Source organism: Nomascus leucogenys, chromosome 16, assembly GCF_006542625.1.
Source record: "Nomascus leucogenys isolate Asia chromosome 16, Asia_NLE_v1, whole genome shotgun sequence".
NCBI lineage: Eukaryota > Metazoa > Chordata > Mammalia > Primates > Hylobatidae > Nomascus > Nomascus leucogenys.
Window position 1 is genome coordinate 62,569,484 of NC_044396.1, and position 72,089 is coordinate 62,641,572.

The following is a 72,089-nucleotide window of genomic DNA, read 5'->3' on the forward strand; positions in this document are numbered from 1 at the left end:
TTATTACCTTGATTATGGTGATAGTATCACAATAGTAAGAATATATACAAACTCATCAAATTTCATATATTAAACATGTAAAATTCATTGTATATCAATTATACCTCAGTACAGCTGCTAAAAAAATTGGAATCATTTCACAAAGATGCTATTCTTTTGAATCAAGGTGAATTCTGATATTCTAAAAATGAAGAAGGATGCCATATTTTGCTATACAATAAAGTGGATTCCTTCCAATAAGGAATTGTGTTACATGTTTCTGATGTTTTATTGCTTCTTCCAAAACGTAGGGAGGCTGCTCAATGTAGATTTTGCAAAATTAATTTAAAAGTATTGTGAATTTCACAAACATGTATCCAAAATATGATAGATTTGACAAGGTTAATTCAACACTATTGTGAATTTCACAAACTTGTAGCCAAAATATGATAAAGAGCATGCTCCCTGGCCCTATTCATCTTACTCATTGATTTTACCCAATTCTGTTGGTTTAAACAGGAAAAGAAAAGAATACATCTTCAATTTGAATCTTGGTAGGAAACCAAAAGCAGGTCCAGATCAATTCTGTATTCTTAAATTTGAAATACCTAAGTTTGGCATACTAATGAAAAACCAGAAATGATTCAATACCTATTTAATACACATCATCTTCTTTCTGGACATGCATGATTCACCAGCACACAATAATGGGCTCCACGCCAGAACAGAGAGTATTTCATAACACTTAGCGTGTAGGTTGTAAATGTCTTGGGAATGCCTTGCTTATCTTGTGAACAGATTTTTTAAAGGATAAAGAGAAAAGCTCACTACAGTGAGATGAACTTGAATGGAATTAGAACAGGAAACATATGACAAAAATGCAAAGGTAATGCTGAAAATTAGGAGAAGAAAAAGCAGCATGAAGGCACAAATGAAAACTCTTAATAGTCTGGGATCCTGCATAGCAGAGTCTCAACTACCTTCATAACTGACATTAGATTTGTGCTTCCTTTTGGCTCTATCTTTTGTATATCAGTGAAAGATCTCTTCCCCTTCTTCTCCAAAAGAAATTTTACTTACAGAATGTGAGTCTATTCTCTCTTGCCGTTTCTAGCATTTCGTTATGCTTAAGCCATTTTTCTATATTCCAAACTTATTTCCCTCAGCATGGTCACCTTTTCCGGTTTAATTATTTTTTAACATCAGGCAAGAAAATTAGCCTTTTTCTAATTAGTATTGTGTATTGTGTTTGTCTCCTTTACAGCCAAAAGTCTTCATTTATTGTCTCCAAAGTTTCCCTAATTCTGGACTGCAAACATTTAAAATTTAGCTTCTTTTGTTACCAGTTACCAAAAGTGCTGTAGCTAGCAAAAGGTATTTCATATTTTGTTACACAATGAATCATTGTTAATCCTTTTTCATTTGACCTCTTCACAGGGTTTAGCAGGTGATAATTCTCTCTGAACAGCTTTTTTCTGTGGTTCTCATGACACAATAATTGTCAGATTATACCTTGTTTTTTTTTTGTTTGTTTGTTTGTTTTGTTTTTCCCTTTGTCTCTGCCATGGTCTTCTCTTTCTTTGAAAATTGTTTTCAGGTCGATGTTCCTGGAATAAAATTCTTGAACATCACCTCAATTTCCACTTTCTCCTTTGGAATTTTCATTCATGTACATGACTCACAGTAAATGCTAATGGCATCCACTTTCACATTTTATCTGTTTTGTGAACTTCAAACCCACTCATCTGACTTGGTCTAGCACAGTTAAGATAGAAAATGGATAAATTAGTTAATAAAGCTGTTTTCATGCTCAACCTGTTAATTTTTTACATACTCTTGGGGTCGCCTTAGTAAAATTATGAGAACTTCTCTTATTATTAATAGTAATCAATTAAAATATGGAATCTATGTGTAATTTGAACAAATTTCTTGTTATTGATTCTCTTCTTTGATATACAGAGAGTCACATCCCTAAAATGATCAGTCTTTGCTCAGTTCTATAAAGAGAAGCAGCATTGTATCCAAGTATCAACCTAAATGATATTGTCTATGGACAACTCATTTGAAATACTATTTTATCTTGTTATTCTAAATACGAAATCCCAGCAGTGAAATCTAGGAGTTTCAACACTGAGGTCAACTGACTCCCTTATTTTTCTACAAACTATAATTGTGTTTGGGGATTGGGAAAAAATACGTTTTTGTTTTCAAATGAGAGGTAACATAGAATAAGTAGAGGCACTGATATAATGCTTGAAGCCACAGGAAATTGAACCTTATAAACCTCTAAAGGTACACCCTGTAGCAGATTAGTTTTTTATCTTCAATATTGAATTAGGGTATAATTTCGAATATTGCTTTTGGTTTTCCGCCCTCTCCTTTTAAAAAAAAGTTAAACCTTTATCTTGCTCTAGTTTGTTCTTTTCTACTGGCTTTGTTGAAAGACACCAAACTAAAAAAAAACCACCATCAAAAATGGCATGGGAACTGAGCTGTTCCTATAAGAGAGATTATTTCCTGTTATAATTATTATGCAGAGAAAAGGCTAAATTTTGGAATGTAAATTCAGTTTATCTTTTCGTAGCAATAGAAATGAAGTGTTTTTTTCTTCTAATTCGTTTGACATCATAAAATAAATTGTTTTTTCCAAAGAGGATCTGAAGTATTTAGTGAACTTTGACCACGAGGTTCAAAACCAAGTAGTGTGAGAAATTCTGATTTGTCTGTTGTGATTTATTAAAGAGCTGTGACCTGTGATAAGAGAGGCTTGAATTTTTAAACTATTTTAAAATTATTCAGGTCCCAGAAATCATGAGAATTGCCTTTTAATCATTTCATCTAGAGATTCCATTGACATGACTGGATATTACATCTCATTCCCTACAGGGAAAAATCAGAATTAATTTAGTTTCACTAATTCTTGCCTTCAATAACAAGATCTCATAAGTTATTTGAAAGAATGAAATATAAATGTTAAATTGCAAAATTCAATGGCTTTGGAATGAGTTTTCAGAAAAATAAACACTGAAAAATCTTGCAACTCTGTTTTGTCAGCCTGGTGTGCAAAATAAATAGTAAAGCACCGAGTTACAGTATTTCTGCTTATATACATGTTGACAGATTGTGCTTACCAAAGTCTAGAAGTTCAAGAAAACTGTCACAGCAATCATCACAGACAGCCCTGGCTGGCTGTCTTCAACTCTACAGCGGTTTTACAAAAATGCAAATTGACCTCAAGCTGCCCTTGAAAATTGTGGGGTGAGGTATGGCCAGCATATACTACTAGACCTTAAACCTGAATCTGTCAAACTGTTGGGAATTGGCTGCCCAGTAAAACTGTTAAAAATGTATCTTTTTGCAAGTTAAATAGGTGGTCTGAGTTCATGTACTGAACTCATTTACCATTTAAAATTCTCTACCTGGAAAGTGATTTCAAATACTAAGCAAGGATATAAAAAACAAATTATTCTTTTTAGTGTGTGAGGCTAAGATGATGTGATTTCTTAGAATAGAACTCTTAACTTGAAAATCAGTATTAGTACAAAGCTATTTATTTAAGGTAGATGAAAGAATGAAAGAGACTACTCATTTTAAATACTTGCTTCAGCAGACTGTATTTTCAGTTTATCTGAGATAAGTGAACATTTTGCTGAGCTAACATATAACAACAAAAGAAAGCCCTCAATACACAAATATATTGTCAGTGTTTCCATGGAGACTAAAGAAACCATAAACCTTAAGTTCAATCAGTTTGCAAAAGGCTAAATACTGCACCACATGTAAGGTGAGATGGGAGTGGTATAAAATTGAGTAAGTTATGTAAATGCAGCTTTACATATGCCATGCTTAATATGCATAAGCTGAATTCTTTATTCTCCTTAAATCCCCCCAAATAACCGCAGGTAAATTATGGGCTGTAGTGAAGCCTGAGCACCCTGACCTTGAAATCCAACACTTGGGTTTTAAGACTGACTCTTACTTAACAACTGCTTGATGTGGAGCAAGTAGTGTGATTCATTTATTAATTCTGTTCAAGAAGCTTATATGTAGGATAATCAATGAGAATTGAGGCAAGCAGCTTAAGGGTCACAGATCTAAATTCTGTAGATATTTTAAGTTGCCTTGTCTATACTTTTTTTCTTTTTGCCCTCAGATGGTAATTTTTCAACTTGATAATATTATTCATTTATTTAGTGTCAGTCATTGACAATCTGCATCTTTCTGTCTCACACTTGAGTTTTACCTTTTTTAGGGTAGAATTTAGTAGTATGATGAGATTTTCCACTTTTCCTCTTGCTTGGTTGGTAAGATTTATATATACAGGAATCTCAAAAGAACATTAACAGCTGATACCAGAATTCTCTGTTGAGGGAACTATGTTTGTTTGGAAAAATTATATCTTAAGTTCCTTGAGTAGTAAGTCAGGGTCAAGAAGGGACAGAGAGAGAGAGAGAGAGAGAAAGAGAGGGAGGTATGATATAAAGAAAGGAATTTGCTTTTCTATTTGAAATGGGGAAAGTGCTTATAGTAAGGGGGAAAGAACAAAAGATGAAGAGAGAAGAGAGTAGAGGGTGAAAGGAAGTTCCTTAGAGATTGAGAAGCTATGATAGCTATAACATACGTAAAAATAATAATGTTGCTTGTTCAATTTGAAGTTACATTTCTGTAACAAAACTGACTTCAGTTTTCAATAAAATCTGTTATATACTACAATGTATACTCAAATGCTCTGTGTCTGTGGGTATGTATGTGTGTGGGGGGTTGTCTTATTACTGGTAAAGAATACACTCATTAGCAAATATTTATTGAAAGTCTGCTATTTGCCAGGCATTTTACTGGCTGCTGGAGACACAGGGTCATTTTAGGAAGAGGTGCATAGGAGCTCACAAGTCAATTGAGCAAGCATTTAATGTGCCCATAGTAAGTGCTATCATTGAGGTATGCATGAGTGTCATGGAAACATGGAGGAGGACCATCTATATCACATATTTGAGTAAAGAAAGATATCTTAGAAGAGATTATGTTAGAACCTGACTTTTAAAAGACAGGTTTCTATCTCTTTACCTATAAAATAGGACATGTGGTAACTGCCTTAATTGCTTTACCCAAATGTTCTGTGGATCAGATGTGACAGTGAAAACACCATATACATAGTAAAACACTATACAGATATATAGCATGATAAAGGCAAAGATATTAAGTAGACCTAAAGGAGTAGGGCTGAAGTCAGGAAAAATCAGATAAGTATGAATTTATCAGATAATATAATTGAAATATTATTAAACACTTAGTCTATATCAAATGAAAAAAACAATTTCTTTTTTTTAATTGCACATTTTAATGTGTTAATATAAGGACTATAATCCTAGGTTAAACCACATGAATTAGCTAATTTACTACATTAAAAACAATATCAGCAATTTTTAATGCTTCAACTTAGTATGTGCATTGCACATGGTTGACTTTTCTGAAATTAACTATTATGTTACATTTAATCTATATTTAAAACTATGTGACACTGTTTATACTAATTATAGAGAAAAGTAGCTAAAATGAGTATTCTTACAAAGTATATTTTATGATTTTTCTTAAGTTGGCAAATCTTTTGCACTTCTTTCTTAATTTTTTATTTTATTTTTCAACCCTATGAACCAATTTTTTAGAGTATACTAAAGGATTTTAAATATTTACACTAAGACTAATCACTTGTTCCCTGTTGATATAAAATAATTCACTTTTGGAATTTTTGCTGATTACTAGAGATGATTTCAGGTACTTGCCTGCTGGTTGGTCTTTGTATTTGGAAATAGGCCTAGTAATCGCACAGGGTAACTTGTACTCAGTTTTTGTAAAATCATTCAACAGAGAATAACTGTGAGAGAGGACAGTTTGTACCTTAAACTTGAAGTTGTTCTCTCCTAAAAGAGTGAGGCTAACTTCTCATTCTCAGTCTATACAGAGTTAATTGTGGAGCCTTGTGGTAACTGTCATCTTGCTTTACAGTTGGGAAGGTATTCCAATTCTTCACACATGGATGAACAGCTAGCTATGTGACAGATCATAGTGGGTACTGCTACATGTCCACCAAAATACATTATTCCTTGCTCCGTTGTAATATAATTATACCCATGAAAATGGCTGGACTATATTTGCTAAACTCTCTTGCAGCTAAGTATGGAGTATTTCCAAGCTTTCTTCAATGAATTAAGAGCTGAGCTGATGTGTGCCAGATCTCTTATCTGAGTGTTATTTGTGATCACTTTATTCTCCTTCTCTCAAATATGATCACAGAAAAATTCTTGACTTGGTTTTAAGGTGCACATGAGGACAATCCCCTACCAGATGGCAGAAAAATACAATGGAAAGCACTATGACAATAAACGCAATTACTTTCGCACTATCTTAATATTTTAATTTACTTTCCATGGCAAAGAACAAGCCATGTTTAATAGGCCCGGCCTATTTTTTATGTTAAAAGGGCTACTCATCCATACTGACTTAAGCCAGCATTCCTCAAATGTCGTTCTTAAACATTGTTAAATTTTCTAATAACTTGTAATTTGAAAATTTGGTAAACTTACAGATATTTAAAGATAACAGTCAGAATACATCGTGGATGTTGTTCAGGTGATAATTTCTCTCCATTTTTCAGAGAGTTTTTAGAATGTAAGATATATAGTAAAAAATTACTAGATTAAAAATCAGAGTGTTATACAAATATAACTTAAAAACTAATTGCTTATATTTTCCATGTTCTCTTCCTGACTTTGTTCACATTTATATACAACTATTATATAACATTTTATCTTAACAGCTTTGTCTTTTGTTCCCACCTATATTTTTATTAAATAATGGTGTAATAATATACCACTGAGAAGGTGTGTCATAGTTAGCTGTTCATATTTTCTAAGTTATTTTCTAAATCTATAAAAAGTGATGTTTTTCTTTTAATTAGTTACATTGTTTGTTTTGCATATCTGAATATGTGATGCTTTCAGTTCTCCAAGTTTAGAATGAAAAGAATCAAGGTCAGCAATAGAAACAGTATATCACAGAAAATAAATTATTATTTCATTGAATATAAGAGGAATTAAGTGCATGTTGGATAAAATGGAGTTTCATTTTACTATAGAACATATTTTATGATGGGCAAAATGGGTAGTGATGCATCATTAAACTTATTTTGTTTGTGTATACTAAAAAATAAACAGCTGTCACTAGAGACCTTATAGGTACATACCAGTAAGTTGACTCTCTCAAATATTTTTTAAATAGACTCAGATTTGATCTGTGGTCTACATTTTAATTTTCATTGCAATATTATAAATTAATGGTAGGGCCTCTTCCCTTAAATTGTAAAGAAGAATCTTATCTTAGTCCCCATATTCACTAGTGATTACAACCATAAAACTTGCCAAAAATTTCCTTATACAGACTCTTGAGATTTAAGTTGTGACAGTCTGATTCCCTGGCAATGTTTAAGACTACAGTCAAGATTCTCATAAATGTTAAAATCATGGTTGCAAACTTGACCCTATCCAATTACTTTCCTGCATTGGAAGTGATTGCAATTCTGGGTCATGTCTAGGCTGTTCAGTATAGGTAAGATTTAAAAGCCATTTTCTGTATATTAAAAAACAAAAGCTTCCTTGCCAAGATAGTGTGTATGATCATTTCTTTCTAATTTGTTTGCTGACACATTTTGAGTAGAATTGAAATAGAAGTTATGGCATATTCTATGTTTTCTCCTACTTTTTCAAAGACAAGAAATGATTGTGGATCTCATTATAGTTGGAAGAGAAACAATTTTAGAATGAACCTTTGATATTTATGGGGAGACATTTGTTATGTCAGAAGCAATCTCAGGTGTGGATGTTTTCCAGATTATTAAGGTTGTAATGTAAGCAATAAGTTTAAAATATCTGAATTATTACTTTAATTCTTACCTAAGGAAAAAAATGTCCACATGGACACCCAGGCAAAATAAGAACATTAGATGATAGATAATACCCATTAGACAGAAAACACCAAGATACTGTACTAAGAATGTCTAGGTGTATCTTTAAATTGTGTTAGACCATCACTTTTCATGACTGTCATGACAGTATTTGCTAAGAGATTCTGAGAATTTCTTCTGAAACTAGTATTTGCTAAATATCATACTATAATTATGATTAGAAAACAGTATTGTGGTTTCCATATCATTAATCTTTGATAATTGTCACACTAAATTTGCAGTTTTTAAAAAGCAAAATAAGATTAATTGTTGCCACTGTAAGCTTTACTCACAAGCCAAAATCAAAGTTTCTTTTTTTTGTTGTGTAGATTAAGATTGCATGATTATTGGAGGATGGCAATTAGGGCAAACCTTATGATTTATAGCTCTAAGAAATACAAGATTTCTGCTCAAGAGACCCAGGTTCATAATTCTCTCAATACTAAAACATAGGAAGAAACACAAAATCTATACGTATATTATTATAGACTTGGCAAGATTTCATTAAGAATAGCCTGGCTATGAAAAGTACATTTGAAATTGTGAAAACACGGTGACGAATGAGTCACTTTCCCTTTATATTGAAAATAATAATTATTGAAGCCCAATGTTTTCTCACAAATGGCAAGGCTAGGATATAAGGAGATTTGTGGCAAAATGAAACTAGCCGTAATCATCCTTCACAATTAATGTGCCAATTTCATTCCTGTAGAATGGATTCTCAAATTTCCATTAGAAGGCTACTTCATTTATTTATTCTGGAGCTGTGAGTCAGAAATGCCGATTCTTGGTATCTACATCAGAAAAAAAAGAGACAAAAACAAAAAAACTTTCCTAAGGGAGATACAAGGTTCTGGATTTTAAACAATTCATGTACACTAAGTTCGAAATCAAATATATGCTTATAAATCTTCTCCTTGGCTTAAAGAGAAAATGATTAGGTGAGTGGCTCTACGGAAAACCCCATAACCCCTTCAAAACTTGGAAAGTGTGTGGTTTGGTCATAAGAATGAAAACTCATCAAACGTGCAGCATAAACAAGATTATACAGGTGGACCTTCAATAAGTATTCCTCGCCCCTGTGAGTCTCTCAGGACGTCCTTCTTTACTGAGCAGTCAAGGACATGCCAAGACTTCTGGAAGAATAGATATGGGATATGGCAAAACAACAACAACAACAACAACAAAACCTACAAAATTATAGTTTTTATACCAATTTGCAATTTTAAAATCATTGACATATTTCCATTTGATACATATAAAAGAATATATGTATCTTATATGTAAGCTATTGAACATCTTTCCAAAATACTATGAATTTACCATCCAAATAATGAAGTAAGGCACAGTTTAACCTCTCTAGTTGTACCTCCTACCTTTCCTAGTGCTATTAAATACAATTGTAGAGTTTGTGTTTACTATTGTCTTGCTTTGCTCATGTATGTAAGTATCTGTGTACACAACACATATATCTATCACCTAATTTCTTCATTTTTTCAGAGTACATGGGAAAACACATATCTGTCCTTAAGAAATATTTCATTGACTTTTGCTTAGTTTTGTACATTATAAAAATAAAATAATGTATGTGATTTTCACATTATGTTTCTAAGAATCATACTTGTTGATGTATGTAGCCATAGCTAATTCATTTTAGTATTTATAATACTCCATTGTGTAAATATAGTGTTTATCGATTTTTATGTTGATGGATGTTTTGATTATTTCAAACTACATTATAAGCTACATGCTGTTAATTTCCTATTATGTTTCCTGATATGCACTCACAAGAAATTATCAAAGATAAATGCTTTACTTTCCAATGTGAAATTGTATCCATTTAAATTCCACCAGCAATGCATAAATCCCCATTGCCCCACAACTGCAGCTATTCTTAAAATTATTTGACTTTTAAAAAATGTTTGCAAATTTAGTTCATGTAAAATGCTAATTCAGAGAGATAAATTGTCTTTCCCACATTACAAAAACAGGATAAACATATTTTTATTCCTTTGTTGGCCATTCATTGGTTGTTTCTTTTTTGGGAAAAGCTTACTCAAGCCTTTCAAAAAAATTGTGATTGAGTCATTGACCTACTTCTTCTTAAATTGCAGGAGTTCTTAATGTTGTTTAATATTATTAGTACTTTGTTATCTAAATATGCTGCAAATATTTTTCCTGTTTGTGGCTTGTTTTTGTACATATTTTTAACAAAACTTATCCATTTATTGTGATCAAATTTATCTCTCTTAATGGTCAGCTTGTTTTATATAATCTTAAATATTTAATAGATCAAGGATCATAATGATAGTCATACTTTTTTTAGGAATGTCTTAAAGTTTGCCTTTCACATGTAATTTTCTACATAATTTGAACTTGATGTTTGAGTTCAGTGTGATTTAGGCATTACATTTCATTTTAATCATAGGGATAACAAATTGTTCCATACCATTTTTGAATGTTAATAATTTCCCCACTGCTTCAAAATTTCAGATGTGTTACGTATATCATGCTTCTTACTAATATTTGCAAATATCTGCTTCTGATTTTTCTATTCTTTTCCAGAAGTTACATTGTCTATCCTTGTGCTAACAGTATGTAAATTAGTAAAATTAATATAGCTTTAAGCAAGCATTAATATTCTAATTTCTCCCTTTCATCTTTTCCAGAATGTCTTGATAGTCTAGTCTTTTCTTCTGCTTTTAAAGTTTAGAATATTACTTGAAAAATCCTGTGTCACATTGTTATGGTTATTCAATTATATCTGTAAATCAACCAGTGATTATCTAATGCTGTCATGTTAGGTTTCTTATTCAGCAATATGCATGCCTTTCTATTTATTGAGGTATTCTTTAATATATTCCACTCCATTTTCCAATGATCTTCAAAGAGTTTTGGGTACATTTTTTAAAGATTGTTTCTGGTTCACTTATTATTTCAATTTAGATTGTTTTAAAATATGTATGTAATCTCTAAAAATAATAAACAAATTGTCTCTTATATTTCTGGCTAAGGCATCAATACAATGTTTTTGTTTTGTTCTGTTTTGTTTTCTGAGATATAGTCTTAATAACTGTTGCCCAGGCTGAAGTGCAGTGGCACGAGCTCGGCTCTCTGCAACCTCTGCCTCCCAGGTTCAAGTGATTCTCATGCCTCAGCCTCCCGAGTAGCTGGGAGTACAGGCATCCACCACCATACTCAGCTAATTTTTTAATTTTTTACTTTTAGTAGAGAAAGGGTTTCATCATTTTGGCCAGGCTGATCTCAAATTCCTGACCTCTAGTGATCCATCTGCTTTGGCTTCTCAAAGTGCTGAGATTACAGGTGTGAGCCACCGTGCCTGGCTAGACACAAATACAAATACAATGTGAACAGAAATGTTGATAGTGGCCATACTTGTTTTGTATGTATAATAGAGAGAGGAATGCTTATATTTCTCCATGAAGCATTATGTAGGCTTTAGCATCTATACCACATCTACATGTTCAATTTTTAAAAATAAAATAAAAAATGGTTATTGAATTGTACTGAATGTGCTGTCTGCTGCAAGTGAAATGATTATATGGTTTAGGGATTTTTAATAATTGAATGAGATATGTCAATTAATTGAATATGTAATGTAAAACCAATGATGCATTTTTGTGATAAATCGAACTTCGTCATGATATATTATTTGTTTAATATTTATTCGTGGTTGGTACTTAACTTTGCAACATGAATATCTTATTAAGGTATGTCTTATCCCTTCTTTCAAATAGTAAAAAAAATCCTAGAACACGTGGACTCTTAACACCCTCCCAACTAGCACACTCTTATTGTCTAGTTTAGTCCTGTCTCATTTTCCTTTTAATCTCAAACTTTAGGCAGCATTTAGTCATATTATCCATATGTTTTTTGTTTAGATTTAATTGCATATTCACTTTGTTTTCATCTCATAATTTCATGTCAGGGTGATTTTATTTCCTCCAGAACTACATTCTTAGAAACTTTTTTAGTGATGCATGTGGCTGTAAATTCTGTTCCTTTTTCTGTACTTGAAAATGTACTTCTTTTACTCTCATTCATGAAAAGTATATTCGCTGGTTTCAAAATTTTAGGCTTACAGTTATTTTTTCTCAATACTGTAAAAATACAATCCCCGCTTTTTTTGACCCTCTTCGTTCGCATTTGCTCACTGGGCAACACTAGCGTTAGTAACTGCTTCAGATACTTATTAAACACCTAATGTGCCCAGTGTTACTCTAGGCTTCACTTACTTCCCATTGTAGTCTATTACCTGAATAGTTCTGTAACTTTCAAATGAGTTACATTATAACTTATCTCAGAACGAGTTGTTTTCTAGGAAAAGAACTTTATAAGAGAATATATATCTCCATACTGATAAAGGTAGACATCTTACTAATTTAAGGTTGATAGTATCACAAATATAATATTATGTCCAGCAAATAAACAATTAAAAACAAAACACATGACTACTTAACCCATATTTGAAATAATTATACGAATGTTTCAGTGGAATGCAAACTCATTGAGATAATAGCATCTATGGGAAACTGCAAGAATGATTCATTCTTGTTTGTAATTTAAGAATTGTATTGGCATTTTCCGGCACGGTAATTGGAAACATGTACAAGCAGCTCACTTGTCTCAAGTGACAAGAGATTTTTCTCTCTAATCAAATAAGTTTCAGAATATGAGTATGGGAAACAGAGAGAATGAGAAACATGACAGCAAAATATACACCTAATTGATTTACTTTATTCTACTTAACAAAAATTACTTAGCACTCATTATATTTAAAATCTATGTTAGGTTGTGAGGATCTAAGCTTGAAATTTGCATATACCCTTTTAGGGGTGAGCAGCACAGGTAATTTTATTTTTGTTTTTGTTTTGTTTTGTTTTGTTTTTACTTCAATCGTTTTTGGGGAACGGGTGGGGTTTGGTTACATGGATAAGGTCTTTAGTGGTGATTTCGGAGATTTTGGTGCACTCATCCCTGAGCAATGTACACTGTAGCCAATGTTTAGTCTTTTACCCCTCAACCCACTCTCACCCTTATCGTGAGTCCCTAAATTCCACTGAATTATTCTTTTTTTAATTTTATTTTTATTTTTTATTGTTATTATTATACTTTAGGTTTTAGGGTACATGTGCACAATGTGCAGGTTTGTTACATATGTATCCATGTGCAATGTTGTTTTCCTGCACCCATTAACTCGTCATTTAGCATTAGGTATATCCCCTAATGCTGTCCCTCCTCCCTCCCCCCACCCCACAACAGTCCCTGGAATGTGATGTTCCCCTTCCTGTGTCCATAAGTTCTCATTGTTCAATTCCCACCTATGAGTGAGAACATGCGGTGTTTGGTTTTTTGTCCTTGCGATAGTTTACTGAGAATGTTTTCCAGTTTCATCCATGTCCCTACAAAGGACATGAACTCATCATTTTTTATGGCTGCATAGTATTCCATGATGTATATGTGCCACATTTTCTTAATCCAGTCTATCATTGTTGAACATTTGGGTTGGTTCCAAGTCTTTGCTATTGTGAATAGTGCTGCAATAAACATACATGTGCATGTATCTTTATAGCAGCATGATTTATAGTCCTTTGGGTATATATCCAGTAATGGGATGGCTGGATCAAATGGTATTTCTAGTTCTAGATCCCTGAGGAATCACCACACTGACTTCCACAATGGTTGAACTAGTTGCACAGTCCCACCAACAGTGTAAAAGTGTTCCTATTTCTCCACATCCTCTCCAGCACCTGTTGTTTCCTGACTTTTTAGTGATGGCCATTCTAACTGGTGTGAGATGGTATCTCACTGTGGTTTTGATTTGCATTTCTCTGATGGCCAGTGATGATGAGCATTTTTTCAGGCGTTTTTTGGCTGCATAAATGTCTTCTTTTGGGAAGTGTCTGTTCATATCCTTCACCCACTTTTTGATGGGGTTGTTTGTTTTTTTTTCGTAAATTTGTTTGAGTTCATTGTAGATTCTGGATATTAGCCCTTTGTCAGATGAGTAGGTTGCAAAAATTTTCTCCCATTCTGTAGGTGGCCTGTTCACTCTGATGGTAGTTTCTTTTGCTGTGCAGAAGCTCTTTAGTTTAATTAGATCCCATTTGTCAATTTTGGCTTTTGTTGCCATTGCTTTTGGTGTTTTAGACATGAAGTCCTTGCCCATGCCTATGTCCTGAATGGTACTGCCTAGGTTTTCTTGTAGGATTTTAATGGTTTTAGGTCTAACATTTAAATCTTGAATCCATCTTGAATTAATTTTTGTATAAGGTGTAAGGAAGGGATCCAGTTTCAGCTTTCTACATATGGCTAGCCAGTTTTCCCGGCACCACTTATTAAATAGGGAATCCTTTCCCCATTTCTTGTTTTTGTCAGGTTTGTCAAAGATCAGATAGTTGTAGATATGTGGCATTATTTCTGAGGGCTCTGTGCTGTTCCATTGATTTGTGTCTCTGTTGTGGTGCCAGTACCATGCTGTTTTGGTTACTGTAGCCTTGTAGTATAGTTTGAAGTCAGGTAGCGTGATACCTACAGCTTTGTTCTTTTGGCTTAGGATTGACTTGGTGATGTGGGCTCCCTTTTGGTTCCATATAAACTTTAAAGTAGTTTTTTCCAATTCTGTGAAGAAAGTCATTGGTAGCTTGCTGGGGATGGCATTGAATCTATAAATTACCTTGGGCAGTATGGCCATTTTCACAATATTGATTCTTCCAACCCATGAGCATGGAATTTTCTTCCATTTGTTTGTATCCTCTTTTATTTCATTGAGCAGTGGTTTGTAGTTCTCCTTGAAGAGGTCCTTCACATCCCTTGTAAGTTGGATTCCTAGGTATTTTATTCCCTTTGAAGCAATTGTGAATGGGAGTTTACTCATGATTTGGCTCTCTGTTTGTCTGTGATTGGTGTACAAGAATGCTTGTGATTTTTGTACATTGATTTTGTATCCTGAGACTTTGCTGAAGTTGCTTATCAGCTTAAGGAGATTTTGGGCTGAGATGATGGGGTTTCTAGATATACAATCATGTCATCTGCAAACAGGGACAATTTGACTTCCTCTTTTCCTAATTGAATACCCTTTATTTCCTTCTCCTGCCTGATTGCCCTGGCCAGAACTTCCAGCACTATGTTGAATAGGAGTGGTGAGAGAGGGCATCCCTGTCTTGTGCCAGTTTTCAAAGGGAATGCTTCCAGTTTTTGCCCATTCAGTATGATATTGGCTGTGGGTTTGTCATAGGTAGCTCTTATGATTTTGAGATACATCCCATCAATACCTAATTTATTGAGACTTTTTAGCATGAAGGGTTGTTGAATTTTGTCAAAGGCCTTTTCTGCATCTATTGAGATAATCATGTGGTTTTTGTCTTTGGTTCTGTTTATATGCTGGATTACATTTATTGATTTGCATATGTTGAACCAGCCTTGCATCCCAGGGATGAAGCCCACTTGATGATGGTGTATAAGCTTTTTGATGTGCTGCTGGATTCGGTTTGCCAGTATTTTATTGAGGATTTTTGCATCAATGTTCATCAAGGATATTGGTCTGAAATTCTCTTTTTTGGTTATGTCTCTGCCAGGCTTTGGTATCAGGACAATGCTGGCCTCATAAAATGTGTTAGGGAGGATTCCCTCTTTTTCTATTGATTGGAATAGTTTCAGAAGGAATGGTACCAGTTCCTCCTTGTACCTCTGGTAGAATTCAGCTGTGAATCCATCAGGTCCTGGACTCTTTTTGGTTGGTAAGCTATTGATTATTGCCACAATTTCAGAGCCTGTTATTGGTCTATTCAGAGATTCAACTTCTTCCTGGTTTAGTCTTGGGAGGGTGTATTTGTCGAGGAATTTATCCATTTCTTCTAGATTTTCTAGTTTATTTGCATAGAGGTGTTTGTAATATTCTCTGATGGTAGATTGTATTTCTGTGGGATCGGTGGTGATATCCCCTTTTTCATTTTTTATTGCATCTATTTGATTCTTCTCGCTTTTCCTCTTTATTAGTCTTGCTAGCGGCCTATCAGTTTCGTTGATCTTTCCAAAAAACCAGCTCCTGGATTCATTAATTTTTTGAAGGGTTTTTTGTGTCTCTATTTCCTTCAGTTCTGCTCTGATTTTAGTTATTTCTAGCCTTCTGCTAGCTTTTGAATGTGTTTGCTCTTGCTTTTCTAGTTCTTTTAATTGTGATGTTAAGGTGTCGATTTTAGATCTTTCCTGCTTTCTCTTGTGGTCATTTAGTGCTATAAATTTCCTTCTACACACTGCTTTGAATGTGTCCCAGAGATTCTGATATGTTGTGTCTTTGTTCTCGTTGGTTTCAAAGAACATCTTTATTTCTGCCTTCATTTCATTATGTACCCAATAGTCACTCAGGAGCAGGTTGTTCAGTTTCCATGTAGTTGAGCAGTTTTGAGTGAGTTTCTTAATCCTGAGTTCTAGTTTGATTGCACTGTGGTCTGAGAGACAGTTTGTTATAATTTCTGTTCTTTTACATCTGCTGAGGAGAGCTTTACTTCCAACTATGTGGTCAATTTTGGAATAGGTGTGGTGTGGTGCTAAAAAAAATGTATATTCTGTTGATTTGGGGTGGAGAGTTCTGTAGATGTCTATTAGGTCCACTTTGTGCAGAGCTGAGTTCAATTCCTGGATATCCTTGTTAACTTTCTGTCTCGTTGATCTGTCTAATGTTGACAGTGGGGTGTTAAAATCTCCCATTATTATTGTTTGGGAGTTTAAGTCCCTTTGTAGGTCACTCAGGACTTGCTTTATGAATCTGGGTGCTCCTGTGTTGGGTGCATATATATTTAGGATAGTTAGCTCTTCTTGTTGAATTGATCCCTTTCCCATTATGTAATGGCCTTCTTTGTCTCTTTTGATCTTTGTTGGTTTAAAGTCTATTTTATTAGAGACTAGGATTGCAACCCCTGCCTTTTTTTGTTTTCCATTTGCTTGACAGATCTTCCTCCATCCCTTTCTTTTGAGTCTATGTGTGTCTCTGCATGTGAGATGGGTTTCCTGAACACAGCACACTGATGGATCTTGACTCCTTATCCAGTTTGCCAGTCTGTGTCTTTTAATTGGAGCATTTAGCCCATTTACATTTAAAGTTAATTTTGTTATGTGTGAATTTGATCCTGTCATTATGATGTTAGTTGGTTGTTTTGCTCGTTAGTTGATGCAGTTTCTTCCTAGCCTCAATGGTCTTTACAATTTGGCATGTTTTTGCAGTGGCTGGTACCAGTTGTTCCTTTCCATGTTTAGTGCTTCCTTCAGGAGCTCTTTTAGGGCAGGCCTGGTGGTGACAAAATCACTCAGCATTTGCTTGTCTGTAAAGTATTTTATTTCTCCTTCACTTATGCAGCTTAGTTTGGCTGGATATGAAATTCTGGGTTGAAAATTCTTTTCTTTAAGAATGTTGAATATCGGCCCCCACTCTCTTCTGGCTTGTAGAGTTTCTGCCATGAGATCAGCTGTTAGTCTGATGGGCTTCCTTTTGTGGGTAACCTGACCTTTCTCTCTGGCTGCCCTTAACATTTTTTCCTTCATTTCAACTTTGGTGAATCTGACAATTATGTGTCTTGGAGTTGCTCTTCTCCAGGAGTATCTTTGTGGCGTTCTCTGTATTTCCTGAATCTGAATGTTGGCCTGCCTTGCTAGATTGGGGAAGTTCTCCTGGATGATATCTTTCAGAGTGTTTTCCAACTTGGTTCCATTCTCCCCGTCATTTTCAGGTACACCAATCGGATGTAGGTTTGGTCTTTTCACATAGTCCCAAATTTCTTGGAGGCTTTTTTCATTTCTTTTTATTATTTTTTCTCTAAACTTCCCTTCTCACTTCATTTCATTCATTTCGTCTTCCATGACTGATATCCTTTCTTCCAGCTGATCGCATCGGCTACCGAGGCTTCTCCAATCTTCGCGTTGTTCTTGATACTTGGCTTTCAGCTCCATAAGCTCCTTTAAGTCCTTCTTTCCATTGGTTATTCTAGTTATCCATTTGTCTAATTTTTTTTTCAAAGTTTTTAACTTCTTTGCTATTGTTTTGAATTTCCTCCTGTAGCTCGGAGTAGTTTGATCGTCTGAAGTCTTCTTCTCTCATCTCATCAAAGTCATTCTCCGTCCAGCTTTGTTCCGTTGCTGGTGAGGAACTGCATTCCTTTGGAGGAGGAGAGGTGCTCTGCTTTTTAGAGTTTCCAGTTTTTCTGCTCTGTTTTTTCCCCATCTTTGTGGTCTTATCTACTTTTGGTCTTTGATGATGGTGATGTATAGATGGGTTTTTGGTGTGGATGTCCTTTCTGTTTGTTAGTTTTCCTTCTACCAGACAGGACCCTCAGCTGCAGGTCTGTTGGAGTTCTATAGAGGTCCACTCCACACCCTGTTTGGCTGGGTGTCAGCAGCGGTGGCTGCAGAACAGCAGATTTTCATGAGACCACAAATTCAGCTGTCTGATAGTTCCTCTGGAAGTTTTGTCTCAGAGGAGTACCCAGCCGAGTGAGGTGTCAGTCCGTCCCTACTGGGGGGTGCCTCCCAGTTAGGCTGCTCGGGGGTCAGGGACCCACTTTAGGAGGCAGTCTGTCCGTTCTCAGATCTCCAGCTGCGTGCTGGGAGAACCACTACTCTCTTCAAAGCTGTCAGTCAGACAGGGACATTTAAGTCTGCAGAGGTTCCTGCTGAATTTTTGTTTTTCTGTGCCCTGCCCCCAGAGGTGGAGCCTACCGAGGCAGGCAGGCCTCCTTGAGCTGTGGTGGGTTCCACCCAGTTCGAGCTTCCTGGCTGCTTTGTTTACCTAAGCAAGCCTGGGCAATGGTGGGCGCCCCTCCCCCAGCCTCGCTGCCGCCTTGCAGTTTGATCTCAGACTGCTGTGCTAGCAATCAGCGAGACTGTGGGCATAGGACCCTCTGAACCAGGTGCAGGACACCATCTCCTGGTGTGCCGTTTTCCAGGCCCATTGGAAAAGTGCAGCATTAGGGTGGGACTGACCCGATTTTCCAGGTGCCGTCTGTCACCCCTTTCTTTGACTAGGAAAGGGAACTCCCTGACCCCTTGCGCTTCCTGAGTGAGGCAATGCCTCGCCCTGCTGTGGCTTGCGCACAGTGCTCTGCACCGACTGTCCTGCACCCACTATTTTGCACTCCATAGTGAGATGAACCTGGTACCTCAAACAGAAATGCAGAAATCACCCGTCTTCTGTGTGGCTCAGGCTGGGAGCTGCAGACCAGAGCTGCTCCTATTCGGCCATCTTGGCTCCACCTCCACTGAATCATTCTTATGCCTTTGCATCCTCATATCTGAGCTCCCCCTTATAAGTGAGAACGTAAAATGTTTGGTTTTCCATTCCTGAGTTAAGTCGCTCAGAATAATGGTCTCCATCTCCATCCAGGTTGCTGCGAATGCCATTATTGCATTCATTTTTGAGGCTGACTAGTATTCCATAGCACATATATATACATACATATGTATATACACACATACACATATATACACATATATATACACATGTATATACACTATATATACACATATATATACATGTATATACACATATATACACATATATACACATATATATATATATGTGTATATATATGTTTTTTATCCACTCATTCATTGATGGGCATTTGGGCTGGTTCCATATTTTTGCAGTTGCAAATTATGCTGCTATAAACATGCATGTGCAAGTGGCTTTTTCATATAATGATCTTCTTTTCCTCTGGGTAGTAGTGGGATTGCTGAATCAAATGGAAGTTCTACTTTCATTCTTTATGGAATCTCCATACTGTTTTCCATAGTGGTTGTACTACTTTACATTCACACCAGCAGTGTAAAAGTGTTTCCTTTTCACCACATCCATGCCAACATCTATGTTTTTTTAATTTTTAAATTATAGCCATTCTTGCAGGCGTAAGATTGTATTACATTGTGGTTTTAATTTGCATTTCCCTGATAGTGATGTTAAGCATTTTTTTTCGTATGTTTCCTGGCCATTTTTATATCTTCTTTTGAGAATTGCCTTATCATGTCCTAAAATTCATATGGAACCAAAAAAGAGCCTACATAGCCAAATCAAGACTAAGCAAACAGAACAGGTCTAGAGGCATTACATTACATAACCCAACTCCAAACTATACTACAGAGCTATAGTCATCCAAACACCATTGTACTGGTATAAAAATAGGCACATAGGCCAATGTAACAGAATAAAGATCCCAGAAATAAAGCCAAATACTCACATCCAATTGGTCTTCCACAAAGCAAACAAAAACATAAAGTGGGGAAAGGACATCCTATTCAACAAATGGTGCTGAGATAATTAGCAAGCTACATGTAGAAGAATGAAACTGGATCCTCATCTTTCATCATATACAAAAGTCAATGCAAGAGGGATCAAAGACTTAAATCTAAGACCTGAAAACTTACACATTCTAGAAAATGGGAGGCCAAGGCAGGTGGATCACCTGAGGTCAGGAGTTCAAGACCAGCCTGGCCCAACATGGTGAAATCCCATCTCTACTAAAAATACAAAAATTAGCCTGGTGTGGTGGTGGGTGTCTGTAATCCCAGCTACTCTGGAAGCTGAGGCAGGAGAATTGCTTGGACCTGGGAGGCAGAGGTTGCAGTGAGCTGAGATCATGCCACCGCACTCCAGCCTGGGTGACAGAGTGAGAATCGGTGAAAAAAAAAAAAAAAAAAAAGGAAAAGGAAAGAAAAAAGAAAAACTCTTCTAGATATTGGCTTAGGCAAAGAGTTTATAACAAAGAATCCAAAAGCAAAGGTAAATAAATGGGACTTAATTAAACTAAAAAGATTCTGCATGGCAAAAGAAATAATCAGCACAGTATACAGACAACCCACAGAGTGGGAGAAAATTTTCGCTAACTATGCGTCTGACAAAGGACTAATATCCAGAATCTACAAGGAACTCAAACAAATCAGCAAGAAAAAAAAAAATAATCTCCTCAAAAAGTGAGCTAAACACAGATAATTGTGGGGAAAAAATATCTTGTTCTTAGAGAGACATACAAAGCATGAAGGGAAAAGCAACCTTTAAAAATACAGGTATACCTTGGAGATATTGTGGGCACAGTTACCATGCCAATAAAGCAAATGTTGAAATAAAATGAGCCACACCCTTTTTGGGGGTTTTCAGTGCATATAGACGATATGTTTACAATATACTGTAGTTGCTTAAGTGTGCAATAGCATTATGTCTAAAAAAACAATGTACATATCTTAATTTAAAACATGTTATTGTTAAAATGCTAACAGTCATCTGAGCCTTCAGTGAGTTGTAATCTTTATGCCAATGGAGGGTCTTGCCTGCATGTTGATGGCTACTGAGTGAGGGTGGTGGTTGCTGAAGGTTGGGGTGGCTGTGTCAATTTCTTAAAATTAAACAACAATGATGTTTGTCATATTGATTCACTCTTCCTTTCATGAAATATTGCAGCATGTGATGCTGTTTGATGGCATTGTATCCAAAATAAAAGTATTTTGAAATTGGAGTCAGTCCTCTCAAACTCTGCCACGTTTTTAGTAACTAACTTCACATAACGTTCTAAACCTGTTTTGTCATTTCAACAGTATTCAAAGCATCTTCACCAGGAAGGAGTAGGTTTCATAAGAAGCAACTCTTCATCCATTAATGTTTGGTCATAAAATTGCAGCAATTCCATCAGTTACCTTTTTAGGCTCCATTTCTAATTCTAATTCTCTTGCTATTCCCACCATATCTGTAGTTACTTCCTCTGCTGAAGTCTTGAACTTCTCAAAATTATCCATGAGGGTTGGAATCAACTTCTTCCAAACTCCTGTTAATGTTGACATGTTGACTTCCTCCTATAAATCATGAATGTTCTTAAGGTCATGTAGAATCATGAATTCTTCCCAAAAGCATTTTAATTTACTTTGCCCAGATACATCAGAGGAATCACTTTTCTATGGCAGCAATAGTCTTGCAAAATGTATTTCTTAAATAATAAGATTTGAAAGTCACAATTACTCTTTGATCTGCTGGCTGCAGAATGCATGTTGTGTTAGCAGGCATGTAAACCACGTAAATCTCTTTGTCCATGTTCTTCAGAGCACTTGTGTTGTCTGATGCATTGTCCAAGAGCAGTAATATTTTGAAAGAAACCATTTTTTTTTCTGAGTAGTAGGTGTCAACAGTGGGCTTCAAATATTCAGTAAGCCATGCTATAAACCGACGTGCTGTCATCTTGGCTTTGTCGTTACATTTCTAGAGCACAAGAGTAGATTTAGCATAAATCTTAAGGTCCTTAGGATTTCTGGAATAGTAAATGAGCATCAGCTTCAACTTACAGTCACCAGCTTCATTAGCCCCTAATAAGGGAGTTAAGCCTATCCTAGGAAGCCTTGAAGCCAGGCGTTGACTTCTCCTCACTAGCTATGAAAGTCATAGATGGTGTCTTCTTCCAACAGAAGAATTCTAATTCCAAATGAAAACCTGTTGTATAGCAACTGTTGTTTATACTAACAACAGTTCTATCAATTATCTTAGCTAGGTTTTCTGCATAGCTTGCTGTATCTTCTTCATCAGCACTTGCTGCTTCACCTTGAACTTTTAGGATATGAAGATGACTTCTTTCCTTAAGCTTTTTGAGCCAAGCTCAGCTAGTTTGCAACCTTTCTTCAGCAGCTTCCTCACCTCTCTCAGCCTTCATAGAATTGAAGAGAGTTAGAGTGTTTCTTTGGATTAGGCTTTGGTTTAAGGGAATGTTGTGATTGGTTTGCTCTTCTATCCATACCTCTACAACTTTCTCCGTATCAGCAATAAGGCTGTTTTTCTTTGTTATCATTCATGTGTTCACTGGAGTAGCATCTGTAATTTTCTTCATGAACTTTTCCTCTGCATCCACAACTTATCTAACTGTTTAATACAAGAGGCCTAGCTTTCCTACCTCTTGGTACAAAAGGCATCTTGCATATGAGCTCTTCAAAATATCAAACATTTCAATAACATAGTCTATATAATATATGGAGTTTCATATAAACATTGACTTATTATTAGAAATGTTATTGAACACCTACCACATCAAAAGTGTCATTCATTAACCACAAAATTATACTAACTTTATTAATATTCTTCAGCCACTTCCAGATGGATTTGGATGTTGTTTGGAACAAAATAAATATCTACTTACAAAATAGCCACGTGCAGTATGCAAATTTCCCCCAACTTACTACATTTTTTAGCTTTATGTCTAAAAATGGAGACTTTGATTGGTTGGAGGGAGGTGAAACCAAGCTTCATCCAAATTAGGATTTCTTAATCAGTGAGTGATGATAATTTGTTTCTGAAACTCACATTGACTTTCAAAAACACAATGATTTTAGGACAGTTCTGGCTACAGTTTTCAACAGCAGCCTGAATCTCTGTTGGAGGAATTGAAGATTCTAGCATGGCAAATCCCTGATGATTCTGCCCCCGTGTATGTAGACCCAGGGTGATTGATTTAGGTGAAATTGGCTGGAACAGTTTTGTACCATCCACAGAGAGAAAAAAAAAATCCAAAACTCTAGGGTGTTGATGCACATGATACTTCAAGTTTTATCTTCAAAATCAGAAGTGAAAAATCAACAATATTGTTAAATGTTTCTCTCAAGCATTCCTTTATTAAAATTCCAGTTTTGAAAATGGCGGTTCATTTTTTGGCATAGAGACTGTCATTTGAATTTGATGAGCCTTTATTTTTGCCAATAAATTACTCACAGTAAGTTGTAAGTAGCCTTTCCCTTTCACTTAGAAAGTATGAATCTAGGCAATTGCTTTTAGTTTCCCCTTGAATAGCAGAAATTTATTTCTATTTTAAACTAAAGTTATGATTCAGAATAAATCAAATCAAAAGAGTTGAAATGTGATTAAATTATCCTTATAGTCAAGGAAGTACTAAACCAGATTATTCAAATTCCTGCAATGTCATTTTATTACCAAATATATTTTCTTACCTGCATAAATTTATATACAAGCCACTTCTGACTTAAAATACTTTGATCAATCCCAAATAAAGAAAAACAAAAACAGGTTTATAGTTCTCCTATCAAGTATCTACATTTTCCTAGCAGCAATCATTTTGAAATAGCAACCAGTGAATCTAGATAACTCTTAAGCTTTTGATTGCATGCATGCATAGCTTTCGCATCTTTCCATACCACTAAATCGCCATCTTCTTGAGGTAGATATAATGTTTATTTTTTATTTGCCACTGTCCTTAAAGTCATTTTACCACATTAGTATTTATTATTAAGATACTAATTAATTTAAATAGTTTAAATTTAATTAAATTTTGCAAAGGTAGAAAAATATCAGATATTTTAGTTTTAAGCCTAAAAAAAAATACTGCATGGGGCTATTGAATTAAGAATGTCATTGACAAAATTATCTTGTATGTGAAGGCAGCATCTTTTCTAGAAAGCCATATCTCATCTCACCTTAGGCTAGTCTCAAAAACTGTAGTGCAGTGATCTACTAACTTAACTGTTTTTTTCAGTAAAATGAAAATTCATTGAGAATATAAGTTGGTTGCTTACTCATTTCCGGAATCCTTTATATAGAAAGTGTCTACTAAATGTCTGTTAAATAATTCAATATGAAATAAATCAATATGAAAATGTTTCATACTGTAGTACAGCAGTTGTAAAGTGAGAAGCTATTTAAATATGCAAGATGAGTAAAAATATATTAAGCCAGGTATACAAATTAGAAATGCTGGTGTAAATTGGGCTCTCTTGGTTTCAAGAACTTAACAAGGTCTTATGACTTTAAAAGTGGAATGTAGAACAAAGGTGCTTGGGGTGTCCATAAAGGCACATTGTGGATGTGGCAATGGGCAGGTAGGTCCAACAATACATAGATTGAATTTTAACTAAAGTAGTGATAAAAAGGTTTTATAGTCTGATGTAATGTGATTTTTTTAAATAATGTGATCCTTTCTGGATATTAGCGTTTGGGAAGTAAATGTCATATGTGCTGCATTTTTAAAGCAAAAGTCCTTTGCTATTTCTCAACTCTGGCATCCTAGTAAAACATATAAATCCACTCAACTATGCCAATATTAATTGCCTTTGGAGATCTTAAGTCTTGTCGCTTAGTCTTAGTCTTTTGGCACTAAAGCCTGGATAGTTTCAGAAATGTGACAGCTCTCCTCTCTAAGCCTGTATTTTCTTTCCCATAAATTGAAGAATTTGAATCTAATGAACTCCAGTACTTTCTATTTGCATTACCCTGTGATGCTTTGGTAGAGAAGGCATAGTAAGTGAACATGCAGAGCAATCAGTGAAAAAATTCCTTATTAAAAACATGAAATAGCTTGTCAATTGCAACTAACTTTCAGTGAAAAAAGAGTGCTCCCAAATTATAACAAGGAATCATAGAGGTTAATATCACATTTAACTAATCTCTTTTTTCTTCAAATTTATTTTAATTTTTTATTCACATTTATTTTATTTTTATTTTTCATTGTGGCAAAATATACATCACATAAAATTTACCATTTCAACTATTTTTAATACGGTGAAGTGGCATTAAGTACATTGACATTATTGAGCATCGATCACCATCTGTCTTCAGAACCTTTTTATCTTCCCCAACTAAAACTCTGTACCTATTTAATATTAACCCACATTTCGCCCTTCTATCATTCCCTGTCAATGTCATTCTACATTTTGTTTATTAATTGAAATATTCTAAAAACCTAGTATAAGTGCAATCATACTGTCCTTGAGGACCAGCTTATATCATTTAGCATGTATTAAAGACTCATTCACACGGTACCACATACCATATTTATTCCTTTTTAAAGGCTAAATAGTATTCCATTTTATGTATATAGTACATTTTGTTTATGCATTTATCTGTTGATGGAAATGGCTTCTACTTTTTAGCTATTATGACTAATGCTGCTATAAAAATGGATGTACAAACATTTGATTCCCTGCTTTCACTTTTTTTAGGTATGTGTGCAGACATGAGATTGCTGAATCATATGATAATTTTATATTTACTTTTTAAATATAGTATGGAATTATCATACTGTTTCCAGCAGCAACTTCACAGTCCTACCAGAAATACCAATTTTTTCCACATTCTGACCGACACTATTTTCTGGTTTTGTCTTTTTGTTTGTTTGTTTTTAATAGCAATATTAGTGGACATGAAGTGGTATCTCATTGTGGTTTTGATTTGCATTTCACTAATGACTAGTGATGTTGAACACATTTTCATGTATTTTTTGGTCATTTATGTATCTTCTTTGGAAAAAATATATCTTTGGCCATTTTTTGTTTTATTGTTGCCATTTTTGAGTTTTAGGAATACTTTTATATAATCTGGGAATAAATCCATTATCAGATATGTTATTTTCCAACATTTTCTCATATTCCCTGGACTGTCATTTTACTCTGTTAATAGTGTCCTTTAATGCGTAAAAGTTTTTAATCTTAAGTCCAACTTATCTATTTTTTAATTTATTTTTTGGCTGCAATTTTTTGTTATGTCTAATAAATCATGGGCAAATTCAATATGATGAAGATTTTCCATATATTCCTTCCTAAGAGATTAACAGTTTTAGCCCTATGCTTAGATTTTTCATCCATTTTGAATCAGTGTTTTTTTTTTTTTATTATACTTTAGGTTTTAGGGTACATGTGCACAATGTGCAGGTTAGTTACATATGTATCCATGTGCCATGTTGGTTTGCTGCACCCATCAACTCGTCATTTAGTATTAGGTATATCTCCTAATGCTGTCCGTCCCCCCTCCCCCCACACCACAACAGTCCCCGGAGTGTGATGTTCCCCTTCCTGTGTCCATGAGTTCTCACTGTTCAATTCCCATCTATGTGTGAGAACATGCGGTGTTTGGTTTTTTGTCCTTGCGATAGTTTACTGAGAATGATGGTTTCCAGTTTCATCCATGTCCCTACAAAGGACATGAACTCATCATTTTTTATGGCTGCATAGTATTCCATGGTGTATATGTGCCACATTTTCTTAATCCAGTCTATTGTTGTTGGACATTTGGGTTGGTTCCAAGTCTTTGCTATTGTGAATAGTGCTGCAATAAACATACATGTGCATGTGTCTTTATAGCAGCATGATTTATAGTCCTTTGGGTATATACCCAGTAATGGGATGGCTGGGTCAAATGGTATTTCTAGTTCTAGATCCCTGAGGAATCACCACACTGACTTCCACAATGGTTGAACTAGTTTACAGTCCCACCAACAGTGTAAAAGTGTTCCTATTTCTCCACATCCTCTCCAGCACCTGTTGTTTCCTGACTTTTGAATGATCACCTTTCTAACTGGTGTGAGATGGTATCTCATTGTGGTTTTGATTTGCATTTCTCTGATGGCCAGTGATGATGAGCATTTTTTCATGTGTTTTTTGGCTACATAAATGTCTTCTTTTGAGAAGTGTCTGTTCATGTCCTTCACCCACTTCTTGATGGGGTTGTTTGTTTTTTTCTTGTAAATTTGTTTGAGTTCATTGTAGATTCTGGATATTAGCCCTTTGTCAGATGAGTAGGTTGCAAAAATGTTCTCCCATTCTGTAGGTTGCCTGTTCACTCTGATGGTAGTTTCTTTTGCTGTGCAGAAGCTCTTTAGTTTAATTAGATCCCATTTGTCAATTTTGGCTTTTGTTGCCATTGCTTTTGGTGTTTTAGACATGAAGTCCTTGCCCATGCCTATGTCCTGAATGGTACTGCCTACATTTTCTTCTAGGGTTTTTATGGTTTTAGGTCTAACATGTAAATCTTTAATCCATCTTGAATTAATTTTTGTATAATGTGTAAGGAAGGGATCCAGTTTCAGCTTTCTACATATGGCTAGCCAGTTTTCCCAGCACCATTTATTAAATAGGGAATCCTTTCCCCATTTCTTGTTTTTGTCAGGTTTGTCAAAGATCAGATAGTGTAGATATGTGGCATTATTTCTGAGGGCTCTGTTCTGTTCCATTGATCTATGTCTCTGTTGTGGTACCAGTACCATGCTGTTTTGGTTACTGTAGCCTTGTAGCATAGTTTGAAGTCAGGTAGCGTGATGCCTCCAGCTTTGTTCTTTTGGCTTAGGATTGACTTGGTGATGTGGGCTCTTTTTTGGTTCCATATGAACTTTAAAGTAGTTTTTTCCAATTCTGTGAAGAAAGTCATTGGTAGCTTGCTGGGGATGGCATTGAATCTATAAATTACCTTGGGCAGTATGGCCATTTTCATGATATTAATTCTTCCAACCCATGAGCATGGAATGTTCTTCCATTTGTTTGTATCCTCTTTTATTTCATTGGGCAGTTGTTTGTAGTTCTCCTTGAAGAGGTCCTTCATATCCCTTGTAAGTTGGATTCCTAGGTATTTTATTCTCTTTGAAGCAATTGTGAAAGGGAGTTCACTCATGATTTGTGTATGGCATAAGGTATGAGTCCAAGTTTATTTCTTCTTCTTTTTTTTTTTTTTTTTTTGAGGAAAGATTTTCCTCTTGTTGCCCAGGCTGGAGTTCAGTGCCATTCAATGCCATGTTCTTGGCTCACTGCAACCTCCGCCTCCTCAGTTCAAGTGATTCTCCTGCTTCAGCCTGCCAAGTAGCTGGGATTACAGGAAGCCACCACTATGCCTGGCTTTTTGCATTTTTAGTAGAGATGGGATTTCACCATATTGGCCAGGCTGTTCTCGAACTCCTGACCTCAGGTGATCTGCCAGCCTTGGCCTCCCAAAGTGCTGGGATTACCTTTTGCATGTGTATATCAATTTTTACCAACGTCGTTTGTTGAAAAGATTGTCATTGCCTTATTGAATGGTCTTAGCACCCTTGTCAAAAATCATTTAACTATGCATGTGAGGATTTTTTTGGGGCTCTGTATTCCATAGACCTATATTTCCACCTTTATGCCAGTACCACACTGTTTTGATTTTGATTACTGCGGGTTTGTAGTAAGTTTTGAAATTATGAAGGGTAAGATCTCCAAGTTTATGCTTCTTTTTAACGATTGTTTTTGGGAATTCTGAGTCCTCTGAGATTCCCATATGAATTTTATAATAAACTTTTCTATTTCATCAAAAGTCTTCATTGAAGTTTTTATGGGGATTTTATTGAATCTGTAGATTTCTTTGGATAGCAAGACTAGTATTGGTAATATTGTCTTTCAATTTATGAACAATTTATGAACATTTATTTGTCTCTTCTTTAATATCTTTCAGGAACATTTTGTAGCTCTCAGTGTACAAGTCTTTTGCCTCTTGGTTAAGTTTATTCTTAAATATTGTATGTTTTTCAATGCTACTCTAAATGGAACTGTTTTCTTAATTTCCTTACTCCCTTAATTGTTAGTCTAGAGAAATGCCATTGATTTTTACATTTTGATTTTGAATCCTACAATGTTGCTCAATTCATGTATTAGTTTTAGAATTTTTTTGCTTGCAGTGTACTTAAAATTTTCTATATATAAAATCATCTGTGAACAGAGATAGTTTTACTTCTTTCTTTCCAGTTAGATACCATTTCTTTTTTGTTTGTTTCTCTCGTCTATTTGCTTTGGGTAAGGCTTGTAGTACTATGTTAAATAGAAATGGCAAACTATGTCATCTTTGTCTTGTTTCTAAAAATAGAAGAAAAGCTTTCAGTCTCCAACCTTTTAGTATAATGTTGGCTATGAGCTTTGCATATGTGGCCTCTATTAGGTTGAAATTGTGTCCCTTTATTCCAAATGTGTTGTTTTTTTTTTTTTTACCATGAAAATGTGTTGATTTCTGTTAAATGCTTTTCTGCATCAACAGACATGATTATATGTTTCCCCGCCAACCCTGTATTCTGTTAATGGGTATCCTGCATTGATTGATTTCCATACGCTGAAGCATCCATGCATTCTGGGACTAAATCCCACTTGGTCATTGTGTATAACACTTTAAAAGTGATGTTGAATTTGGTTTGATATTATTTTCTTGAACCTATTTAGGTTAATATTTATAAGTACTGTTGAACTGTAGTTTTCTTCTACTGTCTTTGTCTGGCTTTGGTATCAAGAGAATGCTGATGTCATAGAATATATTTGTGAGTGTTCCCTATCATGAATTTTTTGGAAGTGTCTGTAAAGAATTGGTTTTAATTTTATTTAAATATATGCTAGAATTCACCAATGAAGCCATGTGGTCCTGGGCTTTTATTTTTTTCAGAAGCTTTTGGTTGCTGATTTAATCTCTTTATTAGTTAGAGGGTTAATCTCATTTTATATATTTTTTCATAATTTAGTCTTGGTAGGTTGTGTGTTCTAGGAATGTGACCATTTCATCTAGATTACCTAATTTGTGCATAGGACTACCTTAATTTTTTTATTTTGAGCAAATCTTAAGCCACATAAATTCAAAAAAGTAATATATTTTTACCTGAATGCTTTAAATGTTGATATTTTGCAACATTTGCTTTCTTTTTGTCTTACTGTATCTTTTAGAATCTCTTACAAAGTAAAATGCAAATATTATGTTACTTATTTTTAAATACATTATCAGGTATCCACTTAGTATCACATTTTCTATATAATCAGAATATTAATGATGCTTTTCAGACATTTAAAACAGATATCATAATATTACCAAAATATACATCATGTTCAGATTGTAACTGAGAGCCATCAAGATTGCATGTTGCATTTAATTTTTTTTTTGTATTTGAGTTTCCTCTTTCCTAGAGCTGTGCCCCTGTTTTGTGTATATGTGTGTGTGTATGTATTTATATGAGTGTGTGGTGTTTAACTTATTAATATTTTTCAATAAACCAGGCTAGTTTTCTTGCAGGATGTCCCAATCCTGGACTTGCCAAGTGGTTCCCTTATGTTTAGATTTGGGGAAATATTTTGGCATAAATTCTATATAGTTTATATTGTGTATTAATCATTGAAATATATCAAGAACTATATAATGTCAGTTTCTTCCAGTGTTGTGATGCTAATGTTCAGAATTTGATAAAGGTGGTATATATCATACAGGTACATTTGACTTTTGTGATTCATACATAGTTTTTAGATAATTTTAGACCTTTTTTCTACCTCCAACAAACTCTCACTCTGGTTTTAGTATACATTGTTGATTGTTACCATCATCAATTGTTAAAACAGTGATTGCAAAATTTGTCTGATTTTAATTGTGCTATATTCTGAACATTTGTGGCTCCCCCCTGCCAAAACTCAGAACCCCCAAAAAGATGGTGTTAAGAGATACGGCCTTTGGAAGGCGATCAGATCCCTTATAAAAGAGGCTTGAGAGAGACTGCACTGTTGCCATGTAAACATACAGAGAAGGTGACATTGATTATGAGTGGGCCCCTTGCCAGACACCTAACCTGTTGGTGCCCTAATATTAGATTTTCTTGCCTCCAGAAAATGAGCAACACATTTCTATTGTTTGTAAGTTACCCATTCTTAAGTTGTTTTGTTATAGTAGCCCTAACAGACCAAGACAAATTGCTATTTTTATAGTTTGGAAAATGTAATGAAACAAGTTAATGTGTAAGCTTATAATATTGAAAAAAAAAATACTCAAAGTGTGGATATCTAAAAGAAAATGAAAATAGATGTCAAAAGCTTGGGAATACCTTGAATCAACATTGAAAGATACACAAATGAGTGGTTTTGCTTTTCATATTGTCTGTATTACAATTTTAAAAAAATCATGGTAATTATTTTTCACAATTGGTGTAAAAGACCTTATTAAAATATTTCTATTTTAATGCCTGATTATGGTATGTCACTATAAGTATGCTTGTTAAAAATCATTCCTGTATTCAATCATTAATTAATCTAAACAAACAACATTTATTATGTGGCTATTTGTCTTGGACCAAACAAAATGTTGGTGGTAGAGAGAAAAAAGACACTATTCATGCTCTTAGGAAAATTGCAACTTGATTGGAAAACAGATGACTGTAATTATAGCATGAAGAATGGCACACCATAATCAATAAGTTATAAAAGAAGTGATTTCCTGAGCATGAGTTTTGAATATATTTTTTGATGTAATCAATCTCAAATAATATATTATTTCATAAACTTAAAAAACTTCTTAGAATAAACTTGATAATGTAAGCTTAATGATAGACAAACTGATGTTCTAAATACAGATTCTTTTTATTCTTTTATTTAATGGAGTGAAAACTCAGTGAGAGCATACATAGAAATTCTGAGGTCTTGATTCCCTACCTACTGTTATTAGTTTCCTATTTCCAAATTATACAAAAATTTAGCTTTTTTCGACTTTACAAGTTAAATTGCTTTTTTCTCACTGTTTTAAAATAATATTATTTTGAGAAAAACTAATAATCAAGGACTCTGTTCTCAAAGAATAATTATTATGATTTTTTGTCTGAAATTATTTGCATCTATTTTTATATATGTATTTAGCACGTAGGATTATAGTACCCATATTCTTTCAAAAACATACCCTGAACTAAATTCCAGCACATTAGCTGGAGGTAAAAAAATATTTGTAACCTTCATGCTCTAAATTTTGAGTCTGCTGTCTATTCTGCAGGCTTTCATTCCTGGTTGTGAATAAAACTGATTTTCTTGTACAATGAAAGCATCTGATTATTATTAGGCTTTGTGTCCCAAGCCAAATCTCATCTCAAATTATAATTTCCATAATTCCCATAATCCCCACGTGTCAAGGGAGAGGCCAGGTGGAGGTGATTGAATCATGGGGGTGGTTTCCCCCATGCTGTTCTCATGGTAGTGAGTGAGTTCTCATAAGATCTGATGGTTTTACAGGGGGCTCTGCCTGCTTTGCTGGGCACTTCTTTCCCATGCCACTTTGTGAAGAAGGTGCCTTGCTTTCCCTTTGCCTTTTGCCATGATTATAAGTTTCCTGAGGCTTCCCCAGCCTTGTGGAGCTGTGAGTCAATTAAGCCTCTTTCCTTTATAAATTACCCAGTCTCAGGCAGTTCTTTATGGCATTATGAAAACAGACTAATAAAGTATCCCTGATTTGTCGTGGTTTGACTTTATGATAGGTTTATTGGTTGTAACACCACTGTAAGTCAGGGAGGATCTGTAGCTCAATGTGACCTGAAGACTAACTTTCTGGCCTCTTTGATTTTTCTCTGGAATTTTCTGACCAAGAATGATGCTATGGTTATGTAAAGAAGGTGACCATCAACATAGCGGTTTGCAAAGATTTGTAACTCTGCAACATGCATTTTTATTCTCTAGTTTCCCTACATTTTGCATTACCACTGAAAGTTTCTATGAAGGTATGCATGCATATATGTATGTAGAAGTGCATATATGAATATATAGTTAAAATAAAATTTATGTTTACATACAGATTTTGCATACTTAAAGTATAAATTTGTATTTATATAAACACGTATAAAATGTACATACATATGCCATCATGTACTACATAACAACATTTGGGTTAGAAATAGACAATATATATTATGGTATTCCCATGAAATAATAAGGTTATATTTTTACTTTATCTTTTCTATGTTTTGATATGTTTAGATGAACAAATGCTTACTATTTTGTTATAATTGCCTACAGTATTCAGTACAATAACATATTACACAGGTTTGTAGCCCAGGAGCAATAGTCTACCCAAGACAGTCTAGGTATGTAGTAGGTTATACCATTTGGCCTTGTGTAAGTACATTATATGATGTCTGCATAATGACAAAATCACCAAATGATGCATTTCTCAGAATATATCCCTATTATTAAGTGATGCATGACTGTATTTACTTTCTTTCTTTCTTAAGAAGCTTCAAAGCAAGCTGTTGCCATCCACTAATACCATTAAAAAATTTAAATTAATTAGCTAGTCAGCTATTAATGTCTCAAGGGCACATAGCATAGCTAGTTTGACAGTGGTTAAAGGTTAAAAGTACTTCAATCATTATCTGTACTCTGCATTATAAAGGTGGTAATAGCCTGATATGAGACAGTTTAAGACCTGGAGGAGCTATTGGCTTTGGACAAGCTCCTTAATGTCCCTGGGTTTTAGCTTCTGTAAAAAATAATACTACCTGCAGGTTTCTGGAGACAATTAAATGTGATAATGCATGTTTAATGCTTGTGTTAGTCTGTTTTCACACTGCCATAAAGAACTACCTGAGACTGGGAAATTTATAAAGAAAAAAGGTTTACTCAACTCACAGTTCTGCATGGCTGGGGAGGCCTCAGGAAACTTATAATCATGGCAAGAGGCAAACACCTACTTCATGAGGCAGCAGGAGAGAGAGAGTGAGGAGGCAGGAGTGCCACAATTTTAAACCATCAGATCTCATGAGAACTCACTATCATGAGAATAGCATGGGGAAAAACTACCCCCATGATCCAATCATCTCCCACCAGGTCCCTCCCCTGACAGGTAGAGATTACAATTTGAGATAAGATTTGGGTGGGGACACAGAGCCAAATCACATTAATGTTCTTTATCACTGTATTTATTCTAACTCCCAAACCTTCTCAGTATTTCCCATCCTCCCTCTCAATACTTAGAGTTCCAACTATAATAAAATTCTTGCAGATATATTCATAACAGTTCAGAGTTTTGGGACTTTATACATGCTAGTCTTTTTATTGGAATGTCTTTTCTTCTAAATCATCTGCAAAATTTCATTCCATTTTCAAGTTTTAAATCCCTTGGGAAGCATTCTCAGGCTGATTCTAGGTAGAGTTGACTACTCTCGCCCATGTGTCTTCAAAATCCGCTATATATCCTTAACACAGCCCTAAGCCACTGTGTATGCAAATAATTTTTGTGCATCTGATTCCCATTCTCTCTTTTGAGAGAGCATAGATCATATTTATATAGCTGATATCTGTGATGCTTTGCATAAAACAGTGGTTACTGGATAGCAACTATTCAAATAATGTTTATAAATTATTTATAAATGTTTCAATATATTAGACCATGCACATAGATGGAAGGCCAAAAAAAAGTGATGTAATGAGGAAGGGTGCTTAAGGCACAGGAATTACATATGAAGAACAAGGAGGCTTGGCATAGAAAGTATTATAAAGAGAAATTTTATGTCCCATATAAACCTTGCCTATTGCAGAAATGACATTTAGACATGTCTTGTTTCTGTTTAGATAAGACATAGGTTATAAAAATTGACTTTAGACTTAGTAGAATTCTGCTCTGCGTAGATTTCTTGTTTACAATAGAAACAGTGGAAGCAGGCATGTCTCCAGTTATATAAGCACTCCTGCATCTTAAAGGTCTGAAGGGATTTAAAATGTACATTTGTTTTTGGTTGAAAATAATTCACAGACTTTTGCATGCCAAAAGTTCACCTAATTATGTCAAAAATAGTTTGCAAATGCACACGTATCTTTTGTCTTCCTCTATAAAACATAATGAAATAGTCACACTTTACTTGTAAAGGCTGGCTGTAAAATGAATGATTTTGGTAATTTAGGGAGAATGCAAATCATCAGTACACAATTCATAGCTTGAATATTCTGGACTGTTTGATGACAGAAAACCAGCTCTTCTGATTCTTAGATGTGCGATTACAGTGCAGCTTGAGTCCCAAAACTCCTTGTAGCCTAAGATGTATTCCTACTGAGTAAACTGTGTCATTGCATCTCTTAAGAAATTTTATTGTTTATCACAATTTAAGTCAGTGCATTATTAATTTTGTTGGCAACTTGATTTGGATACGTCATTGTGGCATTCTTTTTAAGATTCTCTGTAACATTTGCATGAAGGGAGCTAAATGGGGGATGAGAAATACATCTTGAGCAATCACTCCAGAGGTGGTCCTGTTAAATTACTTTCTTGAGTGTTCTCCAATGACTCATGCCATTTTCAGTCATTGAAAGTTATTTTTTAAATTGATTTATCATTTCCACCAACTATTATTGCTATCTCCACAAACCAGACCCAAAGATAGTAGACTGGAGGGGCACATAATATACTAAGACACCAGCTGAGGCAGCCAAGTGAGTGCTGGCACCGGCCGTCTTTGAACCCAGGCAGCACAGCTTGCAGCCCCCAAATAGACCCCTTCCTTCCACTTGAGGAAAGGAGATTGAAGAGTGGGGAGGATTTTGTCTTGTATCCAGGATACCAGCTCAGCCATGGCAGGATTGAGCAATGGTAAAAGTCATGGGTCCCCCTGCTCCAGGCCCTAGCCTCCAAATGATATTTCTAGACACACCCTGGGCCAGAAGGAAACCTGCTACCTTTAAGGAAAGGAATCATTCCTGGCAGCATTCATCTCCTGCTAACTGAAGAGCCACTGGGCCCTGAATAACCAGTAGTGATACCCAGCTACTACATCGAGGGCATTGGGTGAGTCTCTGAGGCTTGCTGACTTCAGGTGAGACTCAACACAGTAACAGCTGTGGTGGCTATGGGAAAAGTACTCCATCTGCTTGAGAAAAGCAGAGGGAAAAGTAAAGGGGACTTTGTCTTACACCTTAGAGATAGCTTGGCTCTTCAGTTAGCCATACTTGGGTAGAGCACCAAGTAGGTCCTTCACGTTTCCAATTTCAGGACTTGACTCTTGGACACTATTTCTAGACCTGCACTAGGCCAGAGGGAAGCCCACTTCCCTGAAGGGTGAGTCCCAGGCCAGGCACATAAATATTCTTAATTAGAGGCCTTGAGACTTAAGGGAAAATTGGTGGTGGTCTGACAGTACTTCTTGTGGCCTTTGGTGTCAGTGGCTATGGGGTGAGGCACCTCTACCTTTGGAAGGGAGAGGGAAGAATGGGAAGGACAGCCTCTTGTGGTTTGGGCGCCAGCTCAGCCACAATATAATAGATTACCAGATAGACTTTTAAGGTTTTTGGATCTAGTCCTTGACTCCTGGATAGCACTTCTGGACCCACTAGGGGCATGGAGAACCTTGTTGCCCTAAAGTGAAGGACAAAGCCCTGGCTGGCTTTGTTAGCTGCTGACTGTAGAGCCCTAGGGCCTTAGGTGAACATAGACAGTAGCCAGGGACTGGTTACAACAAGAATTGGGTGAGACTCAACACTTTGCTGGCTTTAGGTCTGACCCACTGCAGTCATAGTGTGGGTGGCCACAGGGATGCTTGTGTCACTCCACCCCCACTTTAGGTGGTTCAGAATAGACAGACTCTGTATGTTTGGGACAAAGTAAGGGAAGGGAAAAATAGTCTATGCCTGGTAATTCAAGGAATTCTTCAAGATTTTGTTTAAGACCATTAAGGCAGTACTCTAGGAGTCTGCAAGAACCACAGCATTATTGGGCTTGGGGTGTCCCTAAAGCAGATACAGCTTAGATAACAAGAGCCAAGTCCTTTCAAATATTGGAAAGCCTTCCCAAGAAGAACAGTTACAAATAAGCCCAGACAGTGAGGACTACAATAAATAGCTAATTCTTCAATGCCTAGACACTGAAAAACGTCTACTATCATCAATACCATCCAGGAAAACATGACCTTGCCAAACGAACTAAATAAGTTACCAGGAACCGATCCTGGATAAACAGAGATATGTGATCTTTCAGACAGAGAATTCAAAATAGCTGTGCTAAGAAAGTACAAAGAAATTCAAGATAACACAGAGAAGGAATTCAGAATTTGATCAGATAAATTTTAAAAATAGTTAAAATAATTGAAAAGAGTCAAGCAGTAATTCTAAAGCTGAAAAATACAATTGGCATGCTGAAGAATGTATCGGGGTCCTTTAACAGCAGAACTGATCAAGTAGAAGAAAAAATTAGTTTGAACTCAGGCTGTTTGAAAATACACAGAGGAAACAAAAGAAAAAAAAGAATAAAAATCAATGAAGCACACCTACAGAATTTAGAAAATAGCTTCAAAGGGACAAATTGAAGAGTTACTGGTCTTTAAGAGGAGGTAGAGAAAGAGATAAGGGTAGAAAGTTTATTCAAAAGGATAATACACAGAACTTCCCAAACCTAGAGAAAGATATCAATATTCAAATAGAAGAAGGTCATAGAACATCAAGCAGATTTAAGCCAAAAATAACTGCCTCAAAGCATTTAATAATCAAACTACAAAATGTCAGGAATACGAAAAGGATTCTAAAAGCAGCAAGAGAAAAGAAACAATGTTAATTGGAGTTTCAATACGTCTGGCAGTAGATTTTTCAGTGGAAACATTACAGGCCAAGAATGAAAAAAAATACAACAGATCAATGAAACAAAAGCTTGTTTTTTAAAAAAGTCAAATAAAATTAACAAACTTTTAGCAGACTAAGATAAAAAGAGAGAAGATCCAAATAAATAAAAGCAGCAGCAAAGAAGGAGACGTTACAACTGATACTGCAGAAATTCAAAGGATTATTAGTGGCTACTATGTGCAATGATATACCAATAAATTGGAAAATCTAGAAGAAATGAACAAATTCCTGGATAAATACAACCTACCAAGATTGGACAAGGGAGAACCTGAACAATTCTTAAAACCTGAACAGACAAATATCAATTAACGAGATTGAAGCCATAAAAAAATGCCTTCCAGTAAAGAAAAGCCTGGGACCTGATGGCTTCACTGCTGAACTCTATCAAACATTTAAAGAAAAACTAATACTAATTCTACTCAAACTATTCTGAAAATAGATGAGAAGTAAATATATCCAAACTCATTCTATGAAGCCAATATTACCCTGAAATCAAAACCGACACCTCAAAAAAAAATACTGAAGGCCAATATAACTGATGAATATTGATGCAAAAATCCTCAACAAACGACTAGCACACCAAATTCAATAATACATTGTAAGATTGTTTATAATGACCAAGTGTGATTTATCCCTAGGATGCAAGGATGATTCAACATATATAAATCAATGTGATACATTCTATCAACAAAATGAAGAACAAAAACCATATGATCAATTTCAATTGCTGCCGAAAAAGCATTTGAATCAACATCTCTGTATGATAATTACCTTAAAAATCTGTAGTATGGAAGGAACATACATCAACATAATAAAAGCCATGTACAATAGACCCATAGCTGGTATCATACTGAATTGGGAAAAAGTGAAAGCCTCTCTTCTAAGACCTAAAACACAACAAAGATGCCCTCTGTCACCACTGTTATTCTGCATAGTACTGGAAGTCCTAGCTAGAACAATCAGACAAGAGAAAGACATAAAGGGCATCCAAATTGAAAAGAAAGAAGTAACATTATCCTTGTTTGCCAGTCATATGATCTCACATTTGGACTCCACCAAAAAATTATTAGAATGGATAAACAAATTCAATAAAGTTTCAGGATACAAAATCAATATACAATAATCAGTAGCATTTCTATATACCAACAGTGAATAATGTGAAAAAGAAATTTAAAAAGTAATCCTCTTTATAATAGCCACACATAATATTAAATACCTAGGAATTAACCAAAGAAGTGAAAGATTTCTATAATGAAAATTATAAAACATTTATGAGAGAAATTGAACAGGACAAAAAATATGGGAAAATATTCCATGTTCATGGATTGGAAAAATCAATATTGTTGAAATGTCCATACAGCCCAAAGCAATCTACAGATTCAATGTAATCTCTATTAAAATACCAGTGATATTCCTCACAGAAATAGAAAAAGAAAACAGTTCTAAAATTTATATGGAACCACGAAGGGCCCAGAATAGCCAAAGCTATCCTAAGCAAAAAGAACAAAGCTGGAGGAATCACATTACCTGACTTCAAATTATACTACAGAGCTATAGTAATGAAAACAGCATGGTACTGACATAAAAACACACACATAGATCAATGGACCAGAGTAGAGAAGCCAGAAACAAATCCATCTAAGTACAGTGAACTCTTTTTTCACAAGGGTCCCAAGAACCTACAGTGAAAAAAAAAAGGCTGTTTAATAAATAGTGCTGAGGAAATTGGACATCCATATGCAGAAGAATGAAACTGTCAGCATTTAAAAAAATCAAATCAAAATGGATTAAAGACAAATCTAAGACTACAAATGCAAAACTACTATAAGAAAACATTGAGGAAAATCTGAAGGACATTGATCTGGCCAAAGATTTCTTGAGCAATGCCCCACAAGTACAGGCAACCGAAGCAAAAATAAACAAGTTAAAAAGCTCTGCACAGCAAAGGATACAATCAACAAAGTGAAGATACAACCCACATAATGAGAGAAAATATTTGCAAACTCCCCATCTGACAAGGGATTAGTAACCAGAATATATAAGGAGCTCAAACAACTCTGTAGAAAATCATCTAATAAAATAACCAAAAAAAGGTCAAAAGATTTGAATAGGCATTTTTCATAAAAAGACATACAAATGGCAAACAGCCATATGCAAAAGTGCTCAGTGCCATTGATAATCAGAGAAATGCATATCGAAACTACAATGAGAGATCATCTCACCCCAATTAAAATTTCTTATATCCCAAAAAACAGGCAATAGCAAATGGTGGCAAGGATGTGGAAAAAAGGGAACCCCTTGTACACTGTTGGTGGGAATGTAAGTTAGTACTATCACTATGGAGAAAAGTTTGAAGGTTCCTAAAAAAATCTAAACATTGAACTGCCATATGATCCATCAATCCCACTGGTGGGTATATAACCCAAAGAAAGGAAATCAGCATATTAAAAAGATATCTGCACTCTCATGCTTGTTGCAGCACTGTTTACAATAGCTAAGATTTTGAAGCAACCTAAGTATCCATCAGAAGATGAATGGATAAAGAAAATGTGGTACTTACACATTGGAGTACTAGCCAGCCATAAAAAAGAATGAGATCTCATCATTTGAAACGGCATGGATAGAACTGATGATCTTTATGTTAATGTGAAATGAGCCAGGCACAGAAAGACAAACATTGTATGTTCTCACTTATTTATGGGATGTAGAAATAAAAACAATTGAACTCATTGACATAGAGAGTAGAAGGATGGTTGCTATAGGCTGGGACAGGTAGCAGGGGGATTGGGGTAAGGGGAGATTGTTAATGAGTCCAAAAACAAAAAAAGGAAAGAATGAATAAGACCCACTATCTGATAGCACAATAGGTGACTATAGTCAATACTAATTGTGCACTTTAAAATAAGGAATGTAATTGGGTTGTTTGGAACTCAAAGAATAAATGCTTGGGGGAATAGATACTTTATTCTCCATGATGTGCTTATTTCACATTGCATGCCTATATCAAAACTTCTCATATACCTCATCAGTATATATACCTACTATGTACCCACAAAAATAAAAAATAAAATAAGGTCATTTCTTATTTGTTGCTTCCTGTTTACTGGGTATTTTCTCCCATCCTACCTATATGGACAAAAAAAAAAAAAACTACTTTCTTATGAAACACATTTTTCCCTTACATGTCATTGAAAATTGACAAATTATAGAATATAGTCATATTTCTTTTGTTGTCATTGTTGTTGTTGCTGTTGTTGTCATTGTTTTGAGATAGAGTCTCTCTGTGTCCCCAGGCTGCAGAGCAGTGGCTTGATCTTGGCTCACTGCAACCTCTGCCTCCCGGATTCAAGCAATTCTCCTGTCTCAGCCTCTAGAATAGCTGGGGCTGCAGGCGCCCGCCACCACGCCTGGCTAATTTTTTGTGTTTTTAATAGAGACGAGGTTTCACCATGTTGGCCAGGATAATCTCGATTTCCTGACCTCGTGATCTGCCCATCTCGGCCTCCCAAAGTGCTGGGATTACAGGCGTGAGCCACCGTGCCCAGCCACAATATAGTAATATTTCTTGCCGGTATATATAGACATATTTGTGACATTTATTTTTACATAGACATTTATAAGCAAGTAGTATAAAAAGAAGGAAAAAAAGATGAGTATCAACACCATGCTAAAGAATTTATAGTATTAAGAATGAGACTGGCCGGGCGCGGTGGCTCATGCCCGTAATCACAGCACTTTGTGAGGCCGATGCGGGCAGATCACAAAGTCAGGAGATCGAGACCATCTTGGCTAACACGGTGAAACCCCGTCTGTACTAAAAATACAAAAAAAAAAAAAATTAGCCGGGCGTGGTGGCGGGTGCCTGTAGTCCCAGCTACTCTGGAGGCTGAAGCAGGAGAATGGCGTGAACCCAGGAAGCGGAGTTTGCAGTGAGCCGAGATCGCGTCACTGCACTCCAGCCTGGGCGACAGTGCAAGATTCCGTCTCAAAAAAAAAAAAAAAAAAGGAGACCTAGATCCATCTTTAATGAATCCATGACCTTAAAACATTACAGTTTCTGAGCTACAGTTTTCTAATTGTTGAAGAGTATTGTAGTACCAGTAGCTGTGATAACAAAGATGCCCTGAAATTGATTTATTAAAAAATTAGTATAAAATGGTAGCTGTTTTCATTTTTACATTTGCTATTTTATTCATAAATCTGTCTTTGATAGACAGCAGTAAGCTAGAAGTTATGCAATCACTTCCTAACTGCGTTATATCCCCTAAACGGGAGCAACTAAGGCACATTATATACCACCAGGTGTTGAATATACCACAAGGAATTAAGGGAATTTTCACAAGCCTTGGAGCCAGGCAAAGTGAGCATACAGAAATTATTATCTGATTTACAAGAATGCTCAAATTATGAGTATTCTAAGTCTTTATTACATTTTTTTTAAAAAGAAGAAATAATTACTTGGTTTAAATTGTGGCTATGAAAAACAGTTCCAATGTATCTATTTCTGTCGGTAATTAGAACTCATCGAATCTAACAAAATACTGCTTTGGTGAATAAGAATTATTGTATATCTTATATCTATAAAGAATATTTAATTCTCATTGTAATTGATTTAATGATAAATTGTAGGGCATGGTAATAAATTATTGATGATATCAAGATTCAAGGTAGAATTTATTTAAAGCCAAAACACACTAATTGTTTTTTATTTACTCAGGCATTTGGTAGTTATTAGACACAATACATTGACTAATACTTATGTTTTCTTTTGGTACTGGTGGTACTGGTTCCCCAGTTAGTATTTTCTAGGAATTGCTTCTATCCATTGCACAAGGATATTGTATTTTTAATAGAATGTGACTCTGGCACTCACTCCTGCCTTCTGTTACTCCACATTTGGATTATTAAACAAAATGTGGGAAGAATTTCTGATCTAGGATTATTAAACTTGGTCCAAGGGTATGTAGTAAAGCTCTTTCCAGCAATTGAAGTTGTGAAATGCAAAATTCAAACACCTTAAGAGGACGTGTTTTCATTATAAAGAGAAAGTCTGAGTGAGTGAAAACAATGAAGTGTATTCAAAGGGAAAAAATGATAATAAGGAAGATAAAGTCTTAGCTTTGTTCAAATTCCTGGTCCAGTTGTTCTGAGGATTAGCTGCATCTGTAAAATTTCAGCTACAATGTTATTCGCCATTATATTTCTATTTAATGCAATATCGTTCACTGCATTAAAAGATATATTGAATTTTTCTAGTTGCAATTAAGACTCCAGTTAACATTTGTACTTAAAATTCCTCTTATATTTGGCGAAAAACAACAACAACAAAATACTCTTATTTTGAATGGAGATAAGTAATTCTTACTTATTTAAAAAAGGATTTTAAGTTATTTGATGGACTCAGTAAATTAACATTGGAAGTAGAAGCTGTTTCTACACATGATTGATTGTATTACAATTAAAATATTCTTTATAACTTCTTAAATAGAAAACATCTACAGATGTCTCAATTGGAAAATAAAATATAAAGCTAAACAAAACAAAAGAAGCAAAACTAATTTGAGTGATTGCCCCCCCCCAAACATTCCCCTTTTCTTATACCTGAATCCTCTAAGTATGCTCAAATACAATATCAAATATTAATAATTCAATATATCACCATTAGCTGTAGTTGCCTTGTTGTGTAATAGGTCTCTTGACATTTATTCTCTCTAACTGTACTTATGTACCGTTTGATCTTCCCATTGCCCCATCTCCCCTAATCACCAAAGCCTCTGGTAGTTAATGATGATATAATATATTCTTGAAAAATGTAAAGAGAGTGGTTGTTATGTGCTCTCACCACAAAAATAACTATGTGATGTAACGTATTTGTTAGCTAGCTAGATTTAACCGTTCCACGATGTTCATATACTTCAAAAATCATGTTGTACACAATAAAAACATCCACTGTTGGTGTGTCGGCTGGGCGTGGTGGCTTACTCCTACAATCCCAGGGCATTGGGAGGCTGAGGGGGGTGGCCTGGCCAACATCGTGAAACACCATCTCTACTAAAAATGCAAAATTAGCCGTATATGGTGGCACATGCCTGTAGTCCCAGCAACTTGGGAGGCTGAGACAGGAGAATCTCTTGAAGCCGAGAAGTGGAGGCTTCAGTGAGCCAAGATCATACCACTGCACTCCAACCTGGGCAAGACAAATCAAGACTCCATCTCAAAAAAACAAAACCAAAAAAAAAAAAAAAAAACAAACCAAAACAAACAAACAAAATTCACTGTTATCTGTCAGTTAATTTGTTTTTATTAATGAAGGTTGCAGATGGAAATAAGATTGCTATTCGTCTGGCCTTATGACTTCTGACATAAAAAGATAGGCATGTTGGCACATGCCTGTAACCCCACCTACTGAGGAGGCTGAGGCAGAAGAATCACTTAAGCCCAGAAATTCAAATCCAGCCTGAGCAACATAGTGAGACCCTATCTTAAAAATAAACCAACCAACAAACAAACAAAACTGTTGAAATACAGAACTACAAGAAGAGATGATAAATTTATTTTTTTAAGAAACTTACTTTGTAGTAATTTATTATGGAAACCGTAGAACACAAATACAACCAGATAGCTTAGAAGTATTTATAGAAAAATTTGAGTAGTAACTTTGTTTGGAAGTAAATCTTTTCTCTAATACTTAATGACTTAAAAAAATGACTTTATTAAGCCTCGTTAATATTTAAATTGGTACATTTTAATACAGTGTGGTAAGAATGATGGTGCTATAGAGAGTTTTAAACATTGACTTCACAGAGATAAATACAATTTAAATGTATAATGTGTTTTGTCATAGGAATTATGGAATTTAAAAAACAAGACACCTAATTCAGATTTGCTGGACAGAAAAGATTACTGAAATAAACGGAAATCTAAGCAGGAGCCCAAAGGATGATTAAATCTGAGTTTATCATATGGGTGGGGACAAAGTGTTGAAAAAGTAAACTATATATGAAAAAGACTAGAATTTTAAATAACACATGAAGGTCAAGAAGTGAGAAGTTCAAAATAATTATATGTAAAGTGTCAAGGTAAGTTGCCCATATTAGGACTAATTTGAAGAAATACTTATTGAGGGCTTAAATTTTTTTCATACCACTAGCCTTTGTGACTTTATGGTTAATCATCTATAGATCAGATAAACATGAGGAGAAATAGCTAATTGACATTGCAAGTAAAAGATCATGAAGTTACCCAATTCTCCTGACTACAAGCAATTCATTCTAACTCATATTATCTATATTTCCAAACAAGTATCACTAGAGTACTGTGTCATTTTGCCTATTTTAAGAAACTGATGCCACCAAATTTATTTCTTTATAAACAAAATCAAGGCACATAATTATAATTTCAGAGACTTCGATCACATTAGCTATTCTGAAAACTTACATCATCATTCTGGAAACACCACTTGCCACACACACACAAAAATAGTAACCCATTAAATTTGTAAGACCCAAAATACCTGAAACATCTGCCTTTTAAGGGGTTGAACTTGCAGAAGAAGTTACACAGAAGATACGCTTAAATGACAATCCATCATCAACACTAACCCAAACACATTAAGTATTTTTATATGTGCTTTAAAATGTCAGTAAAGATGACTCATCCCTTGGAAGCGACTACCAGTGGAGACTGTCTTGCTTTAACTTTCTCTCTTTCATGGCTTTCATGGTTCACTTTTCTATGACCAGATGTTATTATAGCAACAGACATTATAAGAAACCATTTACAGAATATCCCAGAGTACTTTATAAACACTGATTTCCTGGAGAATGATTTTCAATTTTGTGCATGTTCTTTGTATCTTTAAAGTCTTGAGTCAGCCTCATCCACATGTCCACCCATCACAACCACCTGATAGTCAAAATATGTAAGTTTTTAGTATCAAAATTGATATTGCAAATGTAAACTGAAAGGAAATAACATTATAGAGTTTACTTTTAAAGATCATGTATCTTCAGGCAAATGTAAAATTGAGGCACTATATTAGTCATAAGCACTATTAGTTATAAGCACTATATCAATTATAAGCACTATATCAGCAGCAAGAAATCAAACAACTTTAATGTGGCAAAATTTGGGCAATCTGACACTTGGACATGAACTTCTCTTTAACAACCTCTATTCTATCCACAACAATATCTTTCTTTATCATATTTTCAGTAGCCTACCAGAGCCAGTTAAATGGAAAATTGTGAAAATGTTTTTAGGGCAGTTAATGCTTTCTCTCCCACTTTTCCAAAACTCTCTTCTTGCTAGTCGTCATTCCTGGATAGTAGGAGTTATATACATTCTCTTTTCTTCCTTTAGAAAAACACAAGGAACAATTGTTCATGAATACCTTTCTTCTTTCACTTCAGGGTTTTTTTTTTTTTTTTTTGGTTCAGCTATATCTAAATAAGTTTGTCTTACCAATAAGCAAGTTTGTTTTTGTGAACAGTTGTGCCAAGTATGACATTTTGGCAAAATTACCTCATTTGCAATGGCTGATATCATGAGAATATTGACCTTTTATTAGAAGCCAAAGTTGGTGTATTACCTTAACAATATCAGTAGGAAACCCAGGCTGTTTCTACACATCCATGCCTCTATCCACACTGAAAGCTTTGAATCACAGACTTGCCATCTGATTGCAAAATGGCTGGTAGAGTTCCAGACATGCCATCAAAAAAATAACAAACAAACAGTAAGGACAAGAAGAGAGCAAAAGGCATCTATCACATTTACAAGAAAGAACAGATTTTTCAGCAAAACTCTTCTGTCATGCATATACACACACTGTCCAGTAGAATATTCATACATCTTATTAGCAAGAACTGCCACATCCTTAACTTGAATTAAGCTCTGGAAAAGGATAAGTCATTATTTTTGGCTAACAGTCATGATCCAACCCCAGGAGCAAAGTGGTAGTGGCTATCTGATAAAATTTGTCAAATACAGTTTGCAGTTTTGTGCAAATTGTTCAACATAGACAGTGATGTCTATGCAAGTATTTATGTGCAAGAAAACAGGGAGTCAAGGTAGAAGGGAGATAGGTGGGCATGAAAGAGCATGAGAGAGAGACAGAGAGAGATAGAAAAGAGAGATATTTGATTTAGAATACTCAGTATTCAGAATAATATAATTGTATAAATAACATAATATCATTTATATTCTGAATTATATTATTCAATCTATAATACTCAAGTATTCAAAATAATATGATATGGTTTAGCTCTGTGTCCCCAGCCGAATCTCACCTTGAATTGTAATAATCCCCATGTGTCAAGGACAGGACCAATTGGAGATAATTGAATCATGGGGGCAGTTTCCCCCATGCTCTTCTCGTGATGGTGAGTGAGTTCTCACAAGATCTGATGGTTTTATAAGGGGCTTCCCCCTTCGTTTGGCCCTGGTTCTCTCTCTGGAAACTGTCTAAAGAGCTGCCTTCTGCCATGATTATGTGTTCTGAGGGCCCTCCAGCCATGCAGAACTGTGACTCAGTTAAACCTTTTTTTCTTTATAAATTACCCAGTCTTGGGTATTTCTTCATAGCAGTGTGAGAACAAACTAATACAGTAAATTGGTGCCACAGAGAGTGGGGCACTGCTGTAAAGGTACTGGAACATGTGGAAGCAACTTTAGAAGTGGGTAACAGGCAATGGTTGGAATACTTTGGAGGGCTCAGAGGAAGACAGGAAAATGTGGAAAAGTTTGGAACTTACTAGAGACTTGTTGAGTGGCTTTGACAAAAATGCTAATAGTGATATGAACAATGAAGTCCAAGTTGAGGTGGTCTCAGATGGAGAGGAGGAAATTGTGAGAACTGGAGTAAAGGTGGCTCTTGCTATTTGAAGAGACTGGTAGCATTTTGCCCCAGCCCTAGATATCTGTGGAACTTTGAACTTGAGAGAAGTGATTTAGGGTATCTGGAAGAAAAATTTCTAAGCCTCAAACTGTTAAAGAGATGACTTGAGTGCTGTTAAAAGCATTCAGTTTTATGTATTCACAAAGACATGGTTTGGAATTGGAATGTATGTTTAAAAGAAAAGCAGAGCATAAAAGTTCAGAAAATTTGTAGTCTGAGGATGCAATAGAAAAAAACCTCATTTTTGGTGATAAATTGAAGCCAGCTGCAGAAATGTGCATAAGTAGCAAGGAACTGAGTGTTATTCATCAAGACAATAGGAAATATGTCTTCAGGGCATGTCAGAGAACTTCACAGCAGCCCCTCCCATCACAGACTTGGAGGCCTAGGGGGAAAGTTGTTTCTTAGCCTGGGTCCAGGGCCCCCCTGCTGTGTGAAGCCTTGGGGCTTTGTGGCCTGTGTCACATCTGCTCCAGCTATGGTTAAAATGGGCCAAGGTACAGCTCAGGCCATTGCTTCAGAGGGTGTAAACCCCAAGCCTTGGCAGCTTCCATGTGGTGTTGGGCCTGCAGGTGTGCAGAAGTCAAGAATTGAGGTTTGGGAACCTCCACCTAGATTTTAGAGGATGCATGGAAACACCTGGATGTCCAGGCAGAAGTTTGCTGCAGGGGTGGAACCCTTATGGAGAACCTCTTCTAGGGGATTGTCGAAGGGAAATGTGGGGTTGGAGCCCCCACACAGAGACAACACTGGGACACTGCCTGGTGGAGCTGTGAGAAGAGGTACATTGTCCTGCAGACCCCAGAATGGTAGATCCACCAACAGCTTGTACCATGCACCTTGAAAAACTGCCAACACTCAGCATGAGCCTGTGAAAGAAGCCAGGAGGGGGACTGTATCCTGCAGGACCATGGGGCAGAGCTGCTGAAGTCCATGAGCACCCACCTCTTGCATCAATTTGACCTAGATGTGAGACATGGAGTCGAAGGAGATAATTTTGGAACCTTAAGGTTTAATGACTACTCTTAGATTTCAGACTTGCATGGGACCTGTAGCCCCTTTGTTTTGTCCAATTTATCCCATTTGGAATGGGTGTATTTACCCAATGCTGTATCCCCATTGTATCTGGGAAATAATTAACTTGATTTCATTTTACAGGCCCATAGGTTGAAGGGACTTGCTTTGTCTCAGGTGAGACTTTGGACTGTGGACTTTTGAGTTAATGCTGAAATAAGTTAAGACTTTGGGGTACTGTGGGAAGGGCATGATTATGTCTTGAAATGTGAGGACATGAGATTTTGGACGGGTCAAGGGCAGAATGATATGATTTGGCTCTGTGTCCCACCCAAATCTCATCTTGAATTGTAATAATCCCATGTCAAGGACAAGAACACGTGGAGATAATTGAATCACACGGTGGTTTCCTTCATACTATTCTTGTGATACTGACTGAGTTCTCACAAGATTTGATAGTTTTATAAGAGACTTCCCCCTTTACTCAGCACTCAGTCTCTTTCCTGCCTCCCTGTGAAGAGATGCCTTCCACAATGATTTTATGTTTTCTGAGGCCTCCCCAGCCATGCGGAACTGTGAGGCAATTAGACCTCTTTTCTTTATAAATTACCCAGTCTCAGGTATTTCTTCATAGCAGCTTGCAAACAAACTAATACATAATATAATTGAGAATATCTTCCTTATGAAAGATTGTGTTAGCACTTGAAAGACACAAATCAGAAGGGAAGGTGTAAATGTTTGAATTTTCTTTACTTCTGATAACACCAGTGGGTTTGATATTTAATACAGTGTGAGAAATACTATTTTACTGGTAAATGACAGATGTTCAAGGAATGTGAATTGACTGGCAATATGGTAGAAGCAGTCTCCATTAAATAGATTGTATGAATGCATAAAAAGCAATATAATCTTTTGAAATGGCACTGAATGCTTAGAATATCAATTGTTTCAAGGTAAATCAGTAACAGGAAATTATTTACCTCTTCTAAAAAGTATGTTCTGGATTATATATTTAAATAATTGGTCCTTTTTATCTAAGTTATCAAATTTGCAAGCATAGTATTTTTATCATATTTTAAATGAAATTAAAGGTTCAAGAGCCATCTTCTGTTTCTGATATAATACACATTAAGGACTATTTTTTCTTCTAAGTAATTGACTCTTCATGGTTATTTAATGCCTCTTTATATTCCAGAAGATTTTCCTTGTTCTGAAGTCTGATTTATCTGAAAGTAAAATAGCTACTTAAATAGCAACTCCAGCATTTTTTTTTTTTTTTGAGATGGAATCTCGCTCTTTCACCCAGGCTGGAGTGCAGTGGCATGATCTTGGCTCACTGCAACTTCTGCCTTCTGGGTTCAAGTGATTCTCCTGCCTCAGCCTCCGGAGTAGCTGGAATTACAGGCGTGTGCCACCACACCCAGCTAATTTCTGTATTTTTGGTAGAGACAGGGTTTCATCATGTTGGTCAGGTTGGTTTCAAACTCTTGACCTCCAGATCTGCCCACCTTGGCCTCCAAAAGTGCTGGAATTACAGGTGTGAGCCACCGCGTCCAGCCCAGCTTTTTTTTTTTTTAATTTGTTTTGACATTATTTGTCTTTCTCTATCCCATCACTTTTTGTTCTATGTTTTATATTATTTGAAGTGGGTTTCCTGTAGACAACATATAGTTAGATCTTATTTTTGTATCTATCATGTTGTCTGTTTTTAAAATTTATATTATACTATTTACATTGAGAGAGATTATTGTCATCATTGGATTAGTGTCTATTATTTGTAACTGTTTTCTATTCATTGCCCTTGTTGTTTCTTTTTTGTTTTCTGTATTTTTCTGCCTCCTCTGCTTTTAATTTTGCCTTTGTATAATTTCATATTATTTCCTCTTTTATTATAACAATTGTATTGTTTCAAAAAATTTAATGAGTTTTTTACAACTTACAATATACATTTATAACTAATCTGAGTCCCCTTTCAAATAACTATGTCACCTCACTGTTAGTGTAAGTATCTTACAACAGAGCATTCCAAATTTTACCCTATCAAACCTAATAACACTGCAGTCATTTACTTCATTTATCCATACTCTGTAATCACCACATGTATTGCTGCTACCTTGAACAAATTGTTATCTGTTAGGTCAATTAAAAATATAAATTAATTTTTTTAATTTTAACTGTATTTCTTCTCTAATTTTTTTTTTCTTTAGGTACATCCACACTTCGGACCTATATTATTTTCCTTCTCTGTCAAGAACTTGTTTTAACATTTCTCACAAGACATGTTTACTGGTCACAAATTCCCTCATTTTTTGTTTATCTTAGGAAGTCTATTCTCCTTACTTTTGAAGGATAATTTCACTGGATAGAGAACTCTAGGTTAGTGGAGTTTTGTTTTTGGTTTTCAACACTTCTCTTTAAACATTTAACTCTATTCCCTCCAAACTCACTGCTGCCTGTAATTCCTGGGCTCAAGCAGCCCTCTTACCACAGCCTCTGCAGTAGTTAGGACTACAGGCACAAGCCATCATTCCTGGGGAGCTTTTTTTTTTTTTTTTTTTTTGAGACAGAATCTCACTATGTTGCGCAGGCTGGTCTGGAACACCTGGCTTCAAGTGACCCTCCTGCCTTCCACAGCACTGGAATTTTAGGTGTGAACAACACTGTCGAGCTAATAACCTTCATGGTTTCTGACAAAATACTTAATGCAATTCTTATCCTTGTTTCTCTATAAGTAAGGTGTTTGTTTCTTTGTTTTCTCAACTTCTTCAAGATTGTCTCTTTGCTCTGATTTTCTGCAGGTTGAAAATAATATGTCTATGTGTATGTTTTTAGCACTTATTCTGCTTGGTGTTCTCTGAGCTTGTTTGATCTGTGAGTTGGTGTTTGTCATTAATTTTGAAAATTTCTCGGCTGGGCGCGGTGGCTCAAGCCTGCAATCCCAGCACTTTGGGAGGCCGAGGCGGGCGGATCACAAGGTCAGGAGATCGAGACCATCCTGGCCAATATGGTGAAACCTCGTCTCTACTAAAAATACAAAAAAAAATTAGCCAGGCATGGTGGCAGGCGCCTGTAGTCCCAGCTACTCAGGAGGCTGAGGCAGGAGAATGGCGTGAATCCGGGAGGCTGAGCTTACAGTGAGCCGAGATCTCATCACTGCACTCCAGTCTGGGCGACAGAGCGAGACTCCGCCTCAAAAACAAAACAAAGCAAAGAAAATTTCTCAATCGTTACTACTTATTTTTTTCTGTTTCTCTCCTATCATGTCTTTATTACATCCATGTTATACCTTTTGGAATTAACCCATATTTGTTGGATATGCTCTTCTGTTTTCATTCATCTTTTGCATTTCAGTTTTGCAAATTTCTCTTAATACATCTTCAAGTTCCTTTTTTTTTGAGTTTCCACACATAGGATAGATCAATGATTTGTTTCTTTGTCTGTGGCCAGTCCACTGATGATACCACCAAAGACGTTGTTCATTTCTGTTACGATGTTTTTTTGTTTTTTTTTTATTATACTTTAGGTTTTAGGGTACATGTGCACAATGTGCAGGTCTGTTACATATGTATCCATGTGCCATGTTGATTTCCTGCACCCATTAACTCGTCATTTAGCATTAGGTATATCTCCTAATGCTGTCCCTCCCCCCTCCCCCCACCCCACAACAGTCCCTGGAATGTGATGTTCCCCTTCCTGTGTCCATGAGTTCTCATTGTTCACTTCCCACCTATGAGTGAGAACATGCAGTGTTTGGTTTTTTGTCCTTGCGATAGTTTACTGAGAATGATGTTTTCCAGTTTCATCCATGTCCCTACAAAGGACATGAACTCATCATTTTTTATGGCTGCATAGTATTCCATGGTGTATATGTGCCACATTTTCTTAATCCAGTCTATCGTTGTTGGACATTTGGGTTGGTTCCAACTCTTTGCTATTGTGAATAGTGCCGCAATAAACATACGTGTGCATGTGTCTTTGTAGCAGCATGATTTATAGTCCTTTGGGTATATACCCAGTAATGGGATGGCTGGGTCAAATGGTATTTCTAGTTCGAGATCCCTGAGGAATCGCCACACTGACTTCCACAATGGTTGAACTAGTTTACAGTCCCACCAACAGTGTAAAAGTGTTCCTATTTCTCCACATCCTCTCCAGCACCTGTTGTTTCCTGTTTTTCTAATGATGGCCATTCTAACTGGTGTGAGATGGTATCTCACTGTGGTTTTGATTTGCATTTCTCTGATGGCCAGTGATGATGAGCATTTCTTCATGTGTTTTTTGGCTGCATAAATGTCTTCTTTTGAGAAGTGTCTGTTCATGTCCTTTGCCCACCTTTTGATGGGGTTGTTTGTTTTTTTCTTGTAAATTTGTTTGAGTTCATTGTAGATTCTGGATATTAGCCCTTGGCAACAAAAGCCAAAATTGACAAATGGGATCTAATTAAACTAAAGAGCTTCTGCACAGCAAAAGAAACTACCATCAGAGTGAACAGGCAACCTACAGAATGGGAGAAAATTTTTGCAACCTACTCATCTGACAATGTTTTTAATTTGGGGCATTTTGTTTTTATTCTGTTTTACATTTCCCATCTCTCTGTTACATTAGCAATCTATTCTTGCATGTTGTTCACTTTTTCCATTAGAGATTTTGGCATATGTGTGAGTTATTTAAACTTTTCAGTTTAATAATTTCAAAGTTTCTGCCATATTTAAGCCTGGATCTAATGCTTGCTTTCTTTTCTTTTCAAACTGTGCTTTTTGTCTTTTAATATGCCAGGTAATTTTTTGCTAAAAGTGGGCATGCTGGCCGGGTGCGGTGGCTCACGCCTGTAATCCCAGCACTTTGGGAGGCTGAGGCGGGCGGATCATGAGGTCAGGAGATCGAGACCATCCTGGCTAACACGGTGAAACCCTGTCTCTACTAAAAATATGAAAAAATTAGCCGGGCGTGGTGGCGCGTGCCTGTAGTCCCAGCTACTCGGAGAGGCTGAGGCAGGAGAATGGCATGAACCCGGGAGGTGGAGCTTGCAGTGAGCTGAGATTGTGCCACTGCACTCCAGCCTGGGCGACAGAGCGAGACTCCATCTCAAAACAAAACAAAACAACACAAACAAAAAAAAGTGGGCATGCTGTAACTGAGTTATAGAAACTAACAAAGACATGACTTGAGTGTGAGGTTTTCTGTTTATCTAGCTGGGAATTAGGATTCATTTATTCTTTGTTATAGCTGTAGTGTGAGAAACTAAAAGTTTTCCTAGTGTTACTGTTTTAGTCTCCTTTGTATTTGGGTTTTCTCTGGGACTCTTTAAATAAGCTGTAACCCCTTGCTATTATACAGGAGCTCTGTTGTTGTGATGGTATGGCATGTGTGAGTGGTGGTGGTGGAGGTAACATTGTGTAGTCCTCAAATTAGATTTTAGTGAGCCTAAGTTGGGTATTTCTCTTTTTCTAAATTGAAGGCTAGAAGGGGTAAGGGTTGGATATTTCTCTTCCCCTAGGTTGGTCAGGTTTTGGTAAAACTCAGGTTGTTTAGGCAATGCTAAAATAGTTTCTTTTGATGGTAGGCCTGGCTAAGGAGAACAGAGGGCTCTGTGAGTATATAAAAATGACCACTTTTTTGCATTGGCTTTTCTATTGCTATAGTTTTGGGGTAACAAGTTGTCCTGTGGCATGAATTCTCTAATGTATCTGATAAGGGTGGTTGATATTCTGTTTATTTAGCTTCTTTCTTCTTCTAAGAAGAATAAGAATGCCTTCCAAGCTCTTAATGTATTTTTAGTATTAAAAATTCTCATAAATGTATAAAATTATCCCATGATAATCATACATTTTATAAAAAATAAAATTTAAAACATAATTTTTTTAAAAAAGTAAAGTTACTATGGATCTCTGATAGGAGTTTGTGTAGTTGCCTAAGAAAAGAGAATAAGCAACTGTGGATTGAAGTATATAAGACAGTAAATTATATATGTCATTCTTCACAAGAACCTCCATGAGCTTTGAAGAAGAGTACTTCATGTGAGAAGAACATGTCATGAGAGACAGGTTTATTGAGAATGGACCCAATGTTTGACATGCATATGGATTTGATGACCATTTTTAATCTCTTGGTTCACTTCAGCAAGTTGTGCTGTGCATATAGTAGGTCTCTTCTAGGCATCAGGAATTCAAGAATAAAGAACTCCCAAATATTCCACATTCTTTTGTTTTTACATACCAGGTGGTTGAAAATATTGGCTTATCTTGTGTGATTTTATTAGAGAAACATGACTAGCCAAGCTGTCAGTGTTATAGACTATAAACTATATGTTTAACATATTTCAAAATTAAAAATGCACATATTCTTTTATTTGGAAATTCTATTTTTAGAAAGTCAGTTATATCAATACATTAGCTTATGTGCAAAAGATCTGTGCTTAAAAATAATCACAAAAATTGGAAACCACTTCCAACTTAATGTAAAACTATTACAAACTAGTATTAATTTACAGCAGCCTTGCCAGGTAGTCCATGACAAATATGACTTTTTAAAGAAAGAAATTGAAGTACGGAGAGATAGATGAAGTAATATCTAATTACTGCAAAGACTGTACCCTGGTCTCCTATTCTTAAATGAGTACATCAGGTTGTGTTATCACAAATTGTATTCATTTAAATCTGCCTATTATTTCTGTTTTGGTAATTTTCTTTTCTCTGTACTTGAGTTTCTAAATTTTATTTTAAAATGTAAATTGAAAAACTGTAGTTGTATATACTTATGGGGTGAAAAATGATGTTATAATTTATGAATAGGTTGTGGAATAATTAAGTCAAGCTAATTAACATATCCATCACATCAAATACTTACTGTCATGAGAATTTTTGAAAGTTACTCTCTTAGCAATTTTGAAATGTAAAATATATTATTTACTATATTCATCATTTTGTGTAATATGTCTCAAATTAAAAAAGAAAAATTCCTGCTGTCTAATTGAGGATTTGTATCCTTTGGTCATTTCCCCCACCCTCCTTCCTCTTGTAACCACCATTCTACTTTTTGTTTTCTTTTAGTTCTACTGTTTTACTTGCATTTATAAGTCTTTCATTATTCTTTCTCTTTCAGTGTCCTTATATTAATGTTAATGTATTTAAGCATAAGACATGTGGATTTTTACTCTACTTCAAACTTTGAGTACATCCCAACATTCTAGAAATATATGGTAATTTCTGATAACAATAATTATTAAATTTATTTCCTTAATATTATTTGTCCTTGAAATGTTTAGATTAACAATGATTCACACTTTGGAAAAGTAGCATTTTATTTGACATTTTCAAAGAGCAGAGAGTCTTTTGCCTACTAACCTTTAAAATAAAAGATGAAGTTTAGGCTTGATGATGTCATTTGACTACTGTAATCATTTCAGCAATGACCCTTTCTACTTTAATGAACTCTTATGTTTAATCTGAACAAAACTGGCATGTTCTTTGCATTTTTCTAATACATTGTTTTTAAGAATTATGTTTTTTTTCATTTTTTTCTATACCTGGAACTGCGTCTAACATTTTTTTAAGGGTGAACCAATTTCTACTGTGTAACATAACACAGAGAATGTGTTAGAACAATATTATATGACACAGAATTCTTACTTGGGATAAAGCTTTCTTTACATTATGCCAGGGCAACAGGTTCTTTTAGGTTAAATGATCATGAAGTAAGACAAAATGCTAATTCTTATTGGAGTGAGCTGGGGATAGCAGACACAGTCTATTTATGATATTTTCTCTATAGGTTAATGTGAAAAACCACTTGATAAAGTGCTCCTTTCTTTTCAAGAAACATTTCAAATTAAATATTCTGAACCAATAAATTTAATATAGTTCTTTTCATTAGACTTCTTTCAATGTTGACTTTTGAATGTTACACTCAAACTTTTAGTTTCTAGCTGAGAAAAAGTTAAAGGCCAATGGGATTTGGAAATTTACAAGCCAATTATCATGATAGTAGTAGTAATAATAAAACTCTAAAGACACATAAATAAATTTAATATATCAAAGATTTTAAGTAAATGTGTATTTTAAAATAATACTATGTTCAAGTTTTTGTTTATCAAATTAGAAGCTGAAATAACATAAAGTGCCAAATTGCATATTCCAAAAATGACCACAGCAAATATTTCCGTTCACAAATTTTTAGAACCTTGTCACCACACATTAAATGGTGTCTATTTCTCCTCCTTTTGAATCTGGGTGAGACATAATGACTGTTGCAATGAATAGAATGTGCTAAAATAGATAATGCTGGGTGACTTTCAAGGATAGGTAAAAACCAAAAACAATGAAAGTACAGGTCTCTCTCTCTCTCTCTCTCTGTCTCTCTCTCTTTCTCTTTCTCTTTCTCCGTCTCTCTCTCTTTCTCTTTCTCTTTCTCCTCTCTTCTCACTCTTTTTATGACTGCTAGTACTTGGAATCCACACACCATGTTTTGAGGACACTCAGGCATAGTAAGCCTGTGTATATTTCCTCCACCTGACAGAAAAGTTTCAGTTCACAGTCAGCCTCCAACATTACACATGTAAATAATGAGCCCTTATATGATTTCAACCCCTAACCTTTGTCCCTATTAGTCCTGTGCAAATGGCAGATGGATGTTTGTTATTGTTTTAAGCCACTGCATTTTGGGGTAATTGGTTAGGTAGTCATAGTAACCAGAAGAAAGAGCAACAGGCATTCTTATTGTTTCTCTGCTCTTCCAGAATATGAACAAACTCCAGAAAGACAAAACCAAAATATGTCTTATTCATAGCTGCTTCTCCAGTGTCTGGTAAGTACTAAAAAAAAAGAAGAAATCAGGTAAATTAATGAATAGAATTTTGACTAAACTGTTTCATAATGAAACTTACAAGAATGTTGTGATGCCTCTCAGTCTTGCCTGCCTCGAAATGCCTTAAATATTTATGCTAGAAAGAAAGATTTTGTTTACTATCACAAATTGGATGTTTCTTAGAATCCAAGGAAATTGCTGGAAACCATAGATTAATGATAGCCATAAGAGGCTGATAACTCACCCTCTCTCATGTTCTCATTAGCCCTGGAACATAATTTGTTCTTGCTCAGGAAGCAACTTCTCAGTGATTTGCCTTCTTCAAACCCTCACAAAACTTTTCCCCTCTTCTTGAAAGGGGACACTGCTTAAGCTTTTTCACTTACCCACCTGTTCATACTGTTAATATATTAAAAGTGTGTTTTCACATTTTTAATGTGGTTTGCTTTTGGGTGATTAATTTAAACTTATTGCATGTTATTTTTAATACTTTTCAAATTTAGAAGACAATAGTGACATAGAAAGGGTTGCAATGAATCTATATTGTCTCTGCTCTGCTAACTCACCCAGATTTCTTTGGGAATGAGGCAATTTAGGCATTATTAGTATTTTCTATAGATGTTAAGTAGCATTTGAACATCTATCCTCCACCTTAAAGGTCTCATTCTTCTATTATATGTAGAACAAGTGGTTTCTTTCATTTTTATTGATGAATCAGCCTACACAGCTTCCTTTCTGTTTTAACTTACTTCTACAGTGTTAACCTTTGCTAGATTTTGTCACTGTTACTTCATTCACACCTATTTACCCTATCACCAGGTGGTTTTAGTTGGCAGACCTTTCTAAAGGTTAGGTAGTAGCAGAATGTAATTATCATATGGTGCTGGAAATAACTTTAGTTTTTATTTTTGTAGAGATGAGGTCTCAATATGTTGCACAGGCTGGTCTTGAATACTTGGCATCAAGTGATCCTTCCACCTTGGCCTCCAAAACTGTTGGGATTACAGGGATAAGCTACCATTTCCCATGGGACAATAACTTTAAATCCAGTGTTAGGCATCACTTTTTCTAGAAATACATCATGCATTTCCTAAGAAAGGTAATTTTTCACTGCCTATTCATTTTCTTCTTGCTCCAGACCCTTGTCATCTTGCTAAGGCCTTTCCTTTTCCTCTGCTAAGCCCCAGACCAAACTCGAGTTTTCTTATTAAGCAGAGAATTTCAATTTTCCTTCCCTTAAACATGTCTAAACTATATATAATCATCTGCAAAACTACAAATTATTATTATGGTTTTCAGCTTATCACTGAGTGTGAGACCGACTTTGTGGGTGTCTGAATGCTTTAGAAACACACAAGAAAAAAATCTTTTCATGGCTTTGAGGAAAAATAAATGGTGCTTTTTAGAGAAGAAAGAGGGATGCCAATCTCTTTCTTTGAGGCAAAACAAATGGCAATGATGTCATCCATAAAGTACAGAAATGTATGTTCTGTTTATTTTGTTCTTCTAGTGCACTGTCAAGTATATTGAGTGCGGTAAATATCTAAAAAATAGTAAATAACTAAAACATAAGGATGTTTTGAAATACACTAGAAATTTACTTCATAATTCCTGTTAAGACTAGTATCATTGAAGAGTTCCATTGAGTAGGAACTGATTAATGAATTCTTAATATGTAATTATTTATCAGCTAAAATTTTGAGAAAGAAAAATAATTTTTGGAAATTTTTCTAAATATATATACTTTATGGAAATATATATAATTTATATATAAAAATTAGTTAAAATATGAGAGGATTCTATAGTTTGAAAACAGACTTCATTTATACAAGCATGATAGTGTTCTAGAATATGTATCTTGAGTTGCTTTTATTAATATCTGAAAGTAGGAAATGAGGAAAGCACTAGCTGGCCTACAGTTGAGTAACTATCACCCTTGTTCTTTAATACACCAAATTAGAGCTCTTTCTATGCATGGATCTAATCTCTGAAATTGCCTTGTAGCCATGAGAGGAGTAATCTTGTGACCAAGTGGAACATGGGTAGGATCCATGACCCTTGGATCATAAAAGCAACTGCTACATTGCACAACCCCAAACGTAACTATTCACATCACATTTTTAGCAGTGGCTCTGGAATAACAAACCTCAGAAGGCTTTTCATAAGAGGTTTTAATAACATATTTGAATAGGATAATTTTAGTTGTAAAATAAAACATTAATAATCTATTTGTTTTCAGAGACCATCTCTAGTTAGAAGGTGATAGTCTTTACCTCTAAAATGAAAACTAATTTATTAATGTCCATAAGATAGAACATGCTATTAAATATACACTTATCAGTATCACTAGATATTGAAAAGGAAGAAGAAACAAAATGTGACTTTTTGTACTAGAATTATAACTTAATGTATTACATTAAAAATACATAGTCTTTAAGTATATAAGAAAGCCTCTTAATTCACTGTATAAAGGAAATATGAGAGTGCAGTTGACCAACTTCCTGTTCCCATCCACATGTGTTCATTTTTCTATATATGCACCCATTCTCACTTTACTTGCCCCATATTTATGGGTACTTTCTTCTGTAATGCTGTGTTTTTCTGACTCAAATGCCTTCCTTATTCTTACGTATCTTTAATCTCTCCCTCTTTATTGGCTTTAGTTTCCCATTTTAGTACATGTTTCTAACATATATATACATATATATTTATATATTTCCATCTATATCGCGTTTAGTTACCAGTATTTAGCTCTACATTCTTACTCAGCTCACCTTTTCAGAATATTTTAGACTCACTAATTGACTTTCTTATATTCACATTAATTCTTCATCTAAGAATACTTTTCATCATATTTCTTCAAAGTCTGTCCAATCCAGCTTCATCAAGAACATTAATCCTCTATATTATCTAATGCCAATGTGAATGACTCAGCTCTTATCCTAATTGAAATCCAAAGCATTAGGCAGTATGCACCAATTGTTCATTACCAAAACTTTCCTGTTCCTTACCTTCTAAAACATGACACACTATTCCTTTTCCTTTTCCAATCAGAATACTTCTTGGTTGGTGTGTATTTGATGTCCCTCTATCTCATATAACCCACTCTTACAATTTCATCAATCATTTATATAGTCATGACTCCCACATTTCTGCCTTTTGCTTGGCAAGGTTTGAGATAAAGGCACTCAGCTTCATGATAGAACTCTCCATCTGGAGAATTTTCAAATAGGAAATGGCATAAATTGCTTATAAAGCATGCTGAAAGAAGTCATTAAAATCGTTTAAAAAAGCAAACCAGAGACTGGGGGAAAGATAACATTAGAGGTGACCTTTATAACCAAGGGAAGCCAATGTGTTTCTTATTTACATAAAATTAATTGTTGAGCAAAAGCAGGAAAATTTTCCACGCGTTTATTCCTATTGAACTTTTTCCTGAGACTTTCCACAAGCTTTCTGTCATGTTTCAAAAGTACAGCCTCACTTTAAAGAATATATTTTCAAAGGAGATTCTAATAATAATAGATCAAGCCAGTGTTCAAAAGCAATTTGCGGTTCCCTAATGTAATTATTTATTATCTAAATTTTGCCTTTTCAAACACAGCCTGATTTTGAACTTGTAAGCAGGTGCATCTAAGGATCAGAATCCAAATTAATAGTTGTTAGCTAAAAAAAAAAAAGTTCCTAGACATTCTATTGTTTGTCAATAAACCAAAATATATATGTTGTGCACACAGAGACACACATATATATAATATATATATGAGTAAAGTGAAAGAAATGTATGTAAAATAATCTCAGAATTACAGTAACACGTTTTGGTGGCAGATGACTACAGAACTTCAGAGCTGGAAGGGGATATTTTACAAATAAAAAAATTGGAGAAAATGACTTTGCCAATGACAAAGACATTGACAAGCCATAGTGTTTCTATCCATTGGGTCCCAGTTTTTTTTAATCTCATTAATCAAAATTATTAGTCTTTAATTTTTCTCTTTTACACCATAAAGATAAACAGAGTATCATTAGCATATAAAATATAAAGTAATCTTTTTCTCTTTCTTTCCTATAAATGCCACTTGCATGTTGGAGCATTTTTTACTAATCAGAAACTAAGCAGATACACTCTCATGAGATAACAAATATTTCTGATGCCCCAAACCAAATACTATTTCACTATTGATTTTGCCACCTAATATGTAATACAATTACTTTTTATTTATTTATTTTTTTGAGGTGGAGACTCGTTCTTTCTCCCTGGCTAGAGTGCAGTGACACAATCTAGGCTCACTGTAACCTCTGCCTCCCAGGTTCAAGCTATTCTCCTACCTCAGAATTTCAAGTTTTAGGATTACAGGTGTGTGCCACCACGCCTGGCTAAGTTTTGTATTTTTAGTAGAGATGGGGTTTCACCATGTTGGCCAGGCTGGTCTCGAACTCCTGACCTCAGGTGATCTTCCCACCTCGTCCTCCCAAAGTGCTGAGATTACAGGCATGAGCCACAGGGCCTGGCCCTACAATTGCATCTTATTTATCAAAGATAATCTGACATAATTTACATATATTTACATCAATATTTCTCTTAACTTTATACAACAGCATATACGCATGTTTGTAAAATTGTGCAAAACAAGACAACAGAATTTTCTGTAATAATGTAAAATGTTGCAAGTTTATAACTTGTTATAATGTGTATACTAGTTAGGACTCAGTCAGTTTCCAGAAAGAAAGAAAGAAAAAGCACACGCCAAGTCTGTAGATAATGAAGCATGTCTGGAAATAGTAAAATAAATCACTTCAGAAAGATGAATTGTTGCATGAAAGGTGAGAGAACTTTTCCTTGTACAACAATCAGGAATTCACTGAACAAAATAAATTATCCTCTGTCAGCTATTTTAATAGTGGTCTCAGAGAAATAAAAGGGTTTTAAATATAAAAATTGCCTGTAAAATGTGTATAGGTACTTTGAACATCGAATACCATAATAATACATTTAATATTTATTAAGCTTACTTCAAATAACTTTTCATTGCTTTACCAACTTTATTAAAATAAAAAGACATTAAAGCTATTTATTCCCTGACAACATTTTCAGAAATCTGATTTATTCTTAAATAAATACATAAACATCTCTTGGAAAAAAGAACTCATTATGTTGTAAAGGTAGTCGCAAGATGAGCTAGCTATGTGTTCCGGTTAACAAAAAAAAATTTAAAAAAGCATAACTTTTGCCTATACATGTTTCTTACAGTTAAAATAAATTTGGTTAGATCATCTAAAACTGCAGAATGTGAATTTCTTAAAAAATGTTCTAAAAATGCATTGATTACATTTTGATAAGTGTAGTAAAATTAGTTTCCATAAAGTAAAAAATTAAGGGTTACAAAACCTTTGCTTTAAAAGATTAGCGATCTGTTGTCTATTTCCATTTTCGAATAGTTTCTAATGAGAACCTTCATTTTGAATCTCTAAAAGCACATTTTGTCACTTTGGGGGATACTAGAAATATCATTTTATACTCCATTAAAGGACAGATAAGTCATGCCTGGTTCACAAACTAAATGCACTAATCTAATACATTTCTCCATATGGGTTTGGATATGCCTGGGCTGTGGGAAGCATTCAGTCACTGTAAAGCTGATCTGGGTTTTTCACCTTAGAGTTAGACTGACCTTGAGTTCTGTAGGACTCTTGAATTGGTGAATCAATTGCAAGAGTTCTAAAATCACCTTGGCTCACACTCACACTATCCTCCTTTCCCTCTTGTTTATCCCCAAATATACATAGGCAGCCAGACGGTATAACTTGAGAAGCCAGACAGGACATCAGCCAGACAGGTCTCTTTTGAGCTAAGCCTTCTAAACTTGAAAGAAAGCAAATATATCTCCTGAATACTGTAAGCGTCCTATCAACCACAGTCCCCATCGTTTTTCCTCCCTGAAATCCATAGTGATATTTCCCTTTTTAAGCACTCTATAAAATGCATTGTCCAGGCCAATAATTTTACCATTAGCAATAACATAAAACACATAATATTTATATGGCACAAAGGGATAAACAAATGGCCCCTGGCTTCCCTGAGGGCTGAGGGGTCAATATCTCACCCAGCTCAACAGGCTCTGACTTAGAAAAGTGATTGAACAATATGTTGCATATGTTTGAATTATTTCATATATGTTAATATTGTCTCTCAAAAATCTGTTTTTGAGAGTATCCTCCATATCTTTATGGTTTCCCATATTTACCTATTCAGTACTCCTTCTTCTATAGCAAAAAAAATAAAAATATAAGAAGAGAGAATAAAAGAAATATTTTGTTAATTCCTTCTTTTTGCTGATAGGCGACATATAAAATTTCATTCAATCTCACAATGAGAACCTGTATTGTAACTTTAGGAAACATATTTTTGCGTTTCTTTTGTCCTAACTGGGAAATGTAATTTTAATGAACTTCATTTTTGGTTTTCATGTATTTAAAATTATTATAATTGCTCTTTCAAAAGAGGATTAAGTGCATAGTATATTTGAAAAGCCAGAAACCGATAGTATTGCTAAGTGGCATGGTTTTACTATAGATTGTTATCCCTCCCTACCTTTTCCTCTCCAGTAAAATTTCTAATAAGTGCCTTTACTGAATGGTCATGAAATTTATATCTTTGATCCTTCTATCGAAACACATTATTTATTGTGTAATAATCAGAACAATTTCCATGTAATTATTACAATGGCACTTATTAGAATAATGTTCTTTACATTTAGCACAAACTGTAGTATTTAGATTCAGTTCACTGGATATTTAAAACAACAACAACAATAACAATAAAACCCTAAGTATTAACTGTCGTATTAAATTGTATAGACTGCACATGTAATTTGATTAGTTTTTAAATTTCTTATTTTGGGGTAGGTTTGACAACTTTTTACAGGAATCTATACTACAGGATTAGGTAGAATTTCTATTGAAACTGACATTTCTCTGATAAGCTTCTGCATTGCTTATAATTCTTACATACATTAATTGTAAGATGTCTCTGAACTTATCTTGACAGTGTAAAATACAGACAAGATGAAACATTAGAATTCTCACTCAGAAGCTGTCAAGGAGAAACAATAGCCATACCAATAGTTCATACACTGTATGACAAGATTTTAGAGTTTGTTGATTTTTGTTGTGCTGCTGCTTTTCAAAATTGGCAGTAGGGTTTGGCTTAGTCTTATTATAGCAGCGTACTCAGTATGGTGGCAATTTGAACACTATGTAAACATATTCTTTGACAACAATCGAGTTTCTCAGATTCTCAAATGTTAAAAAATTGATTTTAGTTAGACAGTAATAAACTACATGGGTAAATTAAAGTCAGTGGGACACAGAAGATAGAACAATTATCTGGAGTCAGCAGATCCAGATTCTGGGTGCAGCATTGCTTTACTAACTTTTCAAATACTTTCTATGTTGAGTAGGAGTGGTGAGAGAGGACATCCTTGTCTTGTGCTGATTTTCAGAGGGAATGCTTCCAGCTATTGATATTCAGTATAATATTGGCTATGGATTTGTCATAAATAGCTCCTATTATTTGGAGATATGTTCATCGATACCTAGTTTATTGAGCGTTTTTAGCATGAAGGAGTGTTGAATTTTATCAAAGGCCTTTTCTGCATCTATTGAGATACTCATGTGTTTTTTTGTCACTGGTCCTGTTTATGTGATAGATTATGTTTATTGATTTGCATATGTGGAAACAGCCTGGCATCTCAGAAATGAAGCCGACTTGATCGTGGTGGAAAAGTTTTTGATGTGCTGCTGGACTCGGTTTAACAGTATTTTATTGACGATTTTTGCATCAATCTTCATCAGGGATATTGACCTGAAATTTTCTTTTCTTTGTTGTGTCTCTGCCAGGTTTTGGTATCAGAATGATGCTGGCCTCATAAAATGAGTTAAGGAGGAGTGTCTCTTTTTCTATTATTTGGAATAGTTTCAGAAGAAATGATACCAGATCCTCTTTGTACTTCTGGTAGAATTTGGCTGTGAATCCATCTGGTCCTGGGCTTTTTTTGGTGGGTAGGCTATGAATTACTGCCTCAATTTCAGAACTTGTTATCGGTCTATTTGGGGGTTCAACTTCTTCTTTGTTTAGTCTCGTGCAGATGTATGTGTCCAGGAATTTATCCATTTCTTCTAAATTTTCTAGTTTATTTGAGTAGAGGTGTTTCTAGTATTCTCTGATGGTAGTTAGTATTTCTGTGGGATCAGTGGTGATATCCTCTTTATCATTTTTTATTGTGTCTATTTGATTCTTCTCTCTTATCTTCTTTATTAGACTGGCTAGTGGTCTATCTATTTTGTTCATGTTTTCCAAAAACCTGCTCCCGGATTCATTGATTTTTTTGGAGGGTTTTTCATGTCTCTATCTCCTTCAGTTTTGCTCTGATCTTAGCCAGGTCAATCAGGCAAGAGAAATAAATGAAGGGTATACAAATAGGAAGAGAAGAAGTCAAATTGTTTTTGTTTGCAGATGACATGATCATATATTTAGAAAACCCCATCATCTCAGCCCCAAAACCCCTTAAGCTGATAAGCAACTTCAGCAGTCACAGGATACAAAATGAATGTGCAAAAAATGACAACGATTCCTACATACCAATAATAGAGAGCCAAATCATGAGTGAATTCCCATTCACAATTGCTACAAAGAAAATAAAATACCTAGGAATACAATTTGCTAGGGATGTGAAGGACCTCTTCAAGAAGAACTACAAACCACTGCTCAAGGAAATAAGAAAGAACACAAACAAATGAAAAAACATTTCATGCTCATGCATAGAAAGAATCAATATTGTGAAAATGGCCATACTACCCAAAGTAATTTATAGATTCAATGCTATTCCCATTAAGCTACCATAGACTTTCTTCACAGAGCTAGAAAAAAAAAAACTACTTTAAATTTCATATGGAACCAAAAAGAGCCCGTATAGCCAAGACAATCCTAAGCAAAAGAACAAAGCTGGAGGCATCATGCTACCTGACTTCAAATGATACTAGAAGGCTAGAGTAACCAAAACAGCATGGTACTGGTACCAAAACAGATATATAGATGAATGGAACAGAACAGAGGCTGCAGAAATAACGCAACACAGCTACAACCATCTGATCTTCTAGAAACCTGACAAAAACAAGCAATGAGACAAAGATTCCATATTTAATAAATGGTGCTGGGAAAATTGGCTAGCCATATACAGAAAACTGAAACTGGACCCCTTCCTTACACCTTATACAAAAACTGACTCAAGATGGATTAAAGATTTAAATGTAAAACCTAAAACGATAAAAACCCTAGAAGAAAACCTAGGCAATACCATTCAGGACATAGGCTTGGACAAAGACTTTATGACTGAAACACCAAAAGCAATGGCAACAAAAGCCAAAATTGACAAATGAGATCTAATTAAACTAAAGAGCTTCTGCACAGCAAAAGAAACTATCATCAGATTGAGCATGAAACCTACAGAATGTGAGAAAATTTTTGCAATCTATCAATCTGGCAAAGGGCTAATACCCAGAATCTATAAGGAACTTCAACACATTTACAAGAAAAAGAAACAACCCCATCAAAAAGTGGGCAAAGGATATGAACAGACACTTCTCAAAATAAGAAATTTGTGGGGCCAACAAACATATGAAAAAAAGCTCATCATCACTGGTTGTTAGAAAAATGCAAATCAAAACCACTCTGAGATATCATCTCACACCAGTTAGAATGGTGATCATTAAAACATCAGGAAACAACAGATGCTGGAGAGGAAGTGGAGAAATAGGAAAGCTTTGACACTGTTGGTGGGAGTGTAAATTAGTTCAACCATTGTGGAAGACAGTGTGGTGATTCCTCAAGGATCTAGAACCAGAAATATCATTTGACCCAGCAATTCCATTACTGGGTATATACCCAAAGGATTATAAATTATTCTACTATAAAGACACATGCACATGTATGTTTACTGCAGCACTATTCACAATAACAAGGACTTGGAACCAACCCAAATGCCCTTCAATGTTAGAGTGGATAAAAAAAAAAGTAACACATATACACCATGGAATACTACACAGCCATAAAAATGAATGAGTTCATGTCCTTTGCAGGGACATGGATAAAGCTGGAAACCATCATTCCCAGCCAACTAACACAGGAACAGAAAACCAAACTCTGCATGTTCTCACTCATAAGTGGGAGTTGAAAAATGAGAACACATGGATACAAGGAGGGGAACATCATACACTGGGGCCTGTCAGGGATGGCAGGCAAGAAGATGGAGAGCATGAGGACAAATACCTAATGCATGTGGGGCTTAAAACCTAGATGACAGGTTGATGGGTGCAGCAAACCATCATGGCACATATATACCTGTGTAACAAACCTGCACATTCTGCACATGTAACCCAGAACTTAAAGTAAAATATTTAAAAAAATAGAAAAAGAAAATTAAAAAAGAAATATTTTCTGAAAAATAAGAATTGGTCATATGGTCTCTATATTTCTTTAAACAGTAAATCTAATGATTACTTTTATCCAGAGGTTAAAAAATGTGATCAAATAATCAAAATTAATTCTGTACATGTTCTTAATATTTAAGGAGAAATGGAAAAGTGGCTATGCCAGGGTGAGCATGCACTTTGTTCCATATATCTAGGAAAATAATTTAATTCAGCAAATTCATATTTATAATCCTCTGTTGTGCTTTGTGTCATTAAAGGAATGCTATTGGTATAAGCTGCTATTACAGGGACCTAGGAAACTGTATTGCTCTTCCATAGACCTTGTGGGTGATTTTAAATAAAAGGCATTTTTTTTTCCAATTTCCCTCCTGAAGGATAATGGAAACATCAGTTTCTAATTTTTACAGGATAGTAAGAAAGTTCAACAAATGATATTAAAAATGAAATTTGAAATGCTTATTTAAGCAACTTAAAATATGCTATTGAAAATAAACTGAGAACTAAAATAATTTTGCTCTATATAAAATGTGAAAATTCTCATTGTGGTTATTTTTCTCTAGCATAATAGAAAAATCACAAAATTCAGATTTAAAACAAAACACAAAGTCCAAGCTCACCACTTACCGTCTGTGTGTTCTTTGGCAACCTATTTAATTTGTCTGAGTCTTTCCTTTATCTGTAAGAAGCACTAATGAAAATGTGCCCACCACGAGTGGATATAAAATATAAATGTTATAAAGTTACTTGTACTTAGTATATAGAAAGAAAAATTTTGATTTCCTTCCCCTTTGACTTTAGAATGAAATGAGGGTAGAGATTTTTTTTTATACCTCTCAACTTTAAGGCAATATAGGGTAGGTTATTCCATACCCATTATAATTTTAGAGACTTCCAGAGAAAGTTCACACTCATTCTTAGTCTTTTGTTCCAGTTTATTAACAACACCAGTAAGCAGTTCTTTCTTATGCATTGACTATATTGAACCTACAATAAGTAGAACATATTTTTCTGTGTTGCTCTCATCTTGTCAGATCCCACTTTATATCTATTGTCTATTCACCTAAGGATGCAGTTTTAATGGATTCTCTCTGAATTACCTGATTTTATTTCAATGCCCTTGAATGTCTATTTTTTTTTTTTGGCTTCTTGCTCTTAATTCTTCTCAAATACACTGCAACAAATAATTACACTGGGATAGAAGTAATAAAAAAGGATCTCACAATAAAAAGTCAATGTTAATAGCCCAGACATGAAGCTACTTCGGTCTTTAGAAAGTGAGGCTTCAGCCCTTATCTTCTGATTGCCCATGAGTAGAGCTAGAATTTGGTTCATGCATTGGGCATACCACTAATAGTAACAAGGGCTGAGTTGAAATTTCACAAATAGTGATGTTTAAAAAATTCAACTGTACAAAAATGTGATTTTATTTTCCCCTAGCTCTCAAGCTAACATTTTTCCCAATAGGACTTTATTTAGTCATTTACAAGTAAATTTAGTTCAATGAGGCAGGACTCACAAATTTGTGTACCAGGTTACAGATGTACCAAGATATTCCTTTAGACCCTGAAGCCTCTAGAGAGGGTCTGAGGTAACAGAGTTTTTGAGTTACTTATTTAAGTTACAGGTAATATCATTTTCCACATGTGCTTGGATGCAATAATATTTTAGAAAGTTCTGGAGTAAAGATTCACTTTGTCCACTTCGTTGAAAATCAAAACACCATACATGTGTAGGTCTATTTCTGTACTCTGTATTCTGTTTCATTCTTCTATGTAGGTATGTACAGCAATTATACTTAGCTTTATAAGTTTTGAAATCAGGTCTGACACTTTTGTTCATCAATATCATTTCTCCCATTTATTCCCTATTTTAACCAAATAAATTTTAGAGATAGACTTAACCATCTTCACAAATGCCTGCTAAGATTTTGAGAGAGGTTTTGATAGAGATTAAATCTATGGATAAATTTAGGGAGAAATGACATCTTAACAATATTAAACTTTCTGAACCAGAAGCGTGATATATCTCTCAAATTATGTAGTTTTAAACAAAAATTTCCTAAGCAATATGTTGATGTTCTCAATGTACAGGTCTTGCACATTTTCCAATAAGTTCATCCGTAGGTTTTTTTTTATGTTGATAATGTGCATGGCATGATGTATGTATCAATATTAATTATACTGATAATATAGAGAGATTCAATTGAGTTTTATATTTTGAATTTTATTCTGGAATGACATATCCAGTGAAAATATCCTTCAAGCACAAAGGAGAAATAAAGATATTCCCAGATAAACAAAAGCTGAGGAATTTAATTAACACTACAACTTTCCAAAAGAAAAGCTGAAGGTAGTTCTACAATCTGAAAAGAAAAAGGACAATAATGAGCAATAAGAAGTCATCTGAAGGCACAAAACTCACTGGTAATAGTAATTACACAGAAAACAGAATATTATAACACTGTACTTTTGGTATGTAAACTACTTTTGAGTAGAAAGACTAAAAAATTAACCAGTCAAAAATAATAACAACTTTTTAAGACATAGACAGCATAAAATATAAGTAAAAACAACAATAAATTTAAAAGCAGAGGGATGAAATTACTGTTCAGTTTTTATTAGTTTTCTCTTTGCTTATCTGTTAGATTGTTTATGCAATCAATGTTAACTTGTTAGTTTAAAATAATGGGTATTAGGTATTATTTTCAAATATTTACTATTATTTTCAAATATTTATTATTATTATTAAAAAATTATTTTCAAACTTCAAATAAAAAAATACCTAAAATAGAAACATAAAGAATAAAAATCAAGAAATTAAAACATACTACAAGAGAAAATCATCCTCGTGAAAATGAAGACAAGAAGAAAGAAAAGAAGTAAGCGAAGACCACAAGGCAACCAGACAATGAATGACAAAATGGTAGAAGTAAGTTCTTACTTATCAATATTAACAATGAATGTAAATGAACTAAACTCTCAAATCAAAACCCATACAGTGGCTGAATGGATTGAAAAAAAAGTAGGCAGGACCCAATGAGCTGTTGCCTACAAAAAAACACACTTCACCTATAAAGATACAGATAGAGTGAAATTGAAAAGATATAAAAAGGTTCAGTGATAATGGAACCCAAACAAGAACAAGAGAGGTACACTTGAAGTAGATTATTCAGGTTATAAAGGGAACATAACTCAATACACTCAATACAATAAAAGTCATATGTGCCAGACCCATAGCTAGATCATACTGAAAGCAGAAAAACTGAAAGCCTTTTCTCTAAGATCTGCAAGGAGTCAAGAATGCTCCCTTTTACCACTGTTATTCAACATACTAGTGGAGGTCCTTGCTAGACCAACCAAAAAAAAAAAAAAAAAAAAAAGGAAAGAAATAAAGGCCATCTGAATTGGAAAGAAAGGAGTAAAATTATTCTCGGTTGCAGATAATATGATCTTATATTTGGAAAAACCTAAATACTTCACTAAAAGAAAATTAGAAGTGATAGGCAAATTCAGTAAAGTTGCAGGATACAAAATCAACATACAAAAATCCATAGCATTTCTATGTGTCAACAGCCAACAATCTGAAAAAGAAATCAAAAGAGTAATCCCATTTACAATAGCTACAAATAAAATAAAATACCTAGGAATTAACTTAATCAAAGAAGTAAAAGATCTTTAAAATGAACACTATAAAACATTGATAAAAGAAATCAAAGAAGACACACACACACACAAAATGGAAAGATATGCCATGTTCATTGACAGG